Source organism: Arachis hypogaea, chromosome 15 (assembly GCF_003086295.3).
Source record: "Arachis hypogaea cultivar Tifrunner chromosome 15, arahy.Tifrunner.gnm2.J5K5, whole genome shotgun sequence".
NCBI lineage: Eukaryota > Viridiplantae > Streptophyta > Magnoliopsida > Fabales > Fabaceae > Arachis > Arachis hypogaea.
Window position 1 is genome coordinate 53,060,821 of NC_092050.1, and position 72,089 is coordinate 53,132,909.

The following is a 72,089-nucleotide window of genomic DNA, read 5'->3' on the forward strand; positions in this document are numbered from 1 at the left end:
CAAGAGCATTGCATAGAGCCAGAAATTTCCCGGAAAACTTCACTTTGTTGCTAAAGCAAAGTTTCAGTCATCTCAGGCAAAAATTCAAACAGTTAGTGGGTTAATTGAAAATTAAAGAACAGAAAAGAAAAAGTGCTTGATCTAGATCTCCACTTCACTTAATCATTGTCAATCTAATCAATCCCCGGCAACGGCGCCAAAAACATGATGGGATATTTTTGCGGAAAAATGAATTTCTCCAAAACACCCAGATCTAACCGGCAAGTGCACCGGGTCGCATCAAGTAATAATAACTCACGGGAGTGAGGTCGATCCCACAGGGATTGAAGGATTGAGCAATTTTAGTTTAGTGGTTGATTTAGTCAAGCGAATCAAGATTTGGTTGAGTGAATTGTGATTTGCAGAAATTAAATTGCATGGGAAGTAAAGGGAATGGGTAAATTGCATGAAATTAAAGAGAACTGAAATTTAAAGTGCTGAATCTTAAAGAACAAGAAATTAAATGGCAGAAACTTAGAACGCAAGAAATGTAAATTGCAGAATCTTAAAGTGCAAGAAATGTAAATGGCTTGAATTGTAAAGGGAATTGGGAATTGGATTTGCAGAAATTAAACAAGGGAAAGTAAAATTGCAACAAGCAGAAGAGTAGAAGATGACTTAGATTGAATCAGAACTAAAACAGAAAGGTAAATGAGCTTAAAAGCAGTAAACAGAGAAAGTAAAATGAGAATTCAGATCTCAGGACTCAAGAGACTAGATAACCAAGTCTAGATCTCAATGCCTTCCTAGATCCAACAAGAGTAATTGCAAAGGAAATGTAAATTGCAGAGAAAGTAGATGAGAGAGCAAGTAACAGAAACTGAAATTCAATTAAGCAGAAAGTTAAACAAGATCCCAAGGTGAGATTGAAACAGAAGTTCTTCAATTCTCCACCCAAGATCCGAAGCAAGAAAATTAAAGAGTGCTGGGCAAGAACAAGGAAGAAGAGAGATCAATTCTCCTCCCCAATTCTCTTGAATTAAAATAACAATGCTAGAATGTAAAATGATCTCTCTGCTGCAAGTATTGAAAAATTCTAAAAAGGAAGCTCCTCTAAAAACTTAAATCCTATGCTATTTATACACTTTCTTCAAATGATCTTCAAGCCTTCAATTGGGCCATTGCTCTTGATGGAATTGGGTTGATAGAGGCCTTGGTTGATTTCTCTTGGAGTTTGGAGAAGAACCGAATTGAACCGGGTTTGGAATCATGAAAGCTTGAGTAAAAGTTTGAGTAAAAGTTTGAGGCTAACTTTTACTCCAACTTTTCACATCAGCCACCCTTCTTTGTTGATACCAACGTTGGGGCAAAAGTTAGGGGTCAAACTTTTGCTCCAACGTTGGCCTCCCCTTGCATACTCATGGCGCCAACGTTAGCCAAAAAGTTAGAGGCTAACGTTGGCGCAAACTTTTGCTCTCCAGGGTGTGTTTTTCATGCGCCAACGTTAGCCAAAAAGTTAGGGGCTAACGTTGGCGCAAACTTTTGCTCTCCAGGGCGTTGATTTGTGATGCCAAAAGTTAGCCAAAAAGTTTGAGGCTAACTTTTGCTCCAGCATTTTGCCCAAAAGTTAGCCAAAAAGTTTGAGGCTAACTTTTGCTCCAGCTTTTTGCCCAAAAGTTTGCACAAAAGTTTGAGGCTAACTTTTGGTCCAGCTTTTTGCTCCCTGGTTCATTTTCAATTAATCCAAAAGTTTGAGCTAAAGTTTGAGGCAAACTTTTGCTCAAACTTTTTGTCCTCTCTTCCTCCTAGCCATTCCTTCTTGCTTCAACCTTTCTCCAAGCTTTCTTCACCTATCATTAATCAACCAAACACATCAAAGCTATGCTCAAAATCATGAGATATTCATTCTTTCATAATATGTGACAATTATAGCATAAAACCTCATGAAATAGCATGAATTCATACATGGTTGATTAAGTCAAAGGAAACATGAAAATCTACCCAATTGGCTTGCTTATGGCTCAGGAAAGTGCATAATTCAATTGAAAACAAAAGAAAAAGGCTAGTGAAACTAGGCTAAGATGACTTATCATCAGTAGTTATCTTAGAAGAGAAGCTATTCAAACTTGGATCTCTTTTGAACCTTGAAAGAGGAATGAAGAGATCAAGCTAGAAATGCTTTCTCATGCTGGACCAAATTGGGTTTGGATGGGTATGTGACTATAACCCTCTCAACACTTGATTTGGAAAATGCATGTGGTATAATCAGTGACCATACTTCATCTCTTCTCATGAGCAATTGACCAAGGAATTGGCTATTGAACAAGATTTGAGAGATTGAATTGCAAGAAATTGTAATTCAATCACTTAAGATTCCCAAGGAGATCAATGAGTGCATTGATTGAGGAAGAGATGAAAATGAACTTGATCCAAAGAATTGCAACATCTCCTAAGCTAAATGAACTCCCCATCTCTGATCTTACCCATTCTCTTTAATTTCTGATATTTACTTTTATGAGCAAATCCCCCATTCCCATTTATAATTCTGCATTTTATTCTCAGTCATTTACTTCCAGTTCTTTAATTCTAGCATTTACTTTTCTGTTATTTACATTCCTGCCATTTTATTTTCTGCAACTCTCAACCCAAATTCTGGATTCGCTCAACTAGAACATTCTTCTAATTAAAGTTGCTTGATCAATCAATCCCTGTGGGATTCGACCTCACTCTATTGTGAGTTTTTACTTGACGACAACTTCGGTACACTTGCTGAAGGGAGATTTGTTAAGAGACAAGTTTTCCGTGCATCAAGAGTTGGGAATATTGGATAGAGATAAAAGTGTGTTTTTGTATTTGTATTGAGAATCTTGGGAATTGGAAACATACTCATGTATTAATCATGTGTAAACCATATGCATTGATGTTTCTCAATAGATTTCCCTCGGCAAGTATACCGAATTGTCGTCAAGTAATAACTCACAAAAGAGTGAGGTCGAATCCCACAGAGATTAACAGATTAAGCAATCAATAGTTGATTAATTATCCTAGTTAGACGAATCATATTGGAGTGATAAGTAACAAGGAAATGTAAATGGCATAAAAGTAAAGAAAGCAATAAGGTGCAAAAAAGTAAAATGGCAAGAAAAGTAAATGTAAGAACTAAAAATAAAATGAACATTGGGATCAAGAGATATTGCAATCCTCCAGATCAAGTTCATTCTCATCTCTTCCTCAATCAATGCATTCATTGATCTCCTTGGCAATCTTAAGTGATTGGATCCCAATTCCTTGGCAATCCAATCTCTCTAAGCTTGAACAATTTCCCAATTCCTTGATTTAATTGCTCATGGGAAGAGATGAAGTTTGGTCACTGATTATACCACACACATTCATAGATCAAAGTATTGGTAGGATTAAATGTCACAATATCCATCCAACCCCCAACCTAATCCAATGTGAGAGAGCATTTCTAGCATGATTTCCTCATTCCTCTTCCAAGGTTCAGAGGAAATCCAAGTATGAGCAATTTCTCTTCCGAGACAATTACCCAATTGGATGAAGATCGAAAGCTCTCTAGTAAATTCAAGAGAAAAGAAAGAAGAAGAAGAATAAGAACTATAATTGATCCATTGAATCATAGTAGAGCTCTCTAACCCAATGAAAAGAGTTAGTTGAACATTGCTCTACCAAAATAGAAAAGAAAGAAAGTGTAGAAAAGTAAAGATAAAGATTAAAACTAAAATTGAAACTTCAAAATTCATAAATGAAAAGTACAAAGAAAAGAAAGGGAAGGAAAAGTGTGTGAGGGGAGGGAGTCCGAAGACCCCTCTTCAATCCCGCATTCCCGAATGTCTTGAATGTAAAAACTAAGGCCTTTATATAGGCTCTCCTAAATTACAAAATGAAATGAAATTAAAAGCAAATTACAATTAAATGAAAATTTCTATTCTAGATGCTTCTTGTGGCTTTGATTGGTTAACACTTGAGGGCTTGCTTCCTTGAGGTTGGGTGGTCCTTGTAAGTGAATCAAGTTGAGGTCCAGGTGCTAATGTCAGTGCTAACGTTAGCCACACTAACGCTACAAGTGTGGCGTTAGTGCTGAAGTTAGTGTGGCTAACGTCACACTTGCTACCCAGTTGGTGTTTTTGGGGCTTAAAAGATGCCTCTAGTTCGTGCTCCAATTTCATGCCCACTATAGAGTATTATATATCGTTGGAAAGCTCTAAATGTCAGCTTTCTAACACAACTATAATCACCTCAATTGGACCTCTGTAAATCAATTTATGCTCCTTTGAAGTGGACAAGGTCGCTGGCATAGTCGCTAGCGTTACTGGAAAAAGCGAGTCACAATAACGTTAGCGATCAGGGGCTTAATATTGCCAGGTTTTGGAGCTCAAAATTAATGTCCACCCCATACTATTATATATTGTTGGAAAGCCCTGGATGTCTACTTTCCACCTCCTTTGAAAGCGCATCATTTGGAGCTCTACAGCTCGAGTTACACTTCTTGGAATGTTAAGAGGTCAGCTAGCCTTACTACAGGTTGATACCATGTTCATCTTTGCACATTCGGGGCAGGTTTTCTTCCTCAAATTCAGTGTCCACCATGTAGTGCCATATATGCTTGGAAAGATCTGGAATCCTACTTTCCAATGCCATTGGAATCACCTCATTTAGAGCTTTGTGGCTCAAGTTATTCTTGTTTGAAGAAGGCATGGTCAGGCTGCCAGGTGAGACTTTTGCTCACGTTAATGTCCACGTTAGTGTAACTAACGTGGCCATTAATGTGGGTCTTCCTTTGCTTCACAAATGCTAGTGGCACTCACGTTTTCCACTGACGTTGGCACTTCCCTTTCCTTCCACGTTAGTTCCCACGTTAATGTAACTAACGTGGAAGCTAACGTGGGTCTTCTTTTGCTTCGCTAGCGTTATTGGCACTCACTTTTGCCAATAACGCTGCTCCTTCTTCAAAGTTAATGCCATTAACTTTCTCACTAACATTGGGGCTTCTCTTTTCTTCCACGTTAGTGCCCACGTTAGTGGAGCTAACGGGTTCGCTAACGTGGATCTTCTTACCATTCGCTAACGTTAGTGGCGTTAACGTTCTCACTAACTTTCCAAGCTTTCCTTCCTTCCACTTTAATGGCCACGTTAGTGGCACTAACGTAGCCACTAACGTGGCTCTTCTCTGCTTTTTGTTACCTGAAATCAATCAAACAAAGTACATCAAAGTCTTGCTCTTAATCATGAGACCATGCATCATCCATTTTATCATTCAATTCATGCATAATTCTCATGAAATCATTCAAAATTCACAATGTTTGCTTGAATCATGGTGTGAATGAATTTTCAACCAAATACTTTCTTATTTCCTAAGAAAATGCATGAAACCAACCTAAAGCATACAAAAAATGGCTAGTAAAACTAGCCATGATACCCTGGCATCACAACACCAAACTTAAATCTTGCTTGTCCCCAAGCAAGAAAAGAACTATGCACAAAGAATTCTCTTAATTGGAATGTATTGAAGAATTGCTTATGATGTCTTAGTGGGTGAAGTGAATAAGTGACAGTGGGGTTAACTCTAACTTGTATGCTTATGCAAGGATTCCAGTGCTCATTAGTCCTTACATTTTGGAGGTCTTAAATCCTAGGACTTTCATTCAAATGATATTATGGAATCTTCTTTATAGATTGTCACCTTTGAAGCAGCACTCATTTTCTAGCATTTTTCTTTTCTTTTTGTATCTTGGCCTCGACTCTAGGTATCATGTCTCAAAGCGGCTTTTTAAGATAATCTTTCAATCAATACTCCCAAACCAGTTGGTCTAAGGCATTAGGTGTTGAAGCACCCCTTAGGTTATACTTGCTCAAGCCTCTCTCTTTGACACAAATCCACCACAAGCATGTAACTAGGACAATAACTCTTTGAGTTCTTGTTTCTTTCTTTTTCTTCCTAGTAATTGATGCTCAGAGCCTTGGGCTTGTTCTTTGTTTTTCTTATTCTTTTGTTTTCTTTTGTTGCTGCTTCTTGGATCAATAGATGTTTGAGAAATTCCATAATACTTTTCTAAATTTCAATTCCTGTCTATGAGCTCCCATGCAAGTTTTCACAAACATGCAACCTCAATACACAATCATACAATCAGAACCTCCACTCCTCTTAATCTTTTGCTTGCCCCAAGATTTATAAAATTCTTCAACATTCTCCTTTCAAAAGAGTGATTTCCTTGTTGCATTCTTAGAGATATTGGGTGCAAGTAAAATTCAAGATGATAATCATGATATCATAGCAACATGTTACAAATCAAATATCAAATTATGCTTATTCACAAGGAGTAATCACACATGCATACAAAGAAAATAGAAGACAATCATACAATTTTAAAGTGTCGGAAATAAGTAAGAGGAAAAAGGAACTTTACCACCTTGTAGTTCATCTTCATTGTTGTTGCCCTTTTCCTCCTATTCTTCCCTTTCCCACACCAAACTTAGAATGATTGCTTATCCTCAAGCAACAAGTAAAATAGTGGTGATGGAGTTTATGATGGATCATAAATGTCTTAGAATAAAGTGTGAGTATGCATGTGTTTCAGCAAGCAAGATTAAGGATCACAATAAAGGCACAAGAACTAAAAATAGAAACATTATGATGGCATTAATAAGTGGTGTTGGTATGGTACTTTGTGTGAAAGTTAAGTGGCAACACCAAACTTAGTGTGACACTGTCATTTTAGAATGATGCAAATACCTAGTGAAGATTGAAAATCATTTTGTTGCATGGTAACACCAAACTTAGAATGCAATCATATGTCAAATTATTGAAAGTAAACAAAGCAAGGAAAGAAAATGTTACCTACTATTTGGTTGCTTCCCAACAAGCGCTCTTTTAACGTCATTAGCTTGACATGTTGTTCATGAATTTCTTCCTCTTCTTCCAGTTTGTTAAGAGGAATGACCTCGAGAGGAAAGAGGAGCCAGTTAATGCCCCTTGTTTTGAGTGCCTCTCCCCAGCAAGCTTTCTTTTGTTGTTAGCTTGATTAAACTTGCTTGATGGGATAGGGGTGGGATGGATTTTGGTTGACCTTTTCATCTTCATGGATATTGTCCTTCTTTTCTTGGTCACCATCCTCTTTTTAGTGCTCATGTTGATTGCCTTCACCACCTTGATTTCAGTACTTGGGTGTTGTATGATGGTTGGAGCATGCTCTTCATCAAGAGCTTCTTGAATTGGTGGTTCAATGAACTCGTCCTTTATGCAACTCTCTGTTTTATTAGAGTAGTGTGGACTCCTTTGATTGACTTCCTCCTTTTCTTCTGCATGATGTTGCATTGAGCCTTTTGGGAGTGAGTTTGCATGTTCCTTTGTCACCCTTAGTAGCCTCTATGGGTATGGAGCTTTGGGCTTATATACTCTCACAACCTCCTCCTTCTTGATAAAAATCTCACTTGGTATTGGTGCCTCCTTTTCTTGTTCTTCTTATTCCTCCATTGTTCTTGACCTTTGAATGAACTCCTCTATTTTTGGAGAGAGTGAAGTGGTCTCTCTTTGTGATCTCAGATCTTCAATAAATTGTTCTTTAGAATAGAGTTGTGCATTCTGTCTTAATTATTCTTCATGGTCTCTTTTTGCTATTTCCTCCTCTTCGTTTGTCTTTATCATTTCTTCAAGGAGGAGTTCTATCCTAGCGAGTCTCTCTTCTTCTATAATTTTTTTAAGTTCTTCAATAATGAGTTCCATCCTAGCAAGTCTATCTAAAGGATGTTGGGTAGGTTGTAATGGTTGGTTGGGGTTGGCTTGTGAATGGAATTGGTTGTTTTGTGGTTGTGTGTTCTGAAAGTGGTATGACTCTTGTGGGTAGTGGATTGAGTTTTGTGGATGGTGAAATGAATTGTATGAATTTGGGATAGACTTTTGTGCTGAGGCATACTCAAATGATGAAGAATTTAGGCATGTAAAACTTGGAGGTGAGGTTGTATAATTGAGAGGTGATGGCTCTTGATGAATGCGGTATGAATGAGTGAAATTTCTTTGATTTTGATCTTCCCAGCCACAACTTGAGTAGTGATCAAATTCACCAAAATATGGACCATTTTGTGGCTCTGGAAAGTACCCCATTTCATGTTCTTAATACTCCCACCACCATGAGCATAGTAAAGTGGATCATTCTATGGTAGTGGAGAGTTTCCCATGAAATTTGTTTGGCTACAATATGATGGATGCTCCTTTCTTTCCTGCAAAAAGCTCTGTCTCAAACAATAATCACCAAAAGAAATTGTAATCTCCATTGTAATAAATGAGGGATTCTTAGTGAGGCAATATCACAAACAGTTAGTTAGCAAAAGAAAATAAAAAAACAAAAGAAAACAAAGACAAAAGAAAAGTGTCTAATCTAGTAAATCAATCAACCGGTAGTTTGTTAATCACAATTAATCCCCGGCAACGGCGCCATAAACTTGATGCACGGAAACTTGTCTCTCAACAGATTTCCCTCGGCAAGTATACCGAATTGTCGTCAAGTAATAAATCACAAAAGAGTGAGGTCGAATCCCACAGAGATTAACGGATTAAGCAATCAATATTTGATTAATTATCCTAGTTAGACGAATCATATTGGAGTGATAAGTAACAAGGAAATGTAAATGGCATAAAATTAAAGAAAGCAATAAGGTGCAGAAAAGTAAAATAGCAAGAAAAGTAAATGTAAGAACTAAAAATAAAATGAACATTGGGATCAAGAGATATTGCAATCCTCCGGATCAAGTTCATTCTCATCTCTTTCTCAATCAATGCATTCATTAATCTCCTTGGCAATCTGATAAACCCATATTTTATGATGTATTTTGTGCTTAATTTGAGTGATTTATTCAATCCTTCACGCACTTATTCATATTAATTGCATGGTTTTACTTTCCCTTCCTTATTATGTGATGTATGTGAGAAACATGTTTCCTATGCTTTTAAATTAATTATTTTAATCACCTTTAATTCCATTCGATGCCGTGATTAGTGTGTTGAGTAGTTTTCAGATCTTTTAAGGTCGGAATGACTTAAAGGATGGAAAGGAAACATACAAAAATGGAAGGAAAGCACAAAACGGAGCTTCTGAAGAAACTGGCATCCACGCGATCGCATGGGCGACACGGACGCATGTCAAGCGCAAAGAAGCAGCAACGCGGCCACATGACTGACGCGACCGCGCACCTTAAGCAGAACGCACATGACGCGGTCACATGACTAATGCGACCGCGTGGCAAGAAAAGCTCCGAATGACGCGACCGCGTGACCCACGCGGACGCGTGACAGAGGCCACGCACCAGAAATTGCAGAAAATGCTCCCAGCGATTTCTGAAGCCCTTTTTGGCCCAAATCCAAGTCCAGAAGGCATAGACCAGAGGTTATGAAGTGAGGGAATGCATCCATTCAGAGGGAGCTCGCCAATTTTTACTTTCCATGAATTAGAATTAGTTTTGGAGAGAGGCTCTCTCCTCTCTCTCTTTAGGATTAGGATTTAGATTTATGATTTTTATTCGCTTTCAGGATTATCTCTTTTGAGCAGGTTCAATATTCCTTTTATTTACTTTTGCAAGCTACTTTATGAATCGTTTCATGTTACAGATCACTCTTTTATTAATGTTATTTGAGGTATTTCAGTTTAATATTGATTTCTCTTATTTATGCTATTGTTGCTTTTACTCTCAAGACATTTTTATTCCAAGTAGATTTATTTTTCTCCTTTTGGTCTTGGTTAAGAAATCAGTAACTCAGGAGTTATCGAACTCAACGTGATTGATAACTGTTATCTTTGTTAATTGAATTGAACTTCCATAATCCCAATCTTTTCTTAGGGAATAAATAGGATTCGAAGATCAAACCAATTAATCCCTTGACCTTCCTTTATCTTAGTAAAGGTTAACGAAGTGGAATTAAGATTCAATTATTATCATCATTGATAAGGATAGCCAGGATAGGACCTCTAATTTCTCATACCTTGCCAAAAGTTTGCTTTACAGTATTTATTTATTTTAATTGCCATTTAATTTATTTGTCATTAAATTACTCGTTCCTCATTCTTGAAATCCCAAATTTACAATTTTCATAACCAATAATAAGAACATACTTCCCTGCAGTTCCTTGAGAAGACGACCCGAGGTTTAAATACTCGGTTATCAATTTTAAGGGGTTTGTTACTTGTGACAACCAAAACGTTTGTACGAAGGGATTTCTGTCGGTTTAGAGACTATATCTACAACGCGAATATTTTTATGAAATTCTTTACTGGCAAAAATCCCAACGTCAAAATGGCGCCGTTGCTGGGGAACTGCTAACGTGTGCCTTATTATTGGTTATTGTAAATATTTTTCTTTTGCTTGTTTATTTATTTTTATTTCTCCTTTTTATTTTTTATTTGCTACCATGAATTCTCACCCCCTCGCTTTGAGTTTGGGTCTAACTTTGTTGAAGGAAATAGAAGTTACAGCAGGAATATGCATCAAGGTCAGACCAATCAAGGATGGATGGAGCCAAGAGGATCTAATCAACCCTCCAGGCAACAACACCCTCCAAGATATCTTGGACAACGACCATTCTACACTGCATACCCAGCCGATAGATATGGTGGACAACCTTGTAACTACCAACAAGCCCCACCCCAGTTCCAATCCAATCACCCCAAAGCACCACCACTTCCCTATGTATCATGTCCAAATCCATCACCCCGAGAATCAGAGGTTCGCCTCAAGGCAACAGTAAATAAACTTCAAACAACCATTCGACAACTGGAGCAAGCAGTAATTCAATTAGCTTCTAGACGCGCGAACATTCAAGGACCAACCACAGCCCCATGTGGACAATCTAATGAAGAGCGTAGCATGAAGGAGACACTAGAAACTCCAGTGGACAAGACAGAGCATGAATTCGTACTAGAACAAGTAGAAGAAGCTGTCATTGTACAAGAATAAGAGTTGGTTGATGATCTAGGAGACGCTGAACCTCCATGGGAATCCAGAGTTGAGGAGAACTCCGTCAAGGACGTTACAGTTGACGCTAAGGAGGATATTGCACAATCCCCAAGGCAAGTCGTTTATGAAGAACTAGACGGAATAACCCAGGACACAAATTCCCTTGATGATGATAGTCATAAGTCAAGTTCTCTTAGTAATGAACTTGCATCCGCAAGTGAATTCTCTCAGATCGAAGAATCTTCCCCAAGTGAATACGAAGATGATGCGGAAGTAGATTTCTCTCAACCTCCAATCTATGACGTAAGTGATGAGGAAGACATAGAAGACTTTGACCAAGACACAGATGCATTTGAAGATTCTTGCAAGGAAGTGGGGGAATTCACAGAAGAGCACAAGGGAGTAGAACTTACAGAACCACCGGAAACACCTACCCCAAGGCCATTACCACCCAATACAAGCTTCAAGTGGGTACAATCCTTAGCTTTAATCTTTACTTTTCCACTTAAATATGGTTTGCTTGAAACAGATGGCCAGCTTAGAGCTCTCTACGGCTTTAAGAGTAAGAGGAAAATGGCTCGCACTCAGAGCTGGTGCACAAGGTTCAATAAGGTTCCGCGCTTCAACTCGAAGTGCACGGATTGGTATCACGTTCAATCGAATGGATCTCGGAAAACGTTTGGTCATCTTGGTGAGAATCTAATTTCCAAACCGCCCGGATGGAAATGTATAGATCAAAACGAAGGTGGATTTAAAACCAAAGTTTGGGATCCTGGAAAATATTCTGATATTCATCACCCCGGGAGCCTGAAAATCTGTTTGAAGCTGCTCAGGAGCTTTACATGCTTAGTTTAGGACCCCGGAGGCTGTTGGCATTCAAAACATTGGTGGAGATTTTTGGATGAATTTAAACACAAGCCACCAAAACAGGAAGCTCATCTAATGTCCAACTTAAGGACTTTAACTAAAAGTGCTAGGTGGGAGACAACCCACCATGGTATGATCGTTCCTTTTGTAATTTTAATTTTATTTAGTTTTGTTTGTTTTTGAATTTTATTTCTATTTTATTGAACCTTGAATCATGCATAACATTCACATTAAGCATTGCATTCTGCATTCTACAAAAAAAAAATCGCAGGTATTGGGAGAGAATAATGAACAGAAAGTTACGCATGAGCAGCGCTGGAGGCGTACCAATGGCACAAATTGTACCACGTGACCGCATCGCTGATGCAACCGCGTCATATAGGAATAATGGCCTCCCACGCAACCGCGTGCCCCACGCGGCCACGTGACCAAGATTTCGACGTCAAAGTGGTGCACACCCGAAAGTTGTGCGAGAGTGGTGCTGGATTGGTGCTGAACGCATAATCCTTCCCACGCGGCCGCGTGACCCACGCGACCGCGTCATATTCCTCTAAAGCCCACTCACGCGATCGCATGCCCCATGCGATCGCGTCACTTAAAATTTGGCACTAATATGATTTTGAACAGAGAGTTGTGCGAGCGCGAGGCTGCCCTCGCGCCAGTAGCATAAACTGTGTCACGCGACCGCGTCAATCAGTTTAAGCGCAAGCCGTGCGACCGCGTGCCCCACGCGACCGCTTCGCTTGCGCCGCACAGCTTACCCTTATTTGCCAAATATCTTATCTTTTCTCCCCCAATCCTAATTTTTCCTCCCTCCTTTCTTACTTACTTCTCCTTCCCTTCTTTCCCTTCTCATTCTTCTTATCTTTTATTTTATTTTACTTAATTTATTTGCATATTTCATTCATTGCATTTTAATTTTGTGCATATTTTTATTTTCTTTTCTAAATTTATTATTTTTCCATTGGTGTTAAAAATTTCTTATTCAATTGTTACATCTTTTCTGGTATTTTCTTGGTGCTTATGACTTGTTTTATTCTGGATAGGTAATATTATTTATATCAATGCCAATCTTTTATACCTGTATTACTTTTACATTGACATGAATTTTTATTATCTCTCCTTACCCACACTCTCCCTCACTATTGCAAAATTTTTGCACTCTTGCTTTGCCATGTACTTCTACTATTTTCTCACTTGCATGTTGTAGCTACCATGTAATTGAGACCCTCATTATTTGGCATTAATCAACCCATATTTTAATTATTTTTTATCTTTATTTTGGGTTACTTTTCTTCCCTTTTTCTTTCAGAATGGCCACCAAAGAAGGGAAAGGGAAAACTTCTAAAAGGGGAGACAAACAAGTCCATCTGCACAATCCTTGAAGGAAAGCATCAGTTGGAACAACCCGTCCACCTGCACATCTCAGCATGCACCGAGGACGGTGCAATCTTTAAGTGTAGGGAGGTTGATACCGATCTCCATGGGTTAGTATTTTCTTATCAACACCAATATTTTATTTTCCTTGTTAGTTGTTGCATTTGCATGTTTGATTGCATATTTATTTGATTTTATGCATTCAATTACTACTTGGTTGGAGTAATATTTTCTTTTCAAAGAAATTTTTATAGTATTTCACTAATTGAAAAATTTTTATATTAAAACTTGTTTGAAGTTGTATTTGGAACATGGTTTTTAAGCCAAAGAACACACAACCTGTGAGATTTTGAGCTTATTTACATGGTTACATTATTTAACTGTAAATTTTTATTCTTGTGTGTTTTCTTCTCTATAATTGCAATCTTTGCTTTGTTCCATTCTATATGTCCATTATTTAGTGTATTTACATGCTTGCAAATGATTGAGGCCATTATTTGTTATTAGCTCACTTATCCCAAATAAGCCTACCTTTTACATCACCCTTGTTAGCCACCTTGAGCCTTTTTATCCCCATTTATTCTGTTCTATAACCACATCACTAGCCTTAAGCAGAAAAACAATTAAATATCCCAATTGAATCTTTGGTTTGCTTAAAATAGAGAATGTGTATCAATTAAGTGTGGGGAAATTATGGGAACATGGGTTCATAAGGGAATGTGTAAAGTTTTTACTTTGATAAAATATTGGAAATTTGGGTACCTACTCATGTGAGACCAGAAAAATTAAAAATCCATGTGCATTGATAAGTTATGTTTATTTTTCAGCTTTAAAAAAAAAGAGAAAAAAAGAGAAAAAGAAAAAATATATATAATATAAGTAAATAAATAAGGGGACAAAATTACCCCAATATTAAGTTTAATAAAAGATCAATGCACATGTGATAAAAATTAAAGAAAATTTGGTACATGAGTATGGGAATTATACAAAAGTGGGAATTATGGGTAGCTAGGCATGAATTTAAAAGTATATAGAGTATATGTATATTAGGTGAGAGCTTAGGTTAATTAAAGATTCATATTATAGCTCACTTGGCCATACATATATCCTTACCTTTACCTCAGCCCCATTACAACCTTGAAAAGACCTCATGATGTTTGCATTGGTACATTAAATATTTTTTGATTGGTTAGATGAAGAACAAGGTTTAGAAAGCATGACTAGAGAAGAGTAGAGTGAATAACCCTATACACTTGAGAGATTAGAGTGATATACACTACCAGTGAGGGTTCAATGCTTGATTCTATGCGCCCTGCTTTCATGAGCTATCTTCTTACAAGTTTACTTGTCTTTCATTGAATAATTTAAATTAGTGAAATCTGATTTATGTTTGTCTTGGAAGATTTATTTACTTTTAACCAAGTAGGAGAAAGCATTCTGCATGTAGTTGCATTCATAGGTTGCATTTCATACATTCTACCATTCCTCTTCATCTTTATAGCTTCTCTTCAGCTTTGCATGAGGACATGCTAATGTTTAAGTGTGGGGAGGTTGATAAACCCATATTTTATGATGTATTTTGTGCTTAATTTGAGTGATTTAGTCAATCCTTCACCCATTTATTCATATTAATTGCATGGTTTTACTTTCCCTTCCTTATTATGTGATGTATGTGAGAAACATGTTTCCTATGCTTTTAAATTAATTATTTTAATCACCTTTAATTCCATTCGATGTCGTGATTAGTGTGTTGAGTAGTTTTCAGATCATCTAAGGTAGGAATGACTTAAAGGATGGAAAGGAAACATACAAAAATGGAAGGAAAGCACAAAACGGAGCTTCTGAAGAAACTGGCATCAACGCGATCGCATGGGGGACATGGACGCATGCCAAGCTCAAAGAAGCAGCAACGCGGCCGCATGACTGACGTGACCGCGCGCCTTAAGCAGAATGCACATGACGCGGTCGCATGACTGACGCAAACACGTGGCAAGAAAAGCTCCGAATGACGCGACCGCGTGACCCACGCGGACGCGTGACCCACGCGGACGCGTGACAGAGGCCACACACCAGAAATTGCAGAAAATGCTCCCAGTGATTTCTGAAGCCCTTTTTGGCCCAAATCCAAGTCCAGAAGGCATAGACCAGAGTTTATGAAGTGAGGGAATGCATCCATTCAGAGGGAGCTCGCCAATTTTTACTTTTCATGAATAAGAATTAGTTTTGGAGAGAGGCTCTCTCCTCTCTCTCTTTAGGATTAGGATTTAGATTTATGATTTTTATTCGCTTTCAGGATTATCTCTTTTGATCAGGTTCAATATTCCTTTTATTTACTTTTGCAAGCTACTTTATGAATCCTTTCATGTTACAGATCACTCTTTTATTAATATTATTTGAGGTATTTCAGTTTAAGATTTGAGGCATACAGAACAGCATTCAAAACGCCACTAGTGATGTCCCTATACCAATTGGTGTATGGGAAAGCTTGTCATCTACGACTAGAGCTAGAACACAAAGCTCTCTGGGCTCTCAAGTTATTAAATTTTGACAGCATCGCTGCTAGTGCAAAGAGGATCTTGCAGCTGCAAGAGATGGAGGAATTTAGATCTCAAGCCTATGAAAATGCCAAGATTTATAAAGAAAAGGCAAAGAGAAGACATGACCTGCATCTGGCACCAAGGAGTTTCGAAAAGGGGCAGCAAGTACTCCTCTACAACTCCAAATTGAGACTGTTCCTTGGCAAACTCAAATCAAGGTGGTCAGGACCCTTTCTTGTCACAAAAGTCTCGCCATATTGGCACATAGAAATCATGGATGAAAGTTCGGAGAGGACTTTCACTGTGAACGGACGAAGGCTCAAACACTATATGGGCAACATGGGGGAAAACCCCAAAGTGAAGTATCATCTCAAGCAATAGAGGAATCGTCAAGCTAGCGACGCTAAAAGAGCGCTTTGTTGGGAGGCAACCCAACCTGAGGTAGTTTCTTTTTCATCGTCATTTCAATAAAAATCACAAGTTGTTTCCCCTGTATTGCGAGGAGCTAAGTTTGGTGTTCCACACCAAAACAAATCCAAGAGTGAAAGTGCAGTTTTAAGTTTGGTGTTCCACCAAAGATATTCGTTATAATCACACTACACTCCAATGACAGATTGCTAGCTCCAACCAATCAGGGGAACCACTTAGTAGTAGTTTAGTCTGAGGTTAATGGTTGTTTTGTTAATAACAACATATGAGGCTCTCTGCAAGTATGCAATCTGTTGTACTAGGCAAAAGAACTAAGTTTGGTGTTCACACACCAAATTAAGTTCAGAAATTCGCAAGCATACATGCAAGCTAACTATGTCTCAAGTGCTTTGGAAACAAGCAACTTCCAATAACTTTGTAGGAACCTTCTGAGGAAATAGTGCACCATCATCCAAGAAAGTGAAGGAGCAAAAACTATGGATAAGGACAACAAGGGGATAGCAAGAAACCATCACCCGAAGGTTGTGTTGTTACTTAATTCCATATACTTAAAATGCTAAAAAAATTGGAAGTCCGAAGGAACTTGATTTATAGTTGCTCATTAGTTTAGATGATTAGAGTTTAATGTTGCTGTATTGCTTTTGTCATATGTGTGCTGTCCACGATACCTGCTGGATTTTCACCTTGCTTACTTGTATGCTTGTCTCCTTTTTAATAAAAAGAGAATGTGTGTTATCAAAGACCAGAGTGGAGTTCATATTGTGGAGTAAGTTCCTTAGTGTGTGATGTGATCATAAGTTAGCTAAGTTGGTTCACCAACAAGGGTAGGAAGACAACTATCTGTCCTGAATCATATGCTTGAAACACACCCCATAAGACTAGCTAAATAACAAGATCCTAATAAGAAAAAAGGGAAAAAGCACAATAAGAGTTGAAAAAGAAAGAAAAGTTAATAAAGAATAAGGCTAGGCACCAGGGGTTTGAAACTTGAGAGATGTGTCTGTGGTGCTCCTGTACCAAGGATCTGCTTGGATGAATAAGTTCGTAGGAGTGCTTCATCACTTGGTAACTTGGGTTAACTAACCCGGGATTATCAACTGAAAATCCACTATCAAGAGCAACCTTGCTACAGAACATTTAGTAACCCAAAGAGGTGCTGGACACCAAGGTCTCAAGAAAGGAAATAACAAACCATGTGTATGTGGTGTGTATGTATGGGGGAAAGAGACTTGAGGGAGAAAGTCCTTAGGGGTGTCTTAACACTAGCACCTTGAACCAACTGGTTCGGGAGTGCTGGCTGAAAGCTTATCTTAAAGAGTCACCCCCTCACAGAGCACTTAGCCTAAGAACACAAATAAGCCCTGAAAACAATAAAAGGATCAATGAATAAGAGTCTCATAGGGTGCAATCAAGTGAGTATTCCAGGACATGATAAAGGTCTGAAAGCCAGTGAAGGAATGAACCTAAGTTGCTATGCATGAAACCACCATAAAACCAAGGATATGACCTCCACAATAATGACTCATTCCTCTTGGCATTCTATTCATCATTCTCTTGTTCCAGTACTTACTTAGGGACAAGCAAGCTTTAAGTTTGGTGTTGTGATGCCAGGGCATTTTGGCCAGTTTTACTGACCTTTTCTTTACTGTTTTAGGGTAGTTTCATGCATTTTCTTAGGAAATAGGCAAGTTTTGGGTAGAATTTCACTTACATTTTGATTTAAGCATACATTGTGCACTTTACATGATTTCATGAGAATTTTGCATGAATTAGATGACAAATTGGATGATGCATGTCTCATCATGTGGATTAGAACTTTGATGCACTTTATTGCTTGATTTCAGGACAAAGGAAGCAAGAAAGAACCACGTTAGCAGCCACGTTAGTCTAACTAACGTGACCACCAACGTGGAATGGGAGCTAGCTTGCAACGTTAATGAGAAAGGTAATCGCCAATAACGTCCTCGAAGCCATCATAGCCCACGTTAAGAGTCACGTTAACTAAGTTAACGTGAACTCTAACGAGGAAGAAAGAAAGTGGAGCCAACGTTAGTGACACTCACCTTTGTCACTAACGTTGGACCAAGCTCATATTGGCCACGTTAGCCTCCACGTTAACTTAATTAATGTGGACTCTAACGTTGGGAAGCAAAAGAGTGGCCAACGTTAGTGACACTCATCATTGTCACTAACGTTGGGCTAAGCCACCTTGCGCTACGTTAACTCCCACGTTAGTGACACTCACCTTTGTCACTAACGTTGGAATGAGCCACAATGAGCCACTATGAGCCACGTTAACTCCCACATTAACTTAGTTAACGTGGAAGCTAACGTTGAGGATAGGATGATGAGCCAACGTTAGTGACACTAACCTTTGTCACTAACGTTGGAGATGGCTATCATTACCACATTAGAAGCCACATTAACTTAGTTAACGTGGACTCTAACGTGGGAAGTAGGGGCACCTTGGAACGTTAGTGACAAAGGTAAGTGTCCCTAATGTTCTCGAAGAATTGGAAAGCCTAAGTTAAGAGCCACGTTAACTAAGTTAACGTGAACTCTAAGGTAGGGGGAGGGAGGACTCTCAACGTTATTGGAAAAGGTGAGTCCCAATAACGTGTGCGAAGGATCAAGAGGCAACGTTAGTGGTCACGTTGATGCCACTAACGTTGAAGTTAACGTGGATCATCCCTGGGTGAGGAACGTTAGTGAAAAAGGTGATTGTCACTAACATTCTCGAACCCACACTCTCACTTAACGTTAACGCCACTAACGTCCTGAGCTAAAGACCCTGCCTACTTCACACTTTCTCTCTGCAAGTAAAGCTAAGCCCACTGCAGAAGATAACTGCTTCAAACTCAAGATCCAAAGGCCCATATCCAAGACTTGAAGAATCAACTAGAAGATCAGAAGAGTAATATATATAGGGGTAGTTTTGAATTAGAAAGTAGCTTCAGGGGAGTGAGGAATTTTGAGAACTATTCTCTGTAATATTTTACTTTCTCTGCACTTCTAGTTTACATTTCATAATGTATTTTCCATCATTCTTTTCCATTTCCAGAGCTATGAACAACAAAACCCATTTGCATTGAGTTAGGGAGCTCTGTTTTAATTTGATGGATCAATATTAGTTTTCATTACTCTTCTTCTATCTTTTCTCTTGATTTTACTAGAAAGCTTTCAATCTTTATCCAATTGGGTAGTTATCTTGGAAATGAAGCTATTCATACTTGGATCTCTTCTGAACCTTGGAAGAGGAATGAAGAGATCATGCTAGAAATACTTTCTCATATTGGACCAAATTGGGTTTGGTTGGGTATGGTGACTATAATCCTACCAACACTTGATTTGGGAATGCATGTGGTATAATCAGTGACCATACTTCATCTCTTCTCATGAGCAATGGACCAAGGAATTGGCTATTGATCAAGATTTGAGAGATTGAATTGCCAAGGAATTGGAATTCGATCACTTAAGATTGCCAAGGAGATCAATGAATGCATTGATTGAGGAAGAGATGAAAATGAACTTGATCCGGAGAATGCAACATCTCCTAAGCCCAATGAATCCCCATTTCTGATCTTACCCATTCTCTTTAATTTCTGTAATTTATTTTCATGAGCATCTTCCCCATTCCCATTTTCAATTCTGCAATTTACTTTCCGTCATTTACTTTCAGCTCTTTACTTTCAGCATTTACATTTTCTGCTATTTACTTTCCCGCCATTTAATTTCCTGCAACTCTCAAACCAAATTCTGCTTCGCTCAACTAGAACATTCCTCTAATTAAAGTTGCTTGACCAATCAATCCCTGTGGGATTCGACCTCACTCTATTGTGAGTTTTTACTTGACGACAATTCGGTATACTTGCCGAAGGAAAATTGTTGAGAGACAAGTTTCCGTGCTATCAAATATTGATTTCTCTTATTTATGCTATTGTTGCTTTTACTCTGAAGACATTTTTATTCAAAGTAGATTTATTTTTCTCCTTTTGGTCTTGGTTAAGAAATCAGTAACTCAGGAGTTATCGAACTCAACGTGATTGATAACTGTTATCTTTGTTAATTGAATTGAACTTCCATAATCCCAATCTTTTCTTAGGGAATAAATAGGATTCGAAGATCAAACCAATTAATCCCTTAACCTTACTTTATCTTAGTAAAGCTTAACGAAGTGGAATTAAGATTCAATTATTATCATCATTGATAAGGATAGCCAGGATAGGACCTCTAATTTCTCATACCTTGCCAAAAGTTTGCTTTACAATATTTATTTATTTTAATTACCATTTAATTTATTTGTCATTAAATTACTCGTTCCGCATTCTTGAAACCCCAAATTTAAAATTCCCATAACCAATAATAAGAACATACTTCCCTGCAGTTCCTTGAGAAGACGACCCGAGGTTTAAATACTCGGTTATCAATTTTAAGGGGTTTGTTACTTGTGACAACCAAAATGTTTGTACGAAGGGATTTCTGTCGGTTTAGAGACTATATCTACAACGTGTATGTTTTTATGAAATTATTTACTAGCAAAAATCCCAACGTCACAATCTAAAGTGATTGGATCCCAATTCCTTGGCAATCCAATCTCTCTAAGCTTAAACAATTTCCCAATTCCTTGATTTAATTGCTCATGGGAAGAGATGAAGTTTGGTCACTGATTATACCACACACATTCATAGATCAAAGTATTGGTAGGATTAAATGTCACAATATCCATCCAACCCCCAACCTAATCCAATGTGAGAGAGCATTTCTAGCATGATTTCCTCATTCCTCTTCCAAGGTTCAGAGGAAATCCAAGTATGAGAAATTTCTCTTCCGAGAAAATTACCCAATTGGATGAAGATCGAAAGCTCTCTAGTAAAATCAAGAGAAAAGAAAGAAGAAGTAGAATAAGAACTATAATTGATCCATTGAATCACAATAGAGCTCTCTAACCCAATGAAAAGAGTTAGTTGATCATTGCTCTACCAAAATAGGAAAGAAAGAAAGTGCAGAAAAGTAAAGATAAAGATTAAAACTAAAATTGAAACTTTAAAATTCATAAATGAAAAGTACAAAGAAAAGAAAGGGAAGGAAAAGTGTGTGAGGGGAGAGAGTCTGAAGACCCCTCTTCAATCCCCCATTCCTGAATGTCTTGAATGTAAAAGCTAAGGCCTTTATATAGGCTCTCCTAAATTACAAAATGAAATGAAATTAAAAGCAAATTATAATTAAATGAAAATTTCTATTCTGGATGCTTCTTGTGGCCTTGATTGGTTAACACTTGAGGGCTTGCTTCCTTGAGGCTGGGTGATCCTTGTAAGTGAATCAAGTTGAGGTCCAGGTGCTAATGTCAGTGCTAAGTTAGCCACACTAATGCTACAAGTGTGGCGTTAGTGCTGAAATTAGTGAGGCTAACGTCACACTTGCTACCCAGTTGGTGTTTTTGGGGCTTAAAAGATGCCTCTGGTTCGTGCTTCAATTTCATGCCCACTATAGAGTATTATATATCGTTGGAAAGCTCTGAATATCAGCTTTCTAACGCAACTAGAATCACCTCAATTGGACCTCTGCAACTCAAGTTATGATCCTTTGAAGTGGACAAGGTCGCTGCCATAGTCGCTAGCGTTACTAGAAAAAGCGAGTCACAATAACGTTAGCGATTAGGGGCTTAATATTGCCAGGTTCTGGAGCTCAAACTTAATGTCCACCCCATACTATTTTATATTATTGGAAAGCCCTGGATGTCTACTTTCCAACTTCTTTGAAAGCGCATCATTTGGAGCTCTACAGCTCGAGTTACACTTCTTGGAAGGTGAAGAGGTTAGCTGGTCTTACTACAGGTTGATACCATGTTCATCTTTTTACTTTTGGGGCAGGTTTTCTCCCTCAAATTCAGTGTCCACCATGTAGTGCCATATATGCTTTGAAAGATCTGGAATCCTACTTTTCAATGCCATTGGAATCACCTCATTTGGAGCTTTGTGGCTCAAGTTATTCTTGTTTGAAGAAGGCATGGTCAGGCTGCCAGGTGAGACTTTTGCCCATGTTAATGTTCACGTTAGTGTAACTAACGTGGCCATTAATGTGGGTTTTCCTTTGCTTCGCAAACGTTAGTGGCACTCACTTTTTCCACTAACGTTGGCGCTTCCCTTTCCTTCCACGTTAGTTCCCACGTTAATGTAACTAACGTGGAAGCTAACGTGGGTCTTCTTTTGCTTCGCTAGCGTTATTGGCACTCATTTTTGCCAATAACGCTGCTCCTTCTTCAAAGTTAATGCCATTAACTTTCTCACTAACGTTGGGGCTTCTCTTTTCTTCCATGTTAGTGCCCACGTTGGTAGAGCTAACGGGTTCGCTAACGTGGGTCTTCTTGCCCTTCGCTAACTTTAGTGGCGTTAACGTTCTCACTAACTTTCCAAGCTTTCCTTCCTTCCACTTTAATGGCCACGTTAGTGGCACTAGCGTAGCCACTAACGTGGCTCTTCTCTGCTTCTTGTTACCTGAAATCAATCAAACAAAGTACATCAAAGTCTTGCTCTTAATCATGAGATCATGCATCATCCATTTTATCATTCAATTCATACATAATTCTCATGAAATCATTCAAAATTCACAATGTTTGCTTGAATCATGGTGTGAATGCATTTTCAACCAAATACTTTCTTATTTCCTAAGAAAATGTATGAAACCAACCTAAAGCATACAAAAAATGGCTAGTAAAACTAGCCATGATGCCCTGGCATCAATACATTTTAGCTTGAAAAGAAAAAAAAATGATGAGAAAAACAAAAAGAAAATATATATATATATATATATATATATATAGAAAAGAAAAATAAAAGAAGCAATAAAAAGGGGACAAAGTGCCCCAAAGTGAAGTTCAATAATAATCAATGCATATGTGTGGTGATCAAAAGGGAAATGCATGAGTGTGTGAAAAAGTGAAGAATGGATAGCTAGGTTTGTTTAGAATTGTATAAGTTGTCATAGGTTAGGTGGGAAGTTTAAATTAATAAAAGATTCAAATTTCAAGCTCACTTGACCATATGCATCCTACCTTGACCCTAGCCCATTACAACCTATGGGAAAGCCCTCATGATATTTGTATGGATGTATAATAAAAAACAAATCTTGGAAATCATGATTAGGGAAGAATTGAGTGAATCAAATCCATACACTTAAGTGCCTAGAGCGGATACACATCCGGTGAGGGTTTGATCGCTCAATTACATGTATCCACCTATGATCATATTTTCTTGCAAGTTTGTAAAATCTTTCAATGATTGAATTCAATTGTGGGTTGATTTGATTACTATTGCCTTAGCCCTTGTACTTGTATATGTATTCTTGGAAATTGACTTGTTTTGACCAAGTGGATGCATTCATGTAGATAGATTGCATATAGATAGGTTGCATTTAGTTAGTTTGCATTGAATAAACGTTGATACCCCTTTGCTTCTTTCTTGATTTTAGCATCAGGACATGCTTAGTTTAAGTGTGGGGAGATTTGATAAACCCCAATTTTGTGGTTTATCTTGTGCTTATTTTAGGGAATTTTATCACCTTTTCCCACATTTATTCAATGAAATAGCATGGTTTTGCAATTCTCCCTTGATTTGTGCTTAAATGTGAAAACATACTTTTTAGGCCCTTAAATTGGTGATTTTAACTCACCTTAATTCCATTCGATGCCTTGATGTGTTTGTTGAGTGATTTCAGGTTCATAAGGCAAGTATTGGATGAAAGAAGTGAGGAGAAAAGCATGCAAAGTGGGAGAACTCATGAAGAAATGAAGGAACTGCAAAGCTGTCAAGCCTGACCTCTTCGCACTCAATTGACCATAACTTGAGCTACAGAAGTCCAAATGAGGCAGTTCTAGTTGCATTGGAAAGCTAACATCTAGGGCTTCAAAATGATATAAAATTTGTCATAGTTGATTAACTTCTAGAGACGCGCACGTGCACTGTACGTGTGCGCGCTGATTGGTGCACGTGATTTACAAAAGCAACTCGTGGCAGCGATTTGTAGAGCATTTTGGGCCCAATCAAACTCATTTCTAATACTATTTCATTCAAAATTCAAGCTTGGGCAAGGGGGGAGCAGTTGTTTGTAGTATACAATCATGTTGGTTAGTTTCTAGAGAGAGAAGCTCCCTTTTCTCTCTAGAATTAGGGTTCCTAGGACAACTCCATCTTAGATCTAGGTTCAATTACATGTTTTCATCTTGTTTCTTTTATGATTTCTTACTTCTACTCTTTCATTCTTATGGTTTGTAGTGTTAATTTTACTTTTATGCCTCTTTTATGGTCATGCACTCATGTTGGATTTGGTTTACTTTTAATGAAATTTGATGTTGATGTTTCTTTCATTGTTGAATTGAGTTGTGGATTTACTTTAATTGCAATTGGTAGTTGTTAGATTTTATCTTTCCTTGCAATTTACCATGCTTTCCTTTTGTGCCTTCCAAGTGTTTGACAAAATGCTTGGAAGGATGTTAGAGTAGATTTTGAGCATTCTTGGCTTGGAAAGAGTAATTGGGCAATCTTGAGTCATGAAAACCCAACCTATGTTGGTGATCTCGAGTTGTTAGTTAATATTATTTTCATTGACTCTAATCTCTTGCTAATTTAATTAGTGAGTTAATTAGGACATTTGGGTTGAGATTAGCTAGTCCTGTTAGACTTTTTCTCATGGAAGATAACCATTATCTTCTTCCATCGTTGGGGATGACGTAATAAGATAAATTCTTGTTAATTATTGTTATGATTAATGACTAGGATAGAAAGCCTATATTCTCAACCCTTGCCATGAATATCTCTCTTTATTAATTGCTTCCTTTAATTGCTCTCTTTACTTTTCATGTCATTTATTTTATTGTCCCTTTACCAAAACCCTTGCATTTTCATAGCCAATAATCGACCACTTCATTGCAATTCCTTGTGAGACGACCCGGAGTCTATATACTTCGGTTAATTTTCATTGGGGTTTGTACATGTGACAAAACCAAATTTTAATTTAATTTGAGGATTTTCTAATGGTTTGGACTATACTAACAACAGAATTATTTTGTGAAATTCCAACCCGGTATAAATCCTTGTATCAGTCGATGCGTACGCATGATGTACGTGTCCACGTGGGTTGCAGCTTGTGCGAGAAGCCCAACGCTCGCGCCAAACTTTCACAACTCTCTAGAAATTGTATGGAGGTCGCATCCCCTCATCGACGCATACGCGTCCCTGCCCTGTTTTTTTTTTCAGAAAACTAAAAACAGCTTAAACTCTCCCTAGCACTACCTACAACTCAAAACCAACCAAAAATGAAAAATCACAAAAATATTTTTGGCTTTTGAAGAGTTTCCAAGTACAAGCAGGGAAAACTTGCATCACAAGCAACTAGCAACCAAGTTATTAAAGCAACTATATGAAGAGGAAACTACCTACAATGGCAACTCAAATCACTTATTAATTAAATCTACGAGAGTGGAAAGAGTTTACCATGGTGGGGTGTCTCCCACCTAGCACTTTTGTTTTAAGTCCTTAAGTTGGACATTTGGGAAGCTCTTTATCAAGGTGGCTTGTGTTTGTACTCATCCTTAAATCTCCAAGGGTCTTTGCGCCTCAATTGGTTGTCAGAAATTCCAACAGTCTTCACCAAGCTTGGGTAAAGTTCAACCCAAGATATGAGTTCCTAAAGTTGGTCTTCAAAGTGCGATCCGAGATCCCATATCTTATTTTTGCACCCGTCCTCAAGTTGATTATCATGGTTCTTCCATCCAAGTGGTTGACACATAGAATTCTCCTTAGCACACCAAACATTCTTCTTAAACCCACACAAATTTTCATTCATCCAGTTATGGTGCCTACACCTTGAAGCTTCGACCTTAATTAGCCTAATGCCAAACTTCCAACCACCATACAACTCACTCTTACCACTAACTCCACAAAGAGCTCTAAGTTGCCCATCCATTTCAATCAAGCCATATTCAAGTGAGAAAGTGAAGCTTAAGGGCAGGAATTTTACCCACTTGAATGTTGTGTTAGATGGTGATTTAAGAAGGGGGACCTCCCCACACTTAGACAATGCGAAGTCTACTCCCTTAGGTTCTTCCTTAGTTGTTTCCACCTCTTGACAACTTTCAATTTCTTCTCGCTTGTCAACTTCTTATAATTCCTCCTTATCATCAATCAAATCAACTTTTGGAGGTTGTATGAAATCTACTTCAATATCAACTTCATATCCAATGGAAGATTCTTCAATGAGGTCACCAATATCATTTTGCGTTGAGTTGTCTTTAATAGCTTCAATTTCTTGTCCAATGGGTGGTGATTCAATAACATAAAATTCAATAACTCAAGAATTCATAAGTTACCTTCCCAAGCCAAGAACATAAAATTCTACTCTAACATGCTTTCAAGCATTTTAACAAATACTTGGAAGGCATAAAAGGAAAGCATAGTAAATTGACAACAAGAATGAAATCTAACAACAACTTATTGCAAAGAATTAACAACAATCAAAGAAATCACAATTAACATGAAGTACCTCAAATTGCATTAAAAGAAAATAAAAGGAACAAGAGTAGATCACAACAAAGTATAGAAACAAAATAGAGGAAATTACAACAAAGGAATAGAAGAACAAGATTTAACAACAAAGAATTGAAAAGTAGAAGTAGATGAAAGCATGAATTAAAACCTAGATCTAAGCTTATTGACCTAAACCTAATCCTAATTCTAGAGAGAAGAGAGAGCTTCTCTCTCTAGAAACTAACTAAAGCATGAGCTAAACTAAACTATAAACTAAAATAAACTATGTGTAAAGTGATGGCATGATGCATTCCCCTTCAATCATTGGTCCTTTTAAGCATTTTGACACCAAAGTTGGTTCAGATTGGGCCCTACAACCCCTGTGAATTCGCCAAGCAAGATTTCACTTAAAACTCACGTGCTAGCACCAACGCGTACGCGTACAGCACGCGTGCGCGTCCATGGGGTTTTTATGATCGACGCGTGCGCGTTTGTTGCGCGTGCACGTGGATGAGTGCAACCAAATCTTTAGTTTTTCCATGTGTTCTCCACTTTGCATTCTTTCCTCTTCATTCCTTTGATCCATTCCTAGCCTTTTCAATCTAAAATCACTAACAAACACATCAAGGCATCTAGTGGAATCAAAGCAAGATTAAAATTATCAAATCGAGGGTCTAAAAGCATGTTTTTACATTTAAGCACAAATTATGGAAAAATCACAAAACTATGATATTTCATTGAATAAATGTGGGAAAAGGTTGACAAAATGCTCTAAATTCAACACAAGATAAACCCTAAAAATGGGGTTTATCAAGCGCGCACGCATATAGCATGCCTACGCGTCACAAGAGCAAATGTTGAAGGCCACGTGTACGTGTGGGTGACGCGTGCGCGTGGGTGTAAAAGCACCCCGTTCTCCAAATGAACGCTACGCTCTCCTGGAAGTGAATTTCTGCTCAAATTAACTTCATTCCAAGCCTATTTGAGCTACAAGAAAGGAAGCCCACTCATATCACTCAATGAAGACCACAAGGATCATCTAGAATAGTTTATTTTCATTTAATTGTAATTTGTTTTCAATTTCATTTCAATTTGTAATTTAGGGAAGCCTATATAAAGGCTTTCGTTTCACATTCTAGAGAGACTTTTACGGACAGTAGGAGTATGAGTAGAATAGAAGGCTAGATGATTAGAGACTCCAGAGCTCTCTTGGAGGATTAGAGACTCTAGAGAGCTTAGTATAGAATTTACCTTTTCTACCCATTTTACTTTCTGCATTTTCTTCCTAGTCTGTTGATGTTTGAGTTTTTGCTTAACTTTGATGCATATGTGCACTGCACTCTATGTGTATGACATAATGCCTGAATGAACTTTCTGGTTAATTCATATGTTGTCATGACCATATGGGTTAGACTATATCCTTGTTTGGCATTCTACTTAAGAATTGTGCACTTTTGAATGATTATGATATTATTTTGGGGATTGGAATTTCAATAATGTACTTATTCATTGTCTTAAGTTACTAGCACCAAATTGATTTAGAAATTGACTTTTTGTCACTTGTTTTGTGCAATTTTTAACAACTGCATATTGAATTAAGTGAATTGAATTGAATTACACTTTTGAATGATTATGATATTATTTTGGGGATTGGAATTTCAATAATGTACTTATTCATTGTCTTAAGGTACTAGCACCAAATTGATTTAGAAATTGACTTTTTGTCTCTTATTTGGTGCAATTTTTAACAAGTGCATATTGATTTAAGTGAATTGAATTGAATTGCTTGTTCATCATGGTTTTTAAGTCAATATAATCACATCACAAGATATTTGCTCCTTGTTAATGCTTCACATTTGTTTGAGTTGACTTAACATGACTCTATCAAGTTTGTCACTTTTTGTAACAAACACCTTATCCATGTGATCATTTGATTTTTCCTAAGGATGAATAAGTAATTTTCTTTTCTTCATTACATTGGTTATTGTTTGTTGTGCTATTCTATATCAATCTTGCTCTTTCACTTGCACAACTTCAATATCCAATAATTCCTACATTCAATTCACTCTTGATGTAGTGCCTAAGTTTGCTTGTACTTAATTGATGCTCATCTCTTAGTTGCATCTTAGGCCATTTAGTTGAGGAACTCTTTCTTACTTTTTGATTGTGTGGATGCCATTTTAACTGGCACATGGCTCAAATTTTTATCATACCACACAACTATGAAAAATTCCTCAACTAGATGCTTATGTACTCTCTCCTTTACCCTTATATGCTACTTGCCCTATGATTCCTAGTTATAGTTTATCCATTCTTTTTGAGGATGAGACATGAAGGCAAGGAGCCGGGAGAAAAGAAGGACACCAAGGATGGAGACGCCAAGAATGCTTTGGACTTGGAAATCCCTCACAACCCAAGCCCCCGCATCCACCAACCGAATGTGGAGCTCCTGAGAGACATTCTCCCCGGATTGTGTTCATGCACAGAGGACCGTGCAAGGCTTAAGCGCGGGGGAGGATTCGTCATTTTGGGGCATAAACTTTCTTTTCCGAACACTTTGCACTTTATTTTTGTTTTCTTTTATTATGTTCTTGTATATATTTGGAGTGTTTTTAACTGTGCATTGCATTTTCTTCTAGTGTATATATCTTAGCTTATGCATAGTTTATTTCTAACTATTGCATGTTGCATTTTTGCATCTTTTGCATGGTATATATTTTATAGATAGGAGTTGTAATTGGATAATGTGAATAGTATAGCACCTAGTTCAATCTTGATCCTAATTGTTCATGTTAATTTTTGGCTTGTTGAAAATTAGGAAGAAAACTAGGAAAATTTTAAAAAATTTGCATCCATCACAACATACATACATATAGGAAATAATTTTGGTGAAAAACAACAAGGATTTTCAAGAATTTATTTTCAAGGGCACTCTATTGAATTGATTTGAAAATTATTTTCAAACTTGCTTGAATGATTATTTTGGAACATAGAAGAGTAAAGAACAAATACCTTGCGAGTTTTTGGGCTATAATGAGTGGTTACACATTTTAACCACTAATTTTGTTCATTGTGTGTTATATATCTTCTATGATTGTAATCTTGGTTTTGCTTGATTCTTTATTTCCAATGATTAATGTTTTGAATTGTATTGAGCATGATTGATGCCATTTTTGAATTAAACTCACTCACCCATATGGACTTACCCTTGCATCTACCATTGTTAACCCCTTATGAGCCTTATTTACCCCATTGTTTTAACATTACCACATCACAACCTTAAGCGAAAAATCATAATTTACCTTGGATTGTATCCTTGATTGGCTTAGGTTGAGGAGTGTGTTACATTTAAGTGTGGGGAAATCTTTGGGAGGAACTTTGGTAGAAAAGAAAAGAAAAAAAAAAAATATATATATATATATATATATATATATATATATATATTTTGGGTATGGATTGAAAGAAAAATTTTGAAAATGGGTGCACATTCATGTATCAATTCGCTTTAACCATATGCATTTGTCATAGAAAAGGAAAAAGAATTAGAAAAAGACAAAAAAATGAACGAAATGAGAAAGAGCATACATGAATGTGTGGAAAAAGTGAGAATAGGAAGGTTAGGTTGCATATTTTTGTTATTGGATTGATAAAGGTTGAGTTGGATACGTAAACTAATCGAGGATTCAATTATATTAGTCCACTTAGCCATATCTATCCCACCTTGACCCAAACCCCATTACAACCTTAATAAGTCCTCATCATAATTGCATTCATGAATCACATGTTTGTTGATTGTTAGATGAAAAGCAAATCCCTGAAAACATGATTAGAGGAGACTTGAGTGAATTTACCCTAGACACTGATGAGAGGAGTATTGTGTGGTATAGAATTTTACAATTGAAATCTCGTTGCAAGTATAGTTTCTAAACCAACACCAATCCTTTCATACAAAAATTTTGGTTGTCACAAGTAACAAACCCCTAAATTTATAAACCGAAGTATTGAACCTCGGGTCGTTCTCCCGAGGAATTGCAATGAAGTGTCTTGTTATTGGTTATAAGGTATGTTTGGGGTTTTTGAGTTAAGGAACAAGGAATGTAAATTGCAAAAGAAATAAACTAACAACTAGAAAAGCTCTTGACAAGGAATGAGAATTAGAAGTCCTATCCTAGTTATCATCCTCAATTGTGACCACAATTGTCCATTGCTACCACTTAGTTAACCTCTAACCATGGAGGAAAGTCAAGTGGATGAATTAACTTGATTCCAAAATGCTCTTCAATTTGTGATTCCTCTACGTACTCAACATATCCTAAAGCTCCAACCACTACTTCCTCTTGTTCAATAATCTCTACATCCTCCTCTTGTTGTATTTCTTGCTTTAACTCATCTTCTTTACCTTGGAGCTTCAAGTTCACTCCCTCACTAAGCTCCTTGGTTGCTTCTCCACATTCAACAATGGGAGTGCCTTGATCGCATAGGCTTAGGCGGGATGAGACTATGTTGCCAATGGCTTCTACCATGATAGCCATTTTTGCTCTTAACTCCTCAAACTTCTTTTCATCATCCTCGTGTTGCCTTAAGATATAAGATTCAAGATCTCTCAATTCTAGCTTGTGGGCTTCATCGAGAGGTAATGGTGGAAGAGAGGGTTCATTGTTTGAGGGAAGGTTGTTGTAATCGGAAGGTGGTTCATATTGGTAAAATTCTTGAGGTGGTGTGTGTGGACTTTGTGGTTCTTGGGAGTATTGGTGTTGGAATGGTGGTGGCTCTAGATATGGCTCATATGGTGGTTGGTATAGTGGGTGTGGGTTGGGTTCATATGGAGGTGGATGGTGGTATGGGGCTTGTGAGTATGGTGGAGGGCTATATTGAGGAGGGGGTTCATATGTATGTGGTGGTTGTGGTTGACAATCACAATAAGGGTCATCACATATGTTAGATTGGTGTGTATTATGATAAGGAGTATACCTATAAGAATCCGAAGAGTAGTCATGTTGGGGTGGCGCTTGGACGGCTCGGGTGGCAAAAAATGCCCTTTGGTCGTCGCGCATCTCCGTGAGGATAGTAGTCATGTCCCCAATCACTCTTGCCAAACTTTGATCTTCAAATCCTTGATTCATATTATCATTGTAAAATCCATCTCCTACAACATAGTTTGAACCAAACTCATAGCCAAAGTGATGAGAATTCATGGTGATAAGAGAAAATAAAAATAAAAGCTAACAAGAAACAAGAAAACTAAATCCTAAAACTAGCAAAAACTAACAAACAAACCCAAAAATCCAGCTATTCACAATATATACGATAGCCAATAACATAGCACCATTGCAATTCCCCAGCAACGGCGCCATTAATTTGATACATGAGATTTTGTTGTCGGTCTAGATTTTCTTCGTATAGAAAAGAATTACTTCGTTGTAAGCATAGCTCCAAACCAACAAACAACTCTCACATCAAATTAAAATATGGTTTTGTCATATGTACAAACCCCAATGAAAATTAACCGAAGTATTTAGACTCTGGATTGTCTCACAAGAAATTGCAATGAAGTGGTCAATTATTGGCTATGAAAATGTAAGGGGTTTGGTAAAGGGACAATAAAATAAATGACATGAAAAGTAAAGAGAGCAATTAAAGGAAGCAATTAATAAAGAGAGACATTCATGGCAAGGGTTGAGAATATAGGCTTTCTATCCTAGTCATTAATCATAACAATAATTAATAAGAATTTATCTTATTACGTCATCCCCAACGATGGAAGAAGATATAGGCTATCTTCCATGAGAAAAAGTCTAACAAGACTAGCTAATCTCAACCCAAATGTCCTAATCAACTCACTAATTAAATTAGCAAGAGATTAGATTCAATGGAAATAATATTAACTAACAACTCTAGATCACCAACATAGATTGGGTTTTCATGACTCAAGATTGCCCAATTACTCTTTCCAAGCCAAGAATGCTCAAAATCTACTCTAACATCCTTCCAAGCATTTTGTCAAATACTTGGAAGGCACAAAAGGAAAGCATGGTAAATTGCAAGGAAAGATAAAATCTAACAACTACAAATTGCAATTAAAGTAAATCCACAACTCAATTCAACAATAAAAGAAACATCAACATCAAATTTCATTAAAAGTAAACCAAATCCATCATCAGTACATGAACATAAAAGAGGCATAAAAGTAAAATTAACATTACAAACCATGAGAATGAAAGAGTAGAAGTAAGAAATCATAAAAGAAACAAGATGAAAACAAGTAATTGAACCTAGATCTAAGATGGAGTTGTCCTAGGAACCCTAATTCTAGAGAGAAGAGGGAGCTTCTCTCTCTAGAAACTAACCTACATGATGCTATACTACAAACAATTGCTCCCCCCTTGCCCAAGCTTGAATTTTGCATGAAATAGCATTAGAAATGAGTTGGATTGGGCCAAAAATGCTCTACAAATCACTGGCCACGAGTTGATTTAGTAAATCACGTGCACTAATCGACGTGCTTGCGTACATTGCATGTGCGTATCCCTAGACGTCAGAAAACTATGGAATATTTTATATCAATTTGAAGCCCCAGATGTTAGCTTTCGAACGCAACTAGAACCTCCTCATTTGGACCTTTGTAGCTCAAGTTATGGTCGATTGAGTGCGAAGAGGTCAGGCTTGACAGCTTTGCAGTTCCTTCATTTCTTCATTAGTTCTCCCGCTTTGCATGCTTTTCTCCTCACTTCTTCCATCCAATACTTGCCTTATGAACCTGTAATCAATCAACAAAATATCAAGGTATCGAATGGAATTAAGGTGAGTTAAAATCACCAATTTAAGGGCCTAAAAAGCATGTTTTCACATTTAAGCACAAATGAAGGGAGAATTGCAAAACCATGCTATTTCATTGAATAAATGTGGGAAAAAGTGATAAATTCCCCTAAAATAAGCACAAGATAAACCACAAAATTGGGGTTTATCATCGACGCGTCGGTGTAGCACCCATACTTCTACCCGAGAGTTATGCTAACTTGGTGCCAACATTGTGCTTCTGGCCCAATCATCAATGCATGCGTACGCGTACAGTACGTGTACGCGTCAACGCGCACTCTCCCCATCCGCGCTTAAGCATACGTGATGCTTCCGTGCCCATCATCTTTTCGCCCACCCATGCGGACATTCAAATTCATTAACACCCAGGGACGCGGAAGCCCTAGCATTCGCGCAGCCTTTCCCTTCAACATTTCGCTTCTCCTTCGTCTCCCTCTCACTCACAGAACCTCCATCGCCACCCTAAGCTCTGCACCAACCCACCAACTTTGGCGACCCACCGCCGCCGCTACCCTACTCTCCTTCCTTCCTTTCTTCCCTCTCCTTTTCTTCTCACCTCTGTCTCTCCCCTCTCTTGGCCAACCGCCCCACTTCCGTCCAGCGTCGTCCGGCAACTCCATTGCCACTCGGCGAGACACCACAACCCTTTCTCTTCTCTTTACCCATTCCACCCCTTTTCCCTTACTACTCCGAGCATCACTCTGCGCCTCTGCTCTGCTCACCCTTCTCCGTTGCCACCCACTTAGCACCGTCGTGAGCTACGCCGCTGCCACTTCAGGGCGGCACTGCACCGCTTCTTACTATCTTCCATTTTTAGTTCTGCCTCTGCTCTCCTCAGGTTCCCCTGCCCCCTGCTCTATTTTTTTTGTTATTACTTCTGTTTATTTAGATTAGTTGATTAATTTTGTTTGCTTAGGTTAGCTAGAACTGCATGTGGTTTGGTGATAAACCCCAATTTCGTGATTTATCTTGTGCTTATTTTGGAGGATTTTACCACCTTTTTCCACATTTATTCAATGAAATAGCATGGTTTTGTGATTCTCCCTTGAATTTTGTTTAAGTGTAAAAACATGCTTTTTAAGCCATAAATTGGTAATTTTAATTCACGTTAATTCCATTCGATGCCTTGATGTGTGTGTTAAGTGATTTCAGGTTTATAAGGCAAGTATTGGATGGAAGAAATGAGTAGAAAAGAATACAAAGGCGAGAATGCATGAAGAAACAAAGATTGGGAATCCATCAAAGGACGCGCACGTGCACAAAGCGCGCACGCGCAAAAGTGGTCTCGCCAATAGACGCGCACGCGTACTTGCCGCGTCCGCGCGAATAGAAAAATTTGCGAATTGACGTGCACGCGCACCTGGCGCGCACGCGCCAATACTCTTACATGGCCCACTTAAAGACAAAATGCTGGGGGCGATTTCTGAGCTACCCAGGCCTAATTCCAACTTGTTTCTGTGTATATTTCATGCAGAATTGAAGTCCAAGCAAAGGGGGAGCAATTAGTTTAGCCAACATGAGCCTTTCCTCTTCTCTCTAGAATTTGGTTAGGATTAGGTTAGATTATCTTAGATTCATGTTTAAGTACTTGATCTCATCTTGTTTCTTTTATAATTTCTTATCTCTACATCTTGATCCTCTTAATTGCGATGTTAATTTCTCATTTCGTTCTGTTTTGTGATGATGAACTCATGTTGGACTTGATTTACATTTAATGCCATTGTGATGTTGATGTTCTTTTTATTGATGAATTAAGTTGTGATCTCACTTTTCTTGCACTTAGTATTTGTTAGATTTTATTATTCTTGCAATTTATGATGTTTACTTTTATTGCACTCTATGTGTTTGATGAAATGTTCTCTTTAGTTTTTGAATAGTTTCGTCAACTCTTGGTCTAAGCCAAGGGAATTGGGTAATCTTGAGTCATCGGGTATGATGGAATTGGTGATTTGAGAACCCATGGTGATCAATTTGATACCCATTGACGCTAACCCACTACTAAGTTAATTAGTAGGTAGGTTAGGACTTAAGGGTTGATGTGATAAAATCTATTTCACGTACTTCAAGCTTAGGAGTAAATTTTACGTACTTAAAGCTTTTGGGAAGTAGACTTAATAGGTTGGCCTCTTATAATTATCAATATTCGATTTGTTGACAAGGATGGTGATCCTAATTACTCAAGTCTTAGCCAAGAGTTCTTTATTTTGCTTTCTTTACTTACTCACTTCATTGGCATTTTTGCCATCTCATGAACCAAAACCCCCTTCTTTACCCCTTCATAACCAATAACTAAGCACTACATTGTTTCCTAGGGAGACGACCCGGAGTCCAAATACTTCGGTTAATTCTTATTTGGGGTTTGTTACTTGTGACGAAACCATAATTTAATTTGATGCGAGGATTAACTATTGGTTTGGACTATACTAACAACGGGATTATTTTGTGGAATTCCGAACCGGTGTAAATCCTTGTCATCAAATTAATGGCGCCGTTGCCGGGGACACAATGGTGCTATGTTATTGGCTATTGTATATATTGTGAATAGCTTGAATTTTGGTTTGTTTGCTAGTTTTTGCTAGTTTAAAATTTTATCTTCTTTTCTTATTAATCTTTGTTTTTATTTTCTCTTTCACTATGAATTCTCATCCTTTTGGCTATGAGTGTAGTTCAAACTATGTTGTAGAAAATGGAAGCTCCAATGAAGATATCCATCAAGGATTTGGAAATCAAGGATGGGAGGAACCTCAAGCTTATGAACAACCTTCATGGCAACAACCTCCTGCGAACTCCTATGGGTATGATCCTGATCCTAATGTGTATCAATCCAGTATGTGTGATGATCCTCATTGTGGTTGTTAACCACGATCATCATGTGCATGTGATCCCATTCCTCAATATAGCCATACACCATACTCACAAGCCTCACACCACCATTCAACTCCATATGACCATAACTCATACACACCATATCAACCACCATGTGAACCACATCTAGAACAACCATCATCCCAATACCAATACTCCCAAGAACCACAAATTTCACATACACCACCTTAAGAATTCCACCAATATGAACCACCTTCCAATATTCACCATCTTCCCTCAAACACTGAACCCTATCTTCCACCACCACCTCCCGACGAAGCCTTCATATTAGAACTGAGAGACCTTGAATCTCGTATCTTAAGGCGACAAGAAGAGGATGAAACTAAGTTCAAGGAGTTAAGAGCAAGGATAGCTAGCATGGTAGATGCCGTGAATCACCTAACATCTCACCTAGGCTCATGTACCCTGAGTTCTTCTATTGTTGAATGTGGCAAAACTATCAAGGAGCCTAGTGAGGGAGTGAACTTGAATCTCCATGGTGAGGAAGAAGTGTTGAAGCAAGAGGTACGACAAGAGGAGAAGTTAGAGAATAGCGAACAAAAGGAAGTAGTGGGTGGATGTCTAGGATATGTTGAGCACATAAAGGATGTTAAAGAGGATAGTAAAGTTGAAGAAGTAAATAGAGAATTAAAGGAAAATGATCAAGAAGTGGATTCCATCACTAGTGATTTTTTGCCCACATTGACCAATTCCCTTGACAATCTTGTTAAGCTTTCCCCCAGTGGACTAGAATGCGAGGTTGAGGAGGGTGCGCCACCCCCAAAACCCGTTATAAATGAAGAACTGGAAGAAGTGTTCCAAGTAACAAGCCCTCCTATCTATGATGATTCCGCATCAACATATGATCCTTTCAAGTTTGAAGAGTCCTTCCCCAAAATGCTTGTACTTGATGAGGAGGTAGACTTCACTAGACCTCCTATCTATGATGAGAGTGATGGGAAGGAAATAGAAGAAGTTGGTAAAGAAGAATACGAACTTGAGGAAGCTTGGCAAGAGGAGAAATTTGAAGAACCGTGTCGAGTGGTGAAAACCTTTAGAAGAGGATGGACGGGAGTAGAGCATGCTTTATCAAGACCTTTGGGAACTCCTTCACCTAGTTCGCCATCCAATCCTTCGCTTGAGATGGTAAAACTTCTAACTCTCAGCTTTATTATCCCACTTGAGTATGGTCTGCTTGAGACGGATAGCCAACTTAGGGTGCTTTGTAGAATTAAGCAAAAGAGGAGGATGTTTAGTGGTTGGCATTGTAAATCTAGACTCATTATGGTTGGAAGCTCAGAATTAAAGAGCATGGACTGGTGTAATGCTCAATTAAATAGATCAAGGAGAGTATTTTGGTGCATTCATGAGAATTCTGCTTTGTCGTCGCCCGGACAAAGTCAAGGCAATCAACTAGAAGATGGGTGCGAGGACAAGATATGGGATCCTGGATTACCCTGTGAGAGTCAATTTTGCGAGCTCGTGTCTTGGAGAGGACCTCACTCAAGCTTAGTGAAGATGGTTGGAACTTCTGACAATCGATTAAAAGACAAGCACTTTTGGAGGTTCAAGGATGGATACAAGCATAAGCCACCTTGACAAGAAGCCTCCCAATGTCCAACTTAAGGACTTAAACTAAAAATGCTTGGTGGGAGACACCCCACCATGGTAAACTCTTTCCATTCCCTTGTAGATATAATGAATGAATGAATTGAGTTCCATTGTATATAAATTCTTTACTTCTTAGTCTATTTTGATTTGCTTGCTAAGGTGTTTATATATTCTACGTTTTAATTAGGGATGATTCTTTGAATTTGATTTTTTGCTTGGCTTGCTAGTTTCCTCAATTTGTTTGAAAAATCCCCAATATTTCAAAATCTGTTTAATTTTGCACCTTAGCTAGTTTTAAAATTTTAGAGGAGGATGAAAAGGTTATGAGCTCTCTTGGATGCTCATTAAAAAAAAAAAAAACCAAGCCACGCGCAAGCGCAAAGTGCGCACGCGCGTCGGCTGCACATTTTAACTATCTGGGCCAAGGACCAGAGAGTTGTGCCACCTTTGGGCTAACTCTGTGTCTCGACCCACGCGGATGCAAGCTGTACGCGTCCATCCCACTCACTGTTTATTTATCCACGCGTTGGCGTACTTGACGCCTCCGCGTCCATTCCATAAGTTCAAGCCATCAACGCGCAAGCGCACAGTGCGCATGCACGTCGATGTGTTCTAGCATCACCCAGGCCAAAGGACCCGAGAGTTGTGCTAACTCTAGGCTTCTTTTGTGCCTCTGGCCCAGCACACCCGCGCGGACACGCACCGCATGCGTCCGTGCCGATCCCTAAATCTCCCATCTATGCGTAAGCGCGTATGGCGCTTCCGCGCCAATCCCTAATTTCCTCCACCCACGCGGATGCGTATGGTGCGCGCACGCGTGGATTCGAATTTTTGCTTACCCCAGTGACGCGAAGCCCTAGAGCATTCGCGTAACTGCCCCCGAATCCCTCTCATCTCTAATGTTCCATTTCCCTCCATTGCCAATCATCACCCCTGCAACCTCCAACACTCCAGTGAGCATCCCGCGACTGCCGCCGCTATCACCGTGCGCGCCTGACGCCCCTCCTTCCTCGCTCTCTCTCTCTGTCTCTCTCTCTCTCTCTCCCTCTCTCTCTCTCACTCACTTAGCCCTCTATTCTCTGCCTCTTGCGCAGCCAGCCCCTGCTCCGCCGCGAGCCCCGCCGCAACCTCTATTGTCGCCGGCGCTTGCTTTCCTGTGCCACCAGACCGCCATTCTCCCTTCCCCGTCCTCTGTTTCATCTTTCAACTTCCTTGCTCCCAGGTTTCTACTTCCTTTTTACTGCCTATTGTTAATATTAATTAATTAGCTTAGTTAGTTAGTTTAGTTTACTCTAGGTGGTTAGTGAATCTGGGCTGAGTAATGAATTTTGGCTTAATTGAATATTTTGCTGCTGTGTGTCTTTGTTCTGTTTCGTTGAATTGCTCTATTCTCTTGGATCGCTCTGTGTTCATTTAAAAATGTTGATGCTGCTTGCTTGTGTTTGATTAATAAAAGGAACTGCTGCTATTCTTTGTGCTGTTTACTTTACTTTGCTACTGCATCATTGGCTGTCTATTATATCCATGTGAATTTATATATATGGTTTTGTGTTTTCAAGTATTAATGAACTCATATGGAACATGATTTGCTGTTTGAACTTGGGAAATAGCCAATTTACTGCTGAAATGCTGCCGGATTTTTCCTAACCATGTTCCATGAATTAACAATGCTTTGATTGGTGTAACAAATTCTAGTTGATGATTTCTGTTTCAATTAGAATTTTGTTGTCTAAAAGGTTTTGAAAAATCCTCATGGGCATGTTTACAAGTTTTTGGTTATGCTTCCAATATTCTTTACTTGCTTGCAATGCTAATTTGTAATATGCATTGTATGATTAAGTAAATTTTCAGATTAACCATAAACTTGGTTTTCATTTAGAGTTAAGCCCAACTTGCTTGATTCACAAGATTGATGAGTTCTTCTACCTATGTGGCCACTGTAATTCAATTCCTTTATGCCCAAATAACCTTTGATCACATAGTGCATGAATTTTTCAAATCTTATCTCAATCCTTGTGACTTTCATAGCTCATTGAATTTGGTGTTGAACTCTGCTTGACTGACTCTTTCTTTAATGATTTGACTTCACCAACACAAATTCATTTGACTCTAGTGATCCTTGCATTGATTGATGTTCTGTTTTATATTAGTTGCTTTCTAGCTATACCATATTTCATCATCAATGACTTGTTGCATTTCATGATTGTGAACGTGCCTACATTCCTATTTTGTGAATTCTCTTTTGAATTGAGCTAGTAACCACCATATGACTGATTTTTAAACTGATTTCTAACTTTAATCTGTTTAACCAACTAACTTCTTTCGGTTTTCAACTTAACTTTTTTATCATTATTTTAGATATGGTGTTTCTTAGACTTGATGAACAAGTAATGTGCAAATATAGTTTGAATTCTTGGTTTGAAGTTTGATTTGAATTCTGAATTATGTTGCTTGCATTCCAAGAAATCTTCTTTCTTTATTCACTTCATGAACATGCTTTGCTTTGAGTGATTTGTATCTATTTGGCTATCTGCTTACACTATATCATCTCTGTTTTTCAGGATGTCAGACAAAGGAAAGGCTATAGCCACTACTTCCAAAAAGAGGAAGCGCTCTAAGACCTCTACCCCCCTCTCCCTATGCAAATTATGCTAAGAATCTGCTGAATGAGGTGGACAAGGAAAATCAGTTGCTACCATCCACTGACCAAACCAAATTCCCAAACCTCTACTGTGAGCTTCGCTTCTCTGACTTCCGAAAGAAAAATCTGAACATTGAGAAGAAACTGCTCCTTCCCAATGATGTGAGGCATGTCATTAACACCCGCATTCTGGAGTTAGGATTGGACTTTGTTGACAGAGATTTGGGGAGGGTGAACACTTCATGGATGAGAGAATTTTGTTGCAACTTCTTCCGAGCCAATCTTGATTCAGTTCAGCTGCGGGGTAGAGAGATTATGATAACTGAATATGCTATTGGGATGCACTGCTTTGCCACCATCGTCCTAATGAGACCTGCGCCTATGGGCAGGCAGAGGTAGCTATCCTCTCCATGACTTTTCACTATGAGGCACTTAAGCGCGTGATTGCCACTTCTGACGCTCCTTGGGTGATGGATTCGAACAACAAGAAGCCCAAGGGGATGCGCTTTGCTTATCTGACAAAGGAGTCCAAGACTTGGCAGCATATCTTCACCCACTATGTCTTTTCCACCACTCACTTCTCAGAGAATCCGATGGATATGATGGTTCTGATTGGGTGTGTGATGGAAGGGAAGGAGGTAAAATTCCCCCGACTGATTAGGCATAGTATGTGGAGAGCTCATATTCGCGGCTTGCTACCCTTCCATACACTGGTCACCAGCATGATTGAGCTGGCAGGTGTCCCGTGGGAGGATGATGATGTTACACCACCACCCCCAGATGACGATGACAAGGAGACTACCATTCCTTGGGGTGGGTGGGTGCACGAGAAGCCCCCACTAAACGCTGTTCCCAAGCCAGAGCATTGGAGGAGGCAGCTCAACCTTCATCGTCAGCAGCAGCAGCAGGAACCCCCTCTACTTCAGCAGTCGCAACATCCTTACCACCACCTCTACTAGCACCTGAGCCGACTTATCTGTTGGTGCAGCACCTGCTTCGCTTCATGGAGCGGTTCGAGCATCGTGTCATGCAACGTCTCGATCGCATCGACCAGGTGTTTGTATCATAGGGCATCGAGCTACTGCCGCTCCCAGACTCTCCCACTTATGACGAACAGGATCAGGAAGAGGAGCTGGCTGAGGAGCCGACTCATCAGGATGCACCTCTAGAGACACAGGCCACCATTGAGGTCCAGCAACCTCCTAAGGATCCACAGCCACATTCAGAGCCACAGTCAGTCCCAGTCCCACAGCCCGAGCCTGAAGAGCCCGGCGCGATTGTTGACCCCCATCTCGAGCTTCAGCAGTAGCATCGAGGATGATGCTTGATTCTAAAAGTGTGGGGAGGTCACCGTTCGTGACTGGTGTTTACATTTATGTGGTGAACTTTCGGACATCCATCTTTAGTTTCTATTACTTTATGTTATTTTGCACTTTATATTTTAGATCATTTCGGGATGACTGTATATATTTGCTATTGTAGATACTCTTGTTTTGGTCGTTGCCTACTTTTATTATATATATATGTTTGCATCTTAGTTCTTGATTGTGATTAGAAAGGTGTTATGGATTGACAGAATTCTAGTTAACCCTTTTTATATCAGAATTATGTTTTGATTGAAAAAGGGGTAAACTAAGAAAATTCTAGTTAAAACTTTCTAAATCACAACAATGCATTAGAATAAGCTTAGTCAATATGATGAAAATTTTTAAGAAATTCATTTTTAGGGTACCATCCAATTGGTTGAAAAAATTTTTTTAGAACTTGCTTGAATTATATACTTGTGGATCATGTTTTGAACAAAGAACACAAGCATGTGAGGTTTGAGCCTAATTGTGTGGTTACATCCTATGACCACTTACTTTCATTCTTGTGTGCATTATTCTCTTCCTATGATTGTAATCCTTGATTTGTTTAATTCTATATGTCCATTATTTTGTGTATACATGCATTTATATGATTAAGGCCATTGTTCAAATAGCTCACTTACCCAAATAAGCCTACCTTTTATCTTCCATTGATAACCAATTTGAGCCTATGCTTAACCCATTTGTTCATAATTGTAGCACATTACAAGCCTAAGTGAAAAACAATAAATATCCCTTAATTTGGATCTTTGATTAGCTTAGGCTAGTGAAAGTGTTCATTATTTGATTTTGGGAAAGTTGGGAACATTGGGTAGAGATAAAAGTGTATTTATGTTTTTGTTGAAAATTTCTCAAGAATTGGGTACATACTCATGTAGTAATCATATGTAAACTATATGCATTGATGTTCTTGTATATATTTAGTAAAAAAAATTAAATTTTGCAACAAAAAGGGAGAAAAGGGAACAAAGGGTCCCAAAGTTTAAGGTTTCATAAATTCAATGCATATGTGTGTGGTAATCAAAAAAAGAGAAGTGCATGAGTGTATGAAAAGTGAAAGATAGATAGCTAGGTTTATTTAGAATTGTTTAGCTTGTCATAGGTTAAGTGGGAAGTTTTAAGTTAATCAAAGATTTAAATTTCAAGCTCACTTGACCATATGCACCCTACCTTGACCCTAGCCCCATTACAACCTATGGGAAGTCCTCTTGATATTTAGATGCATGCAAAAAGTAATTGTTGATTGTTAGATGAAAAACAAATCTTGGAAAGTATGATTCGGGAAGAATTGAGTGAATCAACCCCATATACTTGAGTGCATAGAGCGGATACACATCCAGCGAGGGGGTATCGCTCAATTACATGATTCCACCCATGATCATCTTTTCTTGCAATTTTGTGAAGTCTTTTAATGATTCAATCCAATTGTGGTTTGCTTGATTGCTAATACCTTAGCCCTTGTGCTTGTATGTGGAATCTTGGAAATTGATTTATTTTGACTAAGCCATTACATCATGTAAATAGATTGCATTTATTTAGTTGCATTGAATAAATGTTAATGCCCTTTGCTTCTTCTTGATTTTAGCATGAGGACATGTGATGCACGGAAACTTGTCCTTTAACAAATCTCCCTCAGCAAGTATACCGAATTGTCGTCAAGTAAAAACTCACAATAGAGTGAGGTCAAATCCCACATGGATTGATTGGTCAAGCAACTTTAATTGGAAGAATGCTCTAGTTGAGCTAAGCAGAAATTGGATTGAGAATTACAGGAATTAAATGGCGGGAAAGTAAATTGCAGAAAATAAATGACGGAAGGTAAATTGCAGAATCTTAAATGGGGAAGGGGAGTTTAGCATGAAAGTAAATAGCAGAAAGTAAAGAGAATGGGTAAGATCAGAAATGGGGAGTTCATTGGGCTTCGGAGATGTTGCATTCTCTGGATCAAGTTCATCTTCATCTCTTCCTCAATCAATGCATTCATTGATCTCCTTGGAAATCTTAAGTGATTGAATTCCAATTCCTTGGTAATTCAATCTCTCAAATCAGATCAATAGCCAATTCCTTGGTCTAATTGCTCATGAGAAGAGATGAAGTGTGGTCACTGATTATACCACATGTATTCCCAAATCAAAGTATTGGGAGAATTATATGTCACCATATCCGCCCAAACCCCAATTTGGTCCAGCATGAGAAAGCAATTCTAGCATGATCTCTTCATTCCTCTTCCAAGGTTCAGAAGAGATCCAAGTATGAATAGCTTCTTTTCCAAGATAACTACTCAATTGGATGAAGATTTAAAGATTTCTAGTAAAATCAAGAGAAAAGAGAGAAGAAGGATAATGAAAACTATTATTGATCCATCAAATTACAACAGAGCTCCCTAACCCAATGAAAGGGGTTTAGTTGTTCATAGCTCTGGGAATGAAAAGCATAGATGGAGAGTACATTCTGAGAATTAAACTAAAAGTTGCAGAGAAAGTAAAATACAGAGAGTAATTCTAATAATAACAAAAGCTCCCCCTTTTCTCTAGTTCAAAGCTCTCCCTATTTATACTATTCTTCTGATCTTCTAGTTGGCTCTTCAAGTCTTGGATATGGGCCTTTAGATCTTGAGTTGAAGCAGTTATTTTCTTCAGTGGGCTTAGCTTTACTTGCAGAGAGAAAGTGTGAAGTAGGCAGGGATTCTAGCTTAGGATGTTAGTGGCGTTAACGTTAAGTGAAAGTGTGGGTTCGAGAACGTTAGTGACAATCACCTTTTTCACTAACGTTCCTACCCCAAGGATGCTCCACATTAACTTCAACGTTAGTGGCATCAACGTGACCACTAACGTTGCCTCTTGATCCTTCACACACATTATTAGGACTTACTTTTTCCAATAACGTTGAGAATCCTCCTTTCTCCCTACGTTAGAGTTCACATTAGTGTGGCTAACGTGACCTTTAACGTAGGCTTGCCACATCTTCGAGAACGTTAGTGACACTTAACTTTGTCACTAACGTTCCAAAATGCCCCTACTTCCCACGTTAGAGTTCACGTTAACTAGGTTAACGTGGCTTCTAACGTGGTATTGCTAGCCATCTCCAACGTTAGTGACAAAGGTGAGTGTCACTAACGTTGGCTCATCAACCCTTTTACTCACGTTAGCTTCCACGTTAATGTAGTTAACGTGGGAGTTAACGTGGCTCATAGTGTCTCATCCCAACGTTAATGACAAAGGTGAGTGTCACTAACGTTGGCGATTCTTTGCTCCCTCCACGTTAGAGTCCATGTTAACTGAGTTAACGTGGCAACTAACGTGGCTCAAAGTGGCTTAGCTCAACGTTAGTGACAAAGGTGAGTGTCACTAACGTTGGTCATTCTTTTGTTTCCCCACGTTAGAGTCCACGTTAATTGAGTTAACGTGGCTCTTAACGTGGCCAATATGAGCTTGGTCCAACGTTAGTGACAAAGGTGAGTGTCACTAACGTTGGCTTCATTTTCTTCTTCCACATTAACTACCACGTTAATGTAGTTAACGTGGCAATTAACGTGGGCTATGATGGCTTCGAGGACGTTATTGTTGATTACTTTTCTCATTAACGTTGCAAGCTAGCTCCCCTTCCACGTTAGAGGTCACGTTAGTTAGACCAACGTGGCTGCTAACGTGGTTCTTCCTTGCTTCTTTGTCCTGAAATCAAGCAATAAAGTGCATCAAAGTTCTAGTCCAAGTTATGAGACATGCATCATCCAATTTGTCATTCAATTCATGCATAATTCTCATGAATTCATATAAAAATCATAATGTTAGCTTGAATCAAGATGTAAGTGAAATTCTACCCAAAACTTGCTTATTTCCTAAGAAAGTGCATGAAACTACCCTAAAACCATAAAGAAAAGGTCAGTGAAACTGGCCAAAATGCCCTGGCATCAACATGCTTAGTTTAAGTGTGGGGAGATTTGATAAACCCCGATTTCGTGATTTATCTTGTGCTTATTTTCGGGGATTTTACCACCTTTTTTCACATTTATTCCATGAAATAGCATGGTTTCGTGATTCTCCCTTGAATTTTGCTTAAGTGTAAAAACATGCTTTTTAGGCCCTAAATTGGTAATTTTAATTCACGTTAATTCCATTCGATGCCTTGATGTGTGTGTTAAGTGATTTCAGGTTTATAAGGCAAGTATTGGATAGAATAAATGAGTAGAAAAGCATACAAAGGGGAGAATGCATGAAGAAACAAAGATTGGAAATGCATCAAAGGACGCGCACGTGCACAAGGCGGGCACTCGCAAAAGTGGTCTCGCCAATAGACGTTCACCGTACTTGCCGTGTCCGTGCGAATAGAAAAATTTGCCAATTGACGCGCACGTGCACCTGGCGCACACGCGCCAATACTCTTACATGGCCCACTTAAAGACAAAATGTTGGGGGCAATTTCTGAGCTACCCAGGCCCAACTCCAACTTGTTTCTGAGTGTATTTAATGCAGAATTGAAGTCCAAGCAAAGGGGGAGCAGTTAGTTTAGCCAACATGAGCCTTTAGTTAGTTTTCTAGAAAGAGAAGCTCCCTCTTCTCTCTAGAATTAGGTTAGGATTAGGTTAGATTATCTTAGATTCATGTTTAAGTACTTGATCTCATCTTGTTTCTTTTATAATTTCTTATCTCTACATCTTGATCCTCTTAATTGTGATGTTAATTTCTCATTTCGTTCTCTTTTGTGATGATGAACTCATGTTGGAATTGGTGATTTGAGAACCCATGGTGATCAATTTGATACCCATTGATGCTAACCCACTACTAAGTTAATTAGTAGGTAGGTTAGGACTTAAGGGTTGATGTGATCAAATCTATTTGACGTACTTCAAGCTTAGGAGTAAATTTTACGTACTTAAAGCTTTTGGGAAGTAGACTTAATAGGTTGGCCTCTCATAATTATCAATATTCGGTTTGTTGACAAGGATGGTGATCCTAATTACTCAAGTCTTAGCCAAGAGTTCTTTATTTTCCTTTCTTTACTTACTCACTTAATTGGCTTTCTTGCCATCTCATGAACTAAAACCCCCTTCTTTACCCCTTCATAACCAATAACTAAGCACTACATTCTTTCCTAGGGAGACAACCCAGAGTCTAAATACTTCGGTTAATTCTTATTTGGGGTTTGTTACTTGTGACGAAACCATAATTTAATTTGATGCGAGGATTAACTATTGGTTTGGACTATACTAACAACGGGATTATTTTGTGGAATTCCGAACCGGTGTAAATCCTTGCTTTCATTAGGTAGCTTGGTTGTGGTTAGAGGATTCTAGGCCTGATAAGTGCTCCGTTCTTGTTACCTAAATGGCTGCATGTTATTTGCTTTGCTGAATAATGTTGGTATGATGTTCTGTGCATACCTTGTCACTGCTATGTTGGTTTTTGGTTCATATGTATTGTTTCACTGCTGCCTCACTGAGTAATTCTACTTGATGTCGCCTAAACCATATGAACTCTTTGCTTGTTACATGTTTAATGGATTCATATGTGTTAATTTGCTGTTTTTGTTATCCGAAAACGTCCGATTTACTGTCGGAATGCTGCCAAAATTTTTGGAAACTTCCCTATCATCAACTTGCAACTTAGGAATGGAACTTGGCACTTGTTTTACTTAAAAATGATTTTTGTTTTATGCCAAGTACAACTCCTTAGTTGATTTTCCCTACCTTCCCGTTTCATTTTGATTCCCGCTTATGTGCATTACACTTGGTTAATCAAATGACTACTTGACGAATTTCTATGTCAAATAGCACCTTGGTTAACTAAGTTAAGAAGAGCCTTTTTTGTGTTTTTAACATTTCAATTTTATTTCAAATGCTTTCCGACTTCTTGGTTCAAGTTTAATTGTTCATTTTACTTACCTTTGAAGCCTTTCACATTATGTCATCATTTAACTTAGTGATAATTGGTGATTTCCACTAGTGTGACCCCTTTTAATTTGAAATCGTTTTCAACTTGGTTTTGGTTTCACAAGTGCATATTTCAAATCTCATAACACCAATTATCATGAACTTCGTGACCATGAGCATTGTTGCTGAGTTGTTTTTCTAGTGTGTGCTTTTATACAAATTCATATTTCATCATCAATGACTTGCATCACACTCATGATTGTGGGCATGCTTGTTCTTTACATACCTATTGAGCTTCTTGTGGTTAAGTCTCATAATTGTCATGCCACTGATTTCTAACCTAGTTTTCTAACTTCTAACTTTGTTGACTCTCTAATTCCTTTTTCTTAGTTTTTACATTAACTCCTCTATATTCTTTGAGGCATGATGACTATTGTAGCTTAACAAACAAGCATTATGTTATTGTTGCATGATTTCTTGGTTACGTTTTGGATTAAATTATGTATTTTGTTTGCTTGCATTCCAAGTTTTCATCTTTTTTACTCACTTCATGCATATGTCATGTCTTGCTTTATATTCCTCTACTTGGCTAATCTGTTTATATCCTGTCATATATGTTTTTTAGGATGTCTGATAGAGGGAAAGCAAAGGTTACCTCTAGAAAGAGGAAGAAACCTCAATCTTTCGCTGCTTCTCCTTTCACCGATTATGCCAAGAACCCTCTTTCTGAAAAGGACAAATCAGATCAGCAACTGCCTCCTACTGACGTAGACAGGTTTCCTAACCTGTACTGTGAGCTCCGCTTCCCGACCTATCGGAAGAAGAATCTCAACATAGAAAAGAAACTGGCCATTCTCACCAACCTGAGGCGATCCATTGAGAAATGCATGAAAACCAAGTAAAAACTAATGAAAAAGGCTTGTAAAACTAGCCTAGTATGACTTGTCATCACATTAGCATAAAACTCTCTAATAAGATTTGCATTTACTCGTGTGAGCGGATTGGTGAGAAGCTCCCATCTCTTCCTTTCAATCTTCTCTTTGATCTCATAGCATTCATCATCCGGAGGTTGAAAGGCTAACTCGGGCAATATTTCCTTTGGTTCTATCCACCCAAGTTGTATCTCATGAAACACAGATTTAAACTTCTAATTGTCAAAGGAAATTTCCTCTATATGTTCCTTTCCCTTTCTTTTTTTTGAAGTTGATGATGCCTTTGGTTTGCTTCGAAGTGGCCGAATGGGAGTGAAAGAAAAGATAGAGAAGAGTGGCAAGTATAACTCGTATAAGGGAGAGTGAGAGTGTAGCTTGAGAATGAAGATAAGTGATTGATTAAGTGAAAATAAGAACTGGTTGAATGAAGAAGTATAATGGTGAGATTTGGAATCAAAGGAACACAAGAGGGAAAATATGAATGTAAGAAGGTGTATCTTTAAGTGTGAGGTTCGAACCAAATGGAGATTATTTATAACGAAAGGTGGTGAAGGAATGGATGGTAAGGATTCATTTGGTATGGTGGAAATGAAGGGTGTGCATGCAAAGTGGAGTGGGGACAAGGATTGCTTCTTTATGAGGTTGGTAGGTTCAGTTATCAAGGTGTTCTTATGACACACCTAACTAACCAATGTATGCAAGGTTGTGATTTCCAAGGAGCAATTTTCAAGGACATGTGACTAGCCCTTGCTGCAAAGTAGCCAAACCCCCGTTTCCTTGAATTGTCCACTCCATCAATCTCCTCCTCCATATCCCTATTCAAAACAACAAACAAAAATGATTTCAATTAGTGGTGGAAAAAATGAAATGTAACAACTAACTTTTAAATTTTCATCAATTGACCAAATAACAAAAAAAAAAACAAAGTAAATCTTCATGAATTAAAAACCAACCTGACTCCTTGTAAGTATGCATGTGACATTTGTGAACACCAAACTTAGTGTTTGGTCATGTGGTGTAAGGAAGTTGATTAAACTCCTAAGATATATATATTATGAGCCTTATGTATCATCCTAGGTGATGCCAAGGCATCTTAAGCTAGTTTCACTAGCCTATTTCTTTTGTTTTTATTAGGTTTTATGCACTTTCTTGAGCTATAAGTAGGTATTTGGATGAAAATTTCATGCATACCTTAATTCAATCAAACATGGTTAATTTTGTGCATTTTCATGAGATTTATGCTAGATTTATTGTTTATTATGAACGATGCAAAATCTTGTGAATTTAGCAAGGTTTTGATGTATGTCTTTGGTTGATGATAGGTAGAAAGAAGCAGAGGAAGAGCAAGGAAAGGGGCAATACAACGTTCTGCAAGAATTTCGTGCCAACGTTGGAGGGAACGAACCAACGTTACCTCCAATGTTTTTCAATACAGTTTGCTTTCTGGAAATTGGAAAAATTAGCTGCGTCGCGCACGCGTGGGCAACGCGTATGCGTGAACGTGGAAATTTTACAATCCACGCGTACGCGTCGGTGACGCGCACACGTGGAAAGGCTAATGTTGGAAGGAATGTTGGTGAGCTAACATTGAGTCCAACGCCTGTGATAAGAATTTCAAAACTTGAGTTGGGAAAAATTACGTTGATGCGTACGCGTCGACGATGCGTACGTGTGGAAGTGCATTTTGGCCTTGCACGCGAATGCCTGAGCGACGCATACGCGCAAAAACCTGTTTGACGCATACGTGTGGCCACGCACACGCGTGACTGTGTGAAGGTTGGTGCACCAACTTTGCTAGCAACGCTCAGATTTCTTTTTTTTTTTTAAGTAACGTTTGACCCAACGTTTTTATACAAACGTGGTCACCAATGTGAAGGCTAATTTCATTCAAAAATGTACCAATACAAAATATGAAATGTTAGTTGCCAACGTCCATCCTCAAGGAATCCCTCCTAACTGCTTCAATGAAGGCCAAGGCCCACATCCAAATATTTGAAGATCCAATTGAAGATATAAATAGAGGAGTTTTGAAGATTGAAAGGAGCTCTCTGGAGGCCCTGAGGGGGCTCTGGGAGTTCAGATGTCTGATTTCACTTTCTCTGCACTTTTCTTTTAGCTTTATGTATTTTCTTTTTATTTTTCCTTTTAGTTAGGCAGTCAGGAACCCAATTTGGGAATTCTCTGCAAAGTTTACTTTCTCTGCAATTTTAAATTTACTTCTGCTTTGTACTCTTCATTTTCAATTTCCATTCTCAGAGCTATGAACAACTAAACTCCTCCTCATTGGGTTAGGAAGCTCTGTTGTAATTCAATGGATCAATAACAGTTTTCATTCTTCTTCTTCTATCTTTTCTCTTGATTTTTCTAGAAAGCTTTTGATCTTAATTCAATTGAATAGTTGTCTTGACAGAGAAGCTATTCATAATTGAATTTTCTCTGATCCTTAAGAGAGAAATGAGGAAATCATGCTAGAAATGCTTTCTCACATTGGATTGGATTGGGGGTTGGATGGATATAGTGACATGTAATCCTACCAATACTTTGATCTCTGAAGGTGTGTGGTATAATCAGTGACCAAACTTCATCTCTTCCCATGAGCAATTAAATTAAGACATTGGGCAATTGTTTAAGCTTAAAGAGATTGGTGAGCCAAGACATTGGGATCCAATCACCTAAGATTGCCAAGCAAGATCAATGAATGCATTGATTGAGGAAGAGATGAAAATGATTTGATCCGGAGAATATGATATCTCCTAAGCCCAATGAATTCCCTACTTCTGATCTTACCCATTTTTTTAATTCTGCGGCTACATTTATGCTTAACAATCCCCGTTCCCCTTTTAATTTCTTGCAATTTAAGCTTTTGCACTTTATTTCTTGCAATTTCCCTTCTGCCAATTAATTTCTATTATTTACATTCAGTTATTTACATTTCTTGCTCTTTAAGTTTTCCACCAATTTAAATTCTGCAAACCTCAATTCAAATGCTGATTTAGTTCAACTAGAACAATTCTCTAATTAAAGTTGATCAACTAACCAATCCCTATGGGATTCGACCTCACTCTACTGTGAGTTTTTACTTGATGACAATTCGGTGCACTTGCCGGTGGAAATTTGTTGAGAGAAAAGTTTTCGTGTATCACTAGGTTCCTTGCACACCAAACTTGTTGTCCACTATATGTTTCATACAAGAGTTCAATGAAATCCTTGTCACTTTTGATTTTATCTTTAATTATCATGAGGACTAATTTATTATCTACTATCAAAGCTTAAACTAAAAAAGATATAGAGCATGGGTTGCCTCCCGTGAAATTCAAAACATTAAATAATTTGATTCTCATCATTCATACTTGTAGCATATGTGGAACACCAAACTTAATGCTTGGCTTTATACTACAAGAAAATGCTTAAGTAAATATCCTAAGATGTCTATATGTTCATCATGCATGAAATCATGTTAGAGTGCCTCTAGGCTGATGCCAAGACATCTTAGGCTAGTTTCACAAGGCTTTTTTAGTTGTTTTCATATGGTTTTATGCACTTTCTTGAGTAACAAGTAAGTATTTGGATGAGAATTTCATGCATACATTGATTCAATCAAACATGGTTAATTATGTTCATTTTCATGAGATTTATGCAAGAAATTACTTGATGCTATGAATGGTGCAAGAATCTTGTGATTATGGCAAAGCTTTGATGCATTTGTTTGGTTAATGATAGGTGAAGAGAAGCAGAGGAAGGGTGAGAAAGAAGTAGAGAAGGCAATGTTGGTGGCCAAAGTTAGCCCACGAACGTTGCCACCAACGTTGGAGGGAACGTTGGTGAACCAACGTTACCTCCAACGTCTTCGACTAATCTCAAAATTGGAGCTGGAAGAATTGCCTTGTGTGCTTACACACAGTGTTGTGTTCGTACGCACAAGAAGAAAAATTGTAAGTGTGCGCACGCACAAGTGTGCAAGGTTGGAGGGAACGTTGGTGAAGCAACATTACCCCCAACGACTGCGATCAAACTTCAGTTTTGAGATTGGGAACTTTTGATATGACGCGTACGCTGATGCGCATAAACTAGTTATGCTACGATTTAGGAAATTGCACGATCGGCAAAATTCCTTCCGGCAAGTGCACCGGTTATCGTCGTCAAGTAAAAACTCACAATAGAGTGAGGTCGAATCCCACAAGGATTGGTTGAGTGAGCAATTCGGATTAGAAGTGTGTTCTAGTTGAGCGGAATCAAGATTTGAGATGAGAATTGCGGAATGTAAAATTGGCAGGAAAAGTAAATGACAAGAAAATTAAATGGCAGAATCTTAAATTGCATGAATTAAAGAGCAGAATGTAAATTGCTGAAATTAAAAGGGAATGGGGGTGATTGCAAGAATTGAATTGCAGAATGTAAAGAGAAAGTGGAAATCAGAAATGGGGAATTCATTGGGTTTAGGAGATATTGAAATCTCCGAATCAAAACATGTAAATCTCTTCCTCAACCAATGCATTCATTGAATTTTGCTTGGCAATCTTATATGATTGGATCCCAATTCCTTGGCTCACCAATGCTCTCTAAAAACAAACAAATTCCCAATCCCTTGGTTTAAATGTTCATAAGAAGAGATGATGCTTGATCACTGATTATACCACACAATTTCATGAACCACAATTTGGTAGGATTACATGTCACAATATCCATCCAAACCCCAATCCAATCCACTGTGAGAAAGCTTCTCTAGCATGAATCCTCCATTCCTTTCCCAAGGCTCCGAAGGATTCCAAGTATGAGTAGTCTCTTTCCCAAGACAACTACTCAATGGAATTAGATCGAGAAGCTTTCTAACAAAATTCAAGAGAAAAGATTGAAGAAGAAGATAAACTATTATTGATTCATTGAATTACAATAGAGCTCCCTAACCCAATGAAAGGGGGTTTAGTGAATCATAGCTCTGAATTCAATTACAAAGAAAAAGAGAACTAGCTAAAAGTGAAAAGTCCAAGTCCCCATCAGGGGCTGGATTCCCCTTCAATCCCCCCCTTGTTTTCAAATGCAGAAACTAAGGCCTTTAAATAGGCTCCTTAAATTACAAAATGAAAATGAAATTCAAAGCAAATTACAATCAAATGAAAATAAACTATTCTAGATGATTCTTGTGGCCTTGATTTGGTGTTGTTGATGGGCCTTGCTTGCTTGAAGGGCTGAGTGACATAATTGATCCAAAAAGGATAATGATCCATTAAATTACACCCAAATGTTGCACCCCCTTTCTTGAGTCGTCACTTTGTTCTCTTGTCAACCTTGCCAATTTGATGCCAAATATAGACTATTATACCTCGTTGGAAAGCTATGGATGTCAGCTTTCTAACGCAACTGGAAGCACCTCAATTGGATCTCTACAACTCGAGTTATACTCCATGGAAGGTGAAGAGGTCAGCTGGCCTGATTGCATGTTGGTACTATGCTCTTCTATGCACATTACGGGGCTGTTTTCTCCCTCAATTTTTAGTATCCACCATGCATGCCATATATGCTTGGAAAGCTCTAGATGTCTTCTTTCCAATGCATTTTGAATCACCTCATTTGGAGTTTTGTAGCTCAAGTTATTTATGTTTGAAGAAGGCATGGTCAAGCTGTTCCATATAACACGTTTAAGCTTCAGTTTGAGGTTAAACTGAAGCTTAAACGTGGATAAAGGAAGGGCAGCCCTGGAGGTCGAACACGTTTAACCTCCAGTTTGAGGTCAAACTGGAGGTTAAACGTGGAAGCTTAGAATGGTAGCCCTGGAGGTGTCGAACACGTTTAACCTCCAGTTTGAGGTCAAACTGGAGGTTAAACGTGGAAATGGAGAGAGCAACCCTGGAGGAGAAAGGCTGTCGAACACGTTTAAGCTCCAGTTTGAGGTCAAACTGGAGCTTAAACGTGGAATGGCTCCCTGGTACTCTTCCTGGTTCTGGCGTTTAACCTCCAGTTTGAGGTCAAACTGGAGGTTAAACGTGGAACTCCTCCCTGGGTGGCATACTCATTCTGGCGTTTAACCTCCAGTTTGAGGTCAAACTGGAGGTTAAACTTCAATTCCAGCATTTCTTATCCTTCATGATTTTTGGCGTTTAAGCTCCAGTTTAGGCTTAAACTGGAACTTAAACTCCACATGTGATATTCAAGCTTCCTTTATTGATTTTGTTGCTTCCTTGCCTAGCCTCTTCTTCCCTGAAATCATCCAAACAGTTGCATCAAAGTCTTGCTAAAATTCATGAGAATTCTTCCATTCATAGCATTCAAGGAATATAACTAAAAACTCATGGAATTTGCATAAAAATCTTCATGTTTGAATGATTTAAGACAAGCATGACTATTTGGCCCAAATGATTACTTAAGGCTCAAGAAAATGCATAAAACAACTAAAAATAACATAAAAAATGCTAGTGAAACTAGCCTAAGATGCCTTGGCATCACAACACCAAACTTAATACTTGCTTGTCCCTAAGCAAGTTCTGAATTATTGAGAAGAAAGAATGAAACAGAAAGTAAATTCATTAGCCATATCAGTAAGTAATTGACATTGATTAATGGGGTGTTCATGCAGAAAGTTGTTGCAGCATCACTTTATTGTTTCTTAGGTAAGAATGTCACTTTTTATGTTTCCACTAAAACACTGCTATGGCCTCTTGTTATTCACATATCCTTGGCAAGTTTCTTTTCTTTGTTTTTCTTTTTCTTTGAGCTTATTTGCTCCTTGTTGCTCAGTGTCATGTGTTGCACAAGCCTTTGGCATTTTCTTTTTCTTATCAGTGCACTACACATATCCACTACAGGCATTTTAGTTCACATTTCTTCTTGAGACATTGGTGCCCAGCACCTCTTTGTGTGACTAAATATTTTGTATTTAGGTTGCTCTTGATAATGGACTTTTGGTTGATAATCCCGGGTTAGTTAACCCAAGTTACCAAGTGTTGAAACACTCCTCAGAACCTATTCATCCAAGCATATCCTTAATACATAAACACCACAGGCATTTGTCTCAGAAGTTCAAACCATTGGTGCCTAGCTTATTTTCTCAATTTTTTTGCTTTTTGGTTGCCCTTTTTCAGTGGCTTTTTCTTCTTCTTTTTCTTTCTTTTTCATGGCCAAAGACATTTATTCATCAAGATCCATAGACAGCATCCTAATTTCCACTAAAAGTGACAATTCTAACTTTATTTCTTAGTGAGCTGACTATTCAATCAAACATGCATACCACCACTTAATCTTATTTGATTTCTTACCAAATGGAATTGAGTTACTTTTGTTCAAACATTTCTTTTATTTTATGGAAACAGAACAAGCATGGCAAGCATACATTTAAGCAAGTGAAGTTTATCCAGACACTTAGACTATCACTTATTTGGAAATTAAACAAACAGACAAACAACAACTGCAATGACTCAAACTTAAAGCAGGGGTGCATGCAAACTTCCAATATCAGCAATTCAAAGTACAAGCAATTAAGTGACAATACAACCTTTTAGCATCTTCTTTGTTGTTCATCATCCTTCCTAGCCTTGGTGTTCTCTTTGATGATGATGTATATTCCTTCCATGAGATTGATTGTCTTCCTGCAAAGCTATTAGAAGTTGCTTGTTCCCCAAGCACTTTGAGAATTGGTTAGCATGCATGTATGTTTGTAGGCCTCTGAACTTAGATTGGTGTGTGAACACCAAACTTAGTTCCTTGCCATATGCAGCAATTTGGATCATATGCAGAAAACCTCATGTGCTTTTATTAAGAAAATAACTATGAACTAGAAAAAGAAACTATGAACTAGAAATTAAACTATTGTTTAAGTAGTTTCCCTGATTGGTTGGAGCTAGTGACTAGTCATGCTGAGGTAGAAATGTGCTTTTAATGAAGTTTTTGGTGGAACACCAAACTTAGAATCTCACATTCACCCTTGAATTGTTTTGGTGTGCAACACCAAACTTAGCTCCTTGCAATACAGATAAATCTACTTAACACTTTTATTGAAATAACTAGAAAAGAAAAACTACCTTTGGTTGGGTTGCCTCCCAACAAGCGCTTCTTTAACGTCATTAGCTTGACATGCTGTTCCTGACTTTCTTCCTCTTCCTCCAGTTTGTTAAGAGGAATGACTTCAAGTGGATAAAGGAGCTAGTTAGTGCCCCTTGTTGTGAATGCTTCTTTCCAGCAAGCTTTCCCTTGTGATTGGCTTGAGTGAACTTGCTTGTTGGCTCAGGAGTTGGATTGTTCTTCGACCTTCTCTTCTTCATGGATATGGTCCTTTGTTTCTCGGTCACAATCCTCATTTTGGTGCTTGTTTCTACTGCCTTCACATCCTTGATCTCAGAACTTTGTTGTTGTTGGACAGTTGGAGTATCCTGTTCATCAAAAGCTTCCTGAATTTGTGGTTCAATTAACCCTTCCTCTTTGCAACTCTCTGTGTCATTGGAGTGTGATCTCCCTTGATTGACTTTCTCCCTTTCTTGTTCTTCTGATTCCTCCCTTGGGTTTGCCATGGTATCACTAGAAGAATTGTGGGTAGGGATTTGCTTTGATAGATATCCAATTTGTGCTTCTAGCTTTTGAATGGCAGCACCATGATTTTGTAAGTTGGATATCAATTCTTCCTTAAAGCCTTTCAAATCTGCCACATCTCTGCCCATAGTTGCAAGCATTCCTTCTATCCTGTTTAATTGATCTTGAAATTGTTGGTTCGGATTGGGTTGATGAGGTTGATTATCTTGGCTGTGATATGGTGGTTGGGAGTATGTGTTTTGTGTGGTATGATAGAGTCTTTGGTTGGAGTGTTGGTAGTGGTATGACTCTTGTGTGTAGTGGAATGAGTCTTGTGGATAATGAAATGAATTGTATGAATTTGAGAAGGAATTTTGTGCTGAGAAATGCTCAAGTGATGAAGAATTTGGATATGTAAAACTAGGAGGTGAGGTTGGATAATTCAGAGGTGATGGCTCTTGATGAATGGGGTGTGAATAATTGAAATCTCTTTGGTTTTGATCTTCCCAGCCACAACTTGAGTAGTGATCAAATTCACCAAAACATGGACCATTTTGTGGCTCTGGGAAGTACCCCGTTTCCTGTTCCTGATACTCCCACCCACCATGAGCATAATAACATGAATCATTCTGTGGTGGTGGAGAGTTTCTCATGAATTTTGATTGACCAAAAGATGATGGATACTCCTTTCTTTTTTGCAATGTGCTCAGTCTCAAACAATACTCATCCAAAGATAGTGGAAATCCCATAGTGAGGCAATATCACAAACAGCTAGTGGTTAGTATGCTAACAAGTGAATAAGCAAAGAAAACAAATTAAAATTTGCAGAAATTAGCAGTAATAAACTGAAACAAAAACTATTAACAAAAGAAAAGAAAAATTGCTCAATCTAGTTAACTTCCAATTGGAGAATTGTCAATCGAAAACCAATCCCCGGCAACGGCGCCATAAACTTGATGCGCATAAACTAGTTATGCTACGATTTAGGAAATTGCACGATCGGCAAAATTCCTTCCGGCAAGTGCACCGGTTATCGTCGTCAAGTAAAAACTCACAATAGAGTGAGGTCGAATCCCACAAGGATTGGTTGAGTGAGCAATTCGGATTAGAAGTGTGTTCTAGTTGAGCGGAATCAAGATTTGAGATGAGAATTGCGGAATGTAAAATTGGCAGGAAAAGTAAATGACAAGAAAATTAAATGGCAGAATCTTAAATTGCATGAATTAAAGAGCAGAATGTAAATTGCTGAAATTAAAAGGGAATGGGGGTGATTGCAAGAATTGAATTGCAGAATGTAAAGAGAAAGTGGAAATCAGAAATGGGGAATTCATTGGGTTTAGGAGATATTGAAATCTCCGAATCAAAACATGTAAATCTCTTCCTCAACCAATGCATTCATTGAATTTTGCTTGGCAATCTTATATGATTGGATCCCAATTCCTTGGCTCACCAATGCTCTCTAAAAACAAACAAATTCCCAATCCCTTGGTTTAAATGTTCATAAGAAGAGATGATGCTTGATCACTGATTATACCACACAATTTCATGAACCACAATTTGGTAGGATTACATGTCACAATATCCATCCAAACCCCAATCCAATCCACTGTGAGAAAGCTTCTCTAGCATGAATCCTCCATTCCTTTCCCAAGGCTCCGAAGGATTCCAAGTATGAGTAGTCTCTTTCCCAAGACAACTACTCAATGGAATTAGATCGAGAAGCTTTCTAACAAAATTCAAGAGAAAAGATTGAAGAAGAAGATAAACTATTATTGATTCATTGAATTACAATAGAGCTCCCTAACCCAATGAAAGGGGGTTTAGTGAATCATAGCTCTGAATTCAATTACAAAGAAAAAGAGAACTAGCTAAAAGTGAAAAGTCCAAGTCCCCATCAGGGGCTGGATTCCCCTTCAATCCCCCCCTTGTTTTCAAATGCAGAAACTAAGGCCTTTAAATAGGCTCCTTAAATTACAAAATGAAAATGAAATTCAAAGCAAATTACAATCAAATGAAAATAAACTATTCTAGATGATTCTTGTGGCCTTGATTTGGTGTTGTTGATGGGCCTTGCTTGCTTGAAGGGCTGAGTGACATAATTGATCCAAAAAGGATAATGATCCATTAAATTACACCCAAATGTTGCACCCCCTTTCTTGAGTCGTCACTTTGTTCTCTTGTCAACCTTGCCAATTTGATGCCAAATATAGACTATTATACCTCGTTGGAAAGCTATGGATGTCAGCTTTCTAACGCAACTGGAAGCACCTCAATTGGATCTCTACAACTCGAGTTATACTCCATGGAAGGTGAAGAGGTCAGCTGGCCTGATTGCATGTTGGTACTATGCTCTTCTATGCACATTACGGGGCTGTTTTCTCCCTCAATTTTTAGTATCCACCATGCATGCCATATATGCTTGGAAAGCTCTAGATGTCTTCTTTCCAATGCATTTTGAATCACCTCATTTGGAGTTTTGTAGCTCAAGTTATTTATGTTTGAAGAAGGCATGGTCAAGCTGTTCCATATAACACGTTTAAGCTTCAGTTTGAGGTTAAACTGAAGCTTAAACGTGGATAAAGGAAGGGCAGCCCTGGAGGTCGAACACGTTTAACCTCCAGTTTGAGGTCAAACTGGAGGTTAAACGTGGAAGCTTAGAATGGTAGCCCTGGAGGTGTCGAACACGTTTAACCTCCAGTTTGAGGTCAAACTGGAGGTTAAACGTGGAAATGGAGAGAGCAACCCTGGAGGAGAAAGGCTGTCGAACACGTTTAAGCTCCAGTTTGAGGTCAAACTGGAGCTTAAACGTGGAATGGCTCCCTGGTACTCTTCCTGGTTCTGGCGTTTAACCTCCAGTTTGAGGTCAAACTGGAGGTTAAACGTGGAACTCCTCCCTGGGTGGCATACTCATTCTGGCGTTTAACCTCCAGTTTGAGGTCAAACTGGAGGTTAAACTTCAATTCCAGCATTTCTTATCCTTCATGATTTTTGGCGTTTAAGCTCCAGTTTAGGCTTAAACTGGAACTTAAACTCCACATGTGATATTCAAGCTTCCTTTATTGATTTTGTTGCTTCCTTGCCTAGCCTCTTCTTCCCTGAAATCATCCAAACAGTTGCATCAAAGTCTTGCTAAAATTCATGAGAATTCTTCCATTCATAGCATTCAAGGAATATAACTAAAAACTCATGGAATTTGCATAAAAATCTTCATGTTTGAATGATTTAAGACAAGCATGACTATTTGGCCCAAATGATTACTTAAGGCTCAAGAAAATGCATAAAACAACTAAAAATAACATAAAAAATGCTAGTGAAACTAGCCTAAGATGCCTTGGCATCATACGCGTCGATAATGCATACGCATGAAAATGGAAAAATAGCAAGTTTCGCGTACGCATGGGCGACGCGCACGTGCAAAACGGCAAAAATCCAGTGTGAGGCATATGCGTGGGCGACGCCTACGCGTGACCAGGCCAATGTTGGTCCACTAACATTGCCTCTAACGTTCCTCAATGACTTAAGAGGAACATTAGCCAAAGTTAGTGGCCACCAACATTAGTCACTGACGTCTATACCAAGCTCAATTCCAGTGGCACCCATGCAAGCTCATGAACATTGGTTAGCTCAAGCCCACGTTAGCATCACTAAGAGCCACTCTCAACTAGCTTCAACAAGGGCCAAAGCCCACATCCAAGACTTCAAGACTGAATGAAGAAAGTGTATAAATTAGAAATGGATTGGAACCTCGGGGATCCAGGATTGCAAACACTTTGTATTATTTTTCTGCAATTCAATTTTATTTTCAGAATGAAATTCACAATCCAATTCTCCATTTCCAGAGCTATGAACAGCTAAACCCCATTTCTTTGGGTTAGGGAGCTCTGTTGTAATTCAATGGATCAATAATAGTTTTCATTCTTCTTCTTCTTTCTTTTCTCTTGATTTACTTGAAAGCTTTCGATCTTCATCCAATTGAGCAATTGTCTCGAAAGAGAAATTACTCATGCTTGGATTTTCTTTGAACCTTGGAAGAGGAATGAGGAAATCATGCTAGAAATGCTTTCTCATGTTGGACTGAATTGTGAGTTGGATGGATACGGTGACATATAATCCTACCAATGCTTTGATCTAGAAAAACATGTGGTATAATCAGTGATCGTAATTCATCTCTACCCATGAGCAATTAGATCAAGGAATTGGGCAATTGTTCAAGCTTAGAGAGATTGGATTGCCAAGGAATTGGAATTCAATCACCTAAGATTGCCAAGAGATCAATGAATGCATTGATTGAGGAAGAGATGAGAATGAACTTAATCTGGAGAATGCAACATCTCCTAAGCCCAATGAAGTCCCCCATCTCTGATCTTCCCAATTTTCCTTTAATTCTGCTGTTTACATTTATGCTCATCACCCCATTCCCATTTATGTTTTTGCAAGTTTAATTCCCTACAATTACTTTCTGCAATTTATATTCAGCTCTTTTACCTTCAGTCATTTACATTTCTTGTAATTTACGTTTCTCACCATTTTAATTTTTGCAATTCTCAATTCAAATCTGCTTAGTTCAACTAGAACACCCCTCTAATTAAAGTTGCTCAACCAATCAATCCCTGTGGGATTCGAACTCACTCTACTGTGAATTTTTACTTGACGACATTCGGTATACTTGCTGAGGAAAATTTGTTGAAAGATAGATTTTCGGGCATCAAGTTTATGGCGCCGTTGCCGGGGATTGATTTTGCATTGACAATGATTAAATTGGAGGATAATGATGAAGGGAAAATTGGTTGGTTTAGAATTTCACAATTGAAATTCTCGTTGCAAGTACAGTTCTAAACCAACAAACAATCCTCTCATGCAAAAATTTGGTTGTCACAAGTAACAAACCCAATACAAATAAATCGAAGTATTCAAACCTCAGGTCATCTCTCAAAGGAATTGCAGGGAAGTGTTCTTGTTATTGGTTATGAAATGCATATTTTGGGGTTTTGAATATGGAACATAAAAGATAAATTGCGAGAAAGTAAATGGAAACTCAAATAATAAAAAGGTCTTGGCAAGGGTTGATGGTTAAGGATCCATATCCTTGTCACTATCCACAACATGATAATTGCAAGGATTAATCCCATTAAGTCATCCTCTAACATGTAAAGGAAAGTCAAATGAGCTACACCAATCATAATCCATAAGTCCTAACCTTCTCACTAATTAATTTAGGGAAAGCTAGAGTCAATGGACACCAATCATCAACACTTGGACATTAGCAACTCAATTTCACCTAAGTTACCATTCCAAGCCAAGAACACAAAAATCTACTCTAGCATCCTTCCAAGCATTTTGTCAAACACTTGGAAGGCATAAAAGGAAAGCGAGATAAAATTGCAAGAAATGTAAAGCTACAACTACTAATTGTAAGGAAATTAACAACAATAATTCAAATCAACAATAGAAGAAATCAAACATAAATTGAATTAAAAGGAAAATAAAAGAAACAAGAGTGCATCAACAACAAAGTAAACAATTACAAGAAGTAGAATGCTAAACTAAGAAAGCAAAGGTAGAGGAACAAGAAATTGCAAAGGAAAAGTGAATCAAAGCATGAATTAAACCTAGATCTAAGAAATCCTAATATACATCTAACCTAATTCTAGAGAGAAGAGAGAGCTTCTCTCTCTAGAAACTATCCTAAAGCATGTTAAAACTCAATTGTGTGCTTCCTCCTTGACTCCTCTTGATTTCTGCATGTAATAGGCTCAGAAAATGAGTTGGATTTGGGCCTGGGAAGCCCAGAAATTGCCCCAAACGTTTTCACTTAAATGAGGTCACGTGCGAGCATTGACGCGTACGCATGGGTCACACGTACGCATCGATTGGCATTTTTACTTTCCACGCGTACGCGTCACGTACGCGTACGCGTCGCCATGCGACTTCAAATTCACACGTGCGCGTCGTTCCACGCGTGTGCGTCGGTGAATGCATCCCAAATCTTTGATTTTCCACGATTTCTCTATTTTGCATGCTTTTCTCTTCATTCCTTTGATCCATTCTTAGCCTTTTCAATCTGAATTCACTAACAAACACATCAAGGCATCTAGTGGAATCAAAGGTTAATTAAAATTAGCAAATTAAAGGCCTAAAAAGCATGTTATCACACTTAAGCACAAATTAGGAGAAATTTAGGAAACCATGCTATTTCATTGAATAAATGTGGGAATAGTTAATAAAATCCACTTAATTAAGCACAAAATGTACCACAAAATAGTGGTGCATCAGATAACTAGATTGAACACTTTTCTTTTCTTTTGTTAATTAGTCTTAATTTCAATTGTTTACTGCTATTCTCTGCAATTTCAGTAGTTTTCCTTGTTTATTTACTTAGCACACTAATCCACTAACTGTTTGATCAATTGCACTAACCACTCTAACCACAATTCTTAACCTGAGTGAATATTTCACTGGCTTTTTACTTGTTTGTTTGCTAAGTGTTGATACGTAAAAATTAAATTTCACGTAATTTACGGGCAAGTATACCGGGTCGCATCAAGTAATAAAACTCACTAAGAGTGAGGTCGATCCCACGAGGATTAAAGGATTAAGCAATCAATAGTGAATTGATTATTCTAGTTGGACGATTCATATTTGAGTGATAAGCAAATAATAAATGTAAATGGCTAGATATTAAAAGAAAGCAATAAAGTGCAAGGAAAGTAAATGACGTTAAAGTGAAGTGTAGGAAAGTAAAGTGTTGGAAAATTAAAGAGCAAGAAAGTATAGTACAGGGAAGTAAAGTGCAAGAAATAAAAGTACGAAAAAGTAAACAATTAAAAAGTAAAAATAAAAGAAGGCATTGGGATCAAGAGATATTACATTCTCAGGATCAATCATTCTCATCTCCTCTTCAATCATACAATTATTGATCTCTTGGCAAATCATAAGTAATCAAACCCCAATCTCTTGGTGATTTGATTTCTCTTAACATAAACAATTGTTAATCTCTTGATCTAATTGGTCATGAGAAGAGATGAAGTTCAATTTCTGATTCAAGGGCCACACAACTCTCAAGATCTAAATTCAAAGCGGTTATATCTCACATACCAACTAAGAATATATTAATCAAGAGGATTATGAGAGTCTCAAACTGAATTCCATGATCCCTTCCTCAAGGCTCACATGTAATTCAAATAGATCCAATCCCCCTCTCGGTAGTAATTAGATCTGTGAAGCAAAAAAACTCTCTCTAAAGCAACAATAAAAGAAGAATTGAAGATGAAGAATGAAAATAAATCAACACATCAAAATGAAACAGAGCTCTCTTTCCCAATTGAAAGAGTTAGTAATTCATAACTAAAAACATTTACAAAGTCAGAAAAAAAAATGGAAGAAGAGAGAAGTATGGAGAGAGGGTCTTAAGACTCTCTCACTAGCTGCCTAATTCTGTGAAACTAAGACCTATTTATAAGCTAGCCTAAATTACATATTGAAAATAAAATTGAAAACAAATTACAATCAAGTGAAAATTAACTATTCTAGATAATTCTTGTGGCCTTGATTAAGTGATATGAGTGGGCTTGCTTGCTTGCAGTTTAAATTGGCTTGGAATGAGATTAATTGAACGAAAATTCTGCTTTCTAGGAGAACGTAGCGCTCTTGAGGAGAGCGGAGCGCTCGTGCACCGACGCATACGCATCACCCACACGTATGCATCGCTAGCTAAATTTTCAATCCCAACTTTTAAAACTATCACAGGCGCTCTTGGGGAGAACGTAGCGCTCTTGGGCACTGGGTTCTTTTGCTAAGTGTTTTTTGGGCCTTAAAGATGCCTATCATTTATGCTCTAATTTCATGCCAAATATAAACTATTATATATCATTAGAAAGCTCTGAATGTCAGCTTTCTAACGCAACTAAAAGCGCATCAATTGGATATCTGTAGCTCAAGTAATGGTCCTTTGAAGAAGGCATGGTCGTACTGTCAGGGGTCGCTGGCGCTCTTGGGTAGAGAGCATAGCGCTCTTGGTGCTCCTTCTGTGCATACACACACTGGGTTGTGCGTACGCACACAAGCAAATAGAGCACTCTTAGAGAAGAGCGTAGCGCTCTTGGCGCTGTTTGGAGGCCACAGTTAGCGCCAGCTTCTAGAGCCCAAACTTAATATTCATCCCATACTATTACCACTACAAGAAAAATGGCCTATGGCCACGCTTTATTTTTGCCCACGCTTTTAAGTGGTTAATGGCCACGCTTTTGTGAGGGTGGCGATTGAATAGAGATTTGGCCATATTTTTTTTGCCACGCTTCAAAAACGTCGCGAAAAGGGTCAACGACCACGCTTTTGAAAGGGTGGCCATTTATTAGAGAAACGGCCACATTTTTTTCTGCCACGCTTCAAAAGCGTGGCCATAGAGAGAAAGAGGGACGTTTTAAAAGCATGGCCATAGGGTTTCATTATGGCCACGCTTTTAAAACGTGGCCATATCCTGGTACTATTTTGGCACGCTTTAAAAGCGAGGCCAAAAGGTTTTTTTATGCCACGCTTCAAAAGCGTGGCCATAGAGATAGATAGGGACATTTTAAAAGCGTGGCGAGAGGATTTCATTAAAGCCACGCTTACAAAACGTGGCCAAATGGTTTTTTAAAAAACCCTCATGATCCGGCCCATGACCCGGTCCCCAACCTAGTCCCCAACCCATTGACGACGCTCTTTCACCCTAGCTAGCTACCCTCCTCATCGCGCTCTTTCACCATGGCTACCCCTGGAAGAGCTCCTCCTATTCCCTTCACCTTCCAAACCACTTCCATACCCTAATTGTGTCACAATCTTCTTCATCTTCTTAATCTTCATCTTCGTCTTCATACTCTTCTTCTCTTTCTCGTTCTTCTTCCATTCTTTCTTCTGGATCTCTCTGTGCATACATTCGAAGTCCACAAATTAAATTTTGAGCTACACCAAACATGGGCGACGGCAATGTAATCTCCCCGACGATCTCTTCTCCTCCAAGCCCTCCGATTCTAAAGGTATGATCGATTTTCCGCTTCCAACGCTTCTATTTTTTTATTTTCTCAATTTTTTTTTATTTTAGGGCTTTCCCTTTCCATTTTCATTTTCCTCTAAATCACTTTCAAATGCTCGCTTCTCGTTTCATTTTTGCAATAATTGTTCGCTTTCTCTTTGTCTTGATCCGTTGAATCTCAATCCCTGATTCGTTCTCTCTGTCATTTGCATTCTCAACACGCATGTTCCTTCTTGGTTAATTGAAAATGGATACCTAATTTTGAATGTTGTTTTGTGTGACTTAGCTTTTGAATTTTGATCTTTTAGCTGTTATATTTTTTTACAATCCCTAAACTGTAGCCTACTTTTTTTTTCTTGCCCTAAGAAATTTTTTTCTATATTTGAATTTGGTAGCTTAATTAGCTAATAAACAGATTAGCTAAGGTTCTCCAAACCTAATAAATATTGTATTGAAAGATATCAAAACTAGGTTAGTGTGATCTTAGGTTGTTGTTTAAAGATATATATGAATCTGTAAAGGTATGTCTTCTGATTTGCATTTTAATCTTTACAATGATGGTTGCCCGATGTCCAGTGTTATCAATTCACTTTATTTTATAATTTTAATTTTGTATACTTTCTATTTTCTCAAAACTTGCTATACTTTATGACAGGAAATCATCAATCATGTGTTTCTTTACAAAGAGTTGTTTATCTTGTTTCTTTAAATAGCTATATAAGTTTAACTTGCAGAAAATGTATTAATAAGCTAGAATGTGAGTCGATTTTTGAGCATTTTTCTATATTTTGTACTAAATTTTGGACTAGCAACTGTGCTCTTTTGGTTGATGTCGTTTATTTGAACTAATTAATTACCTTTATTCTTGTTCAGCATGGAACTCTCGGGGCACTTATCCAAGATTCTATTAAGAGCCACTACTAGACCCTGTTTTACTGTGCACCCACCCTCCGCCATTGCCGCTACCCCAGCACCCACCCTGTTTTACTCCTGCTGTTCGGAATGAATTTGTCTTTCCTTTGAATGTTGCTGTTGGTATGCAAGGAGCTAGTAAGCCAATGGCAGCTATGAATAAGGTAGCACCTTCAATTTTATATTTTTAAGTGTTTCTTATCCTTACATAACATATATTTATTCCTTTTTCTTTTTCTTTTTTGGATTGGACCATGATATTGATATCAGCATTCTGTTTGGTTTTACTCAGAGTAAAGGATGGTAAGGTTAAATTAAATATTTGTTAGTTTATAAAGAACAAGCATTCAGAATAGGGGACCTGCTACCTATATGGATTATTTTCATTTTGTATGTGTACAATTTTATAGTAGTAACATGGCAATTAAATAAGGAAATATAGATTGGAAGGAATCCTATAGTCTATAGGCAACTCTTACAACTACTACTATATGTATTATGTTTTCTCATTTGATTTCAACTTCTCTTTTTGTATTTAGCACTTATTGCTATGAAGAGACCTAGTAGATCTAGAAATTGTGCTATGTTTAACTGTATATAGCATGCTAATAACTCTGATTCCGATATTCTACTGTGGAGATCTAAGATCTAGTTGAACTTGACTGATTTTATTTAATGTGCATAGCTTGTGTGTTTATTTTTCATTTTTCTTGATGTCTTGACTGTTCAACGGCCTTATTGTCTGATCTAATTTTTCTTCTGATCTGGTTGTTGGACGACCTTTTGTTTGATAGAGTATCATATTATGGTGTAGCACATATTTGTCTTGGCCCCTATTTTTCTTTGAAAACTGTAGCTCATATGTAATTTATGGTGTAGTTTGTGTAATACTGCACTCTATTGTTTCCATGCTCTCACCAATAATTGATTGATCATGATCTCACCAATATTTCTATTTGATTAATCTAGTTTAGCTCATTCTGTTTAGCTTGTTTAGTTCAAATAATTTAGTTTAGTTGAATTAGGTGGTAAGAGAATCTGGACTGGTTAGTGGATGTAAGTTTTGTTTTGTTTACTACTACTTTTCGGAATGAATTTGTCTTTCCTCTAAATGTTGCCCTGGATGAACTTGTTTATTGTGCTATTTTGGTGTTAAATTCTGGACTTGTGATTATTGTTTATTGTATTTTTTTTATTATCCAAAATAGATGTTGTGAAAGTGTTATTGTTTCATTAATTTTTCTTGGTTTGTTGTTGCTGAGTACTGCTCTGCTTGTTGCTTGGTCCATATCATATGAACTGCAATGATTTCAGTTTGGGGAACTGGTTAAGTCATATGAATTCTGTTTGCTGCTTGCTTGAACCTGGGAAACATGCTATTTACTACTGCTGTTTAATAAGTGTTGCTGCTTCGTGCCATGTGTTAGCAACTCGTTTCCTCGTTGCATTTCTTTGTGCTTATTATGCATTCATGCTTATTACATCCTTAATGATTGGCTGCTGCTGATTTCTCAATTTGCATTTCCTCTTCTGCTCACTTTCTATGCATGCATATATGATGTTGACTCTTGGATTCTTTTGGGGGGTGTTTTCCTAAATTGGCTTGGCATGGGAAAATTGTTGTGTGATCATGCAATTGCACTTGGATTCTTTTGCAACAATTATTCATGGAGCTTATTTTTCATTTTCTTTTCACTATTAATTAATTAATTAAATTAATTTCACATTGTAAAAAGGCACATGGGACTGTGGCCTAAAACCAATAACCTCTGCATGTGAGCCCCGTGTGTCACATGTCTCATGGTATTTTTTTGGGACTTTAAAGTCATTGGGAACATTTTCTTTTTTTTATAAAAAGTTATTGTTGTATCACATTTTTATTGATGCTATAAATCAGATTTATTTATTGATCAATAAGCTGTTTGTTAATAAGTTTGATATCAAATTTAAAGGAGATTTTGAGAATCCTTGTGCAGATTAGTGGATATATGTAGCAAAATTAAATCTGATTGTTAGAATGCTTCTTATGTTACTAAAATTAAGTTTGATATCAAATCTGATTGTTAGAAAAATTAGTGGGCTGAAGTTTACTGCTTCATCCATTTTTCATTTGTAGTTATTCATTTGTGTTTTTTATTTTGCAGAGCACAGGTCAAAACAATTTAGCTGATACATGAAGTTTTCATATCTTGGCATGAAGTACAAGAAGACTTTGATTAGGAATTCTAATTCATTTATTAGGAATTCATGAGTAGTTATGACTTTGATTTTTGGTATTTTGTTAGTGCATGTTATGTCATTACACACTTATTTTGGTGACTTTATTAGAGGTGTTGTTATGTGATCACACACTTATTTTATTGACAATTTTATGAAAGTTGGATTACTTGATTATTGTTGGTCATTGACTTTAAATTATAAAATTATCTATGAATTTATGTAAGGTTTTATCTATGAAGATTATTAAAAAGGAATTAGGTTACTGACCATTTTTTCGCCACGCTTTAAAAGCGTGGCCATTTCTCTGTCTACTGGCATGCTTATAAAGCGTGGCCATATCTAAGCTTTTCGCCACGCTTTTAAAGCGTGGCAATATCTCTGTCTACTGCCACACTTATAAAGCGTGGCCATATCTAAGATTTTCACCATGCTTTAAAAGCGTGGCCATATCTCCCCTATTACCAAGCTTTTGCCACGCTTGTAAAGCGTGGCCATACCACCTCTACTGCCACGGTCGTAAAAGCGTGGTCATATCTGCTCTATCGCCACGCTTTTAAAGCGTGGCCGTATCTAACCCTATCGCCACACTTTAAAAGCGTGGCAATATTTCCCACCTACAGCCACGCTTTTGAAATTGGCAATTTGTAAAAAAGCATGGCAAAAAAAAAGCGTGGCAATATGCTGAAAAAAGCATGGCAGTAGCTCAAAAAGCGTGGCAATAGACCTGTTTTTTTGTAGTGTATATATCGTTAGAAAGATCTAGATGTCTACTTTCCAATGCATTTCAGAGCGCATCATTTAAAGGTCTACCGCTCAAGTTATCCTCCTTGGAAGGTGAAGAGGTCAGCTGGCCTTGCTACAAGTTGATACTATTTTCATCTTTGCGCTTTCGGGATAAGTTTTCTCCCTCAGATTTTGTGTCCACCATGTAGTGCCATATATGCTTGAAAAGCTCTAAATTCTTACTTCGCAATTCCACTAGAATCACCTCATTTGGAGCTTTGTAGCTCGAGTTATTCTTGTTGAAGTGTGAAGAGGTCATGGTTGCAAATCCTCTTTGCTCCTCTTTGAGTTTGTTTCCAACTCTTTTGCCACCTTGGGAGTGTGCTTCCTCTATTAGTGATTTTATTGCTTCTTTTTCTATTATTTCCTACAAAATTCATTAAATCAAAAGTTCAAATCAATATACTACTTAAGCACTAAAACACTTCCAAATTAAAGCATTAAACATTAATTTCTTGTATGAAAAACCATAGAAAACACAACATGATGCTCATGCATCAATTGTATGACAGGTAGAAGAGGAGAAGCATCAGCTTCTTTTGACAGTGAACCAGAAAGGACTTTCCTTAGACCACTAAGGAGGGAATCAAGAGGTAAAGAAATTGTTGGAGAGGAAGCTTTGGAAGAAGATCTAGACGTTACTATAGAGGAAGAAGTTCATAATCATGCTGGAGAAGGTGTTGGTAACCATGTTGGGCAGGAGAGAAGAGTTCTAGGCTCTTACATCTAACCACATTCTTGAGAATATGCGATATTGTGAAATCCAATGGTGTTCATCCTGACACCTACAGATTGCTTTTGTTTCCCTTTTCTCTCAGGGATAAAGAATTGATGACTACGCATCATGTCATATTTTTCTATGCTTTTTCATATAAAAATTTAATTCATTTTACTTAATTTTTTATTATTTTTGTGCTTAAGTTGTATATTGCTTCGATTTCTTTGAATTGTTTAACATTGTAGAAAATGGTGGAAAAAGAAGCAAAAAGCACAAAAGAAGCAAAGGAAGCTGGCATGCCACTTGGTGCTCTGGGCGTAGCACACCAAGCTTGTGAACTTAACTCTCATCAATGGGCGTGCCACTTGGAGCTCTAGGCATGGAAAGACAAGCTTTTGAAGCCAATTCTCATCAATGGGTGTACCACTTGATGCTCTGGGCGTGGCACGCCAGGCCAACATTCTGGCAAAGAAGGTTGAAGAGTTTTACATGGGCGTGCCACTTGGTGCTCTGGGCGTGGCACGCTAAGTTTGTAAAGCCAACATCTCAAAGAGGGCCTGCCACTTGGTGTTTTGTGCGTAACACGCCTGGCTTAAGTTCCAGAGGAGTGATTTTGAGCCCCACTATGGACGTGGCATGCCAAGCATTGGTGTGGCACGCTGGAGCATATGCCAGCCTGACCTCCTTCCATTTAAATGAAGATATCTTGAGGTACACAACTCTAAATGAGGTGATTTTAGTGCCATTCGAAAGTAGACATCTAGCTCTTTTCAACCATATATAACTTTTTATAATGGACATGGGAATTGAGGAAGATATTGACCCAGAAAACACAAGGAGTAAAACACGTCCCTGCATAGTTACCATCCTGACCTCTTTATCTTCAAAGGAACATAACTTGCGTTGTAGAGGTCCAAATGTGATTTTGGTGGCGTTAGAAAGGTGACATAAATGGCTTTCCAACGATATTTAATACTCTATATTGGTCGTTAAATTAGAAGGTGACAAAGACCATTTTCTTCAACGTTGCAAACCTTGGCGTGGCACGCCAGCTCGAGGGCGTGGCACACTAACTCCTTTCCTAAAATGGGCGTGGCACGCCAGGTCTTGGGTGTGGCATGCCAGTTCTAATGGCCAGAGAGGAAGGTTTTGTGTATCATTGAAGGTGTGGCACGCCA